General features: G+C 41.8%; 2 protein-coding genes and 1 non-coding gene across 8 annotated transcripts; 2 read left to right on the top strand and 1 right to left on the bottom strand.

The window, feature by feature from the left end:
- Nucleotides 1–5502: 5502 nt before the first annotated feature.
- On the top strand, nt 5503–5575 carry trnat-agu (transfer RNA threonine (anticodon AGU)). The gene has a single exon. It is a non-coding gene; the product is annotated as a tRNA-Thr (tRNA).
- Nucleotides 5576–33187: 27612 nt separating this feature from the next.
- Nucleotides 33188–55870, bottom strand: cep76 (centrosomal protein 76). Its single transcript, XM_061819948.1, has 13 exons — nt 55472–55870; nt 54411–54566; nt 54189–54273; nt 53878–54102; nt 53576–53761; nt 49479–49576; nt 46669–46797; nt 46378–46566; nt 39285–39451; nt 38360–38519; nt 38039–38212; nt 36850–37067; nt 33188–33656 (listed from the first exon to the last, which is right to left on the bottom strand). Exons 1-13 carry the CDS (start codon nt 55532–55534, stop codon nt 33518–33520), a joined length of 1989 nt encoding a protein of 662 aa, XP_061675932.1. The 5' UTR covers nt 55535–55870; the 3' UTR covers nt 33188–33517.
- Nucleotides 55871–55902: 32 nt separating this feature from the next.
- dync2i2 (dynein 2 intermediate chain 2) lies at nt 55903–66662 on the top strand. 6 transcript variants are annotated; one of them, XM_061819950.1, is made up of 11 exons: nt 56801–57118; nt 57185–57252; nt 57705–57965; nt 58047–58156; nt 58281–58462; nt 58533–58642; nt 63124–63291; nt 64699–64716; nt 64816–64931; nt 65012–65169; nt 65951–66662. In XM_061819950.1, the coding sequence occupies exons 1-11, from the start codon at nt 56950–56952 to the stop codon at nt 66187–66189; spliced, it is 1599 nt and encodes a 532-aa protein (XP_061675934.1). In that variant the 5' UTR covers nt 56801–56949; the 3' UTR covers nt 66190–66662. The 6 variants fall into 6 exon arrangements, with proteins under 6 accessions (XP_061675933.1, XP_061675935.1, XP_061675934.1 ...); XM_061819949.1 differs by lacking the exon at nt 56801–57118 and adding an exon at nt 55903–55987 and having other exon boundaries at nt 64699–64931; XM_061819951.1 differs by lacking the exon at nt 56801–57118 and adding an exon at nt 56374–56434 and having other exon boundaries at nt 64699–64931.
- Nucleotides 66663–72089: the final 5427 nt, after the last annotated feature.

The following is a 72089-nucleotide window of genomic DNA, read 5'->3' as shown; positions in this document are numbered from 1 at the left end:
TCCACAGCTGGAAGTGCAAACAGCATGTCCCATCTGGGCACACACTGAAAGAGCGTAAAAGGAAGTGGCTGGTGTCAATCTTTGTGACTATATTGTTACTGCAAACAAAAATACATTCCATGTCCTGCTGTGCATTCGATACAGGGCCTGGCTCATTTTGCAACCCTCCTTTATCATCATTGCACTATTGAAAGACTTTGTTTTCATTTTCTTCTTGCATTCTTTTTTGGGGGTAAAAGAAACCTTGTTTTTTTTATATTACATAAGGATCCACTCCTACAACAGAGAATAGGTTAGATAGCCATAACCCGTGAGAAAATAAAAGATTCCCCCTGCCTCTCCCGTCACACACACAAGATTTCAGCATATCCAAGCACATATATGCAAATAAGGATTGGATTCCATCACAATGGGAATTTATGATCATTGTAATATTTTTTAATTTAGATGAATAGAAAATATTATAAAATATTTTTTAAAAAATGCTAGAGGGGCTTGACTGGGGCTCCACCGATTTCTGACGGGGCTATAGCACCCCCTAGCACCAGCGTAGCGGCCTCCTGAGCACTGCATATGACAATGACAAAGAGAGTGGCACAAAAGCTTGCGATTAACAACACATGTACACCAAACTAATGTTACAAGCAAATACAATAATGCTTTTCTACAACGGTGGCATATTGTTTGACTGCTCTCCCACTGGCCTGGAGATTTGTTGGAGATCTCATGTCGACATTACGTTCCGCTGGTTACTGAGACGTCTCCGTGACGTTTTTTGGAGATTAGCTGGGTTGCCAGGGAGTCGCATGGTGAAGCTCTTTTGGAGACTACATGCTCACTATAGGGAAAAAGCTTAGCGTGTCTTAAAGTCACAAAGCTGGAGCCACTGGTCAACAAAATTTATGTGGACGACTCTATTAACTTGAACCCCTGAAAATATCAGGACATTGGGGCCGATATTTGAGATTTTTCTTTTCCTCTACATGTTCACCATATTAAAAACAAAAAATTAACGTTGCTTAATGTCACAAAACTGTAATGAAGTATGTATGTAAAAGCATGGATTGTCCCAGAGTGTGTGCTCCAGTGGTTGAGCACAAAGCAGGGACGCATATGAAGCTTTGGAGACATGTCAGAGTTTGACAATAGACGAAAAGAAGATGAAGAAGATGCTGGCATTCTGCTGAATTATGAGCTGAACCTACAGTAAACATTAGTTAGTACAAAAATGTTGACAAGGGAGACCAGATATGTTGAGGAAGGGAGGCGATGCTCCGGTCACAATACACAAATCTTTTTGCTTGACGTCAAGGTGCACTGTCTGAAAGTTGTCGTTGATAAATCACACTACATGGAACATATATATTAGCATTGTAGGGCTATCATAGGTCCAAATCATTGGCCGTGGATTATGTCACATTACAAGAGATTTTTTCATTGCTGATAAAATATGTAGGGCCTGATGCAGGGAATCAGCCGCAGTGGATAATCAGGCCAATATCAGGACCAAGAACCTGTAGTCTGTTCTAGGCATTAGACCTGTAAATTATTTACCACAAAGCAGAGTAAAATACTGAGAAGGGATTATGCAGCTGACACTGCTGATGATAAAGACGGTAAAGCTGTGGAATCATTTTGGAATATTTTACTCAATGGTATGTGGTAAATAACTAGAATTTACAGAAACGTCTGACAGTGTGAGGTAATGTAGTGTGTTTCTGACATTAGGTTTCAGAAAACAGTACTCATGTTTTTCATTTTAGAGTAGGACTAGGTAAAGAACAACCTGCGGCCCACGTCTGACATGTTCAAATTATGACCAGGGTTGCAGTCTCCATGAAGTCAGAATAAAATGTAAAATATATTGATGTTTTCATTTTAAAAGTAGTGGTTTTGTTTTAATGTGTCAAGTTTTGATTATTGCAAGAGACTGGACAAGATTTACATTAATGTTTCACTCTTGGTAGTGAATTTTGTTGACACGCCATTTCACAGCGGTACACAGTGTGAAAGAAAGCACGACATAGCATCAAGCAAAATATATAAATAAAAAGATGAATATAGGATAATCTCCTAAGGGAAAACTGTGCCATGGAGTACAAATTACATTAGAGTCTTCCTGCACTTCAAAACCATGATTGAGAATTTGATCTACGGCACTTATCGCATCAGGAAAGTGCATTTTTTGCTGGGCTTCTTCAGCTTCATCATTTGTCGTTGGTTTTGCCTCCCTTTTCTTCTTCTACTCTTCTCTTGTCAGATAGTAGCATTGTGTTTTGCTCTGGCTCGACATAATTTTTAGCTGGTGGCTCATGAGATGCACCTTTGGGCTATTTAAGAAAACTAGTTGATCATTTCTTGATCCAATGCATGTCCATTGTCATTAGAGAAAGCCAAGATTTACCTGGGAAAAGGAAAAACTGAGAATCTAATGGACATGGACAGACAACCTAGCAACCTCATTGTTTGCATTTTGCAAGACTTTATGTGATGAACTAACGCCGATATGTATTCAGTCGAGACACATTATAATCCACTTTGATCAACATGGTATAAGCAATTGAGGATGTAGGCAACAACAAAGAATTGTACATTATCATTTGAATAAATGTACACTTGTTGAATTAACAGGTTTTAACTATCATAAGCAGAGAGAAAATATATTGATGTTGCATCAAGACAGGCACTTGGTCAATCATCTTGAATAGTTTCAATACTAGTTCACTAATGTGAGGGGAGGAATTTCTTGTAGGTACTGTTTGTCAAATAAATAGGAGCATTCATCAAACGAATTCCATAACGGATAGGTCGTGGCCCGGGCAAGGTAGCAAGGCATAGGTAGAAATACAGATAATGTAGGTCAAAGACAAAATAGAGGAGGAAAGCAGCTTAGTCGGCAGAAGAAGAAGAGGCATGTACAGACCCTACAACTGTGTCTAGGGACTTTGAATGTAGGGACTATTACAGGAAAAGCTCAGGAGTTAGTTGGCATGATGATTAGACGAAAGGTTGATATATTGTGCATCCAAGAGAGCAAGTAGAAAGGGAGTAAGGCTAGAAGCTTAGGAGCAGGGTTAATTAAAAAATTATTTTACCATGGAGTAGATGGGAAGAGAAATTGAGTTGGGGTTATTTTAAAGGAAGAGCTGGCTAAGAATGTCTTGAAGGTGAAAAGAGTATCAGAGGCTAAATAAGGCAATTATCTTTAATGTGATTAGCGGCTATGCCCCACAGGTAGGATGTGACCTCAAGCTGAAAGACAAATTCTGGAAGGGACTAGACGAAGTAGTCCTGAGCATCCCAGAGAGAGAGAGAGTTGTGATTTGTGCAGATTTCAATGGACATGTTGGCGAAGGAAACAGGCGCGATGAAGAAGTGATGAGTAAGTACGGCATTCAGCAAAGGAACTTTTAGGGTTAGATGGTGGTGGATTTTGCAAAAAGGATGGAAATGGCTGTAGTGAACACTTATTTCCAGAAGAGGCAGAAACATCTGAAGGAGGTTACCAATTGTAAGGTAGTGGTGGGGATAGTGTAACTCGACAGCATAGGATGGTGGTGTGTAGGATGACTCTGGTAGAGGGAGGGAAGATTAAGAAGACAAAGGTAGAGCAGAGAATCAGGTGATGGAAGTTGAGAAAAGAAGAATGTAGTGTGGCCTTTTGGAAAGAGGTGAGACAGGCTCTAGATGGACAGGAAGAGCTTCAGGAGGACTGGAATATTATTGCCAAGGTACTCAGAGAGGCAGGCAGAAGAGTAATTGGGGTGCCTTCTGGTAGGAAAGGGGAAAAGGAGACTTGGTGGTGGAACCCCAAAATACAGGAAGTAATCCAAGGAAAGAGATTAGCGAAGAAGAACTGGGACATGGAGAGGACTGAGGAGAGGCGAAAGGAGTACATCGAGATGCGACGTAGGGCAAAGGTAGAGGTGGCAAAGGCTAAACAAGAGGCATATGAAGACATGTACACCAGGTTGGATACGAAAGAAGGAGAAAAGGATCTCTACAGGTTACCCAGACAGTGGGATAGAGATGGGAAGGATGTGCATCAAGTGATGATGATTAAGCGATGGAGATATGTTGACTGGTGCCAGTAGTGTGCTAAGAGTCCTTTGAGAAGTAAATGAATGAAGTAAATGGCAGAGAAGGTAGAGTCGAAGAGGCAAGAGTGAAGGACCAGGAAGTGGCAATGATTAGGAAGGGGGAAGTTGGAAGGCGCTGAACAGAATGCAAAATTGAAAGACAAGAGGTATGGAAGCAATTTGGAGAGGTGGCTGTGGAGTTTTTGACCAACTTATTCAATAGAATACTAGCGGGAGAAAAGATGCCAGAAGAATGGAGGAAAGGTGTGCTAGTCCCCATTTTTAAAAACAAAGGCGATGTTCAGAGCTGTGGAAACTATAGAGTAATAAAGATAATGAGCCACACAATGAATTTATGGGAAATAGCAGTGGAGGCTAGACTTGGAACAGAAGTAAGTATCTGCGAGCAACACTATGGTTTCATGCCTAGAAAGATACCACGGATGCATTATTTACTTTGAGGATGCTTGTGGAACCCTCACCCGCAACCCTCGTAAGGATAAGCGGCAAAGAAAATGGATGGATGGAGGGTGTTGAGGATGGAGCTGCCAGGCAAACGAGTGAGAGGAAGACCAAAGAAAAGGTTGATAGATGTTGTGCGGGAGGACATGAGGACAGTGGTTGTTAGAGAGGAAGATGCACGAGATGGGCTTAGATGGGAAAAGATGACACGCTGTGGCAACCCCTAACGGGACAAGCCAAAAGGAAAAGAAGAAGTCAGTCACATAACAAGATTCTCTTTTTCAGTGAACAAAAATAAAATTTTAAGTATATTCCCACTGATTTGGAAATATATGTATTTAAATGAATGTAACTCCCTACAAATTGTACAAAAGGTAGTTTTCCTGCCCATATTATACAAACTAGCAGTTTTATTTGTTCATTTATTTTTATACAATCCCTGAAAAAAGGCCATGGTGATGTGCTTTATTTGTACACTAGAGCAAATGTGGGCACGTGAGAAAATACATAACCACAGAAGTACTTCCAGGACATGCTGTGCTACTCTTTCTATACCACAGTGACATGTTGACATTTGAACATAATGGTGCCTATAATTCATTTCATCTGTTCTCCATTTATGGATCAGCAGTCAGGAGTGACAGCAGTGATAACATAATTCAGACGCAACAACAATGGTTCAACATTCAAAGGGAACATTTTTGTTTTAGTATTTGGAAAGGCGTAAAATGCAAAGGAAAATTACGGTACAATATTCCTCATGGAAATTCAATAGTTTACAATATTTAATTTAACAATCAACGGTCTGTCTCCAAAAGGTATATCTTCCTGTATATCTACAACACAAGTATGCTGGGATACCACAGGTCTTTCCATCAGACCTCCACTTCACCACCACCACCAGACACTCCTATTCCCCTTTACTGTCAGTGATAAATTATTTACACAGTGTATGCATCTAGGCCCCCTAGCTCGGTGGTTAGAGCACTGGTTTAGTAAACCAGGGGTTGTGGGTTCGTATCCCACTGGGGCCTCCACTCCCTGAGAAGGGTTGTGTCAGGAAGGGCATCAAAATTGTGCCAAACATGTATGTGCATTCATCTGAGATGACATGCTGTGGCAACAACAAAAGAAACTTACTTTCTATGCATCTACAAGCTTTCAGCATATTGCAGTTGCTGAGCCACAATGCCCAGTGGCAGAGGAAGGAGTTGTTGAAGCTGTGTGTGTTTTGCGGGGTCGGGGGTTCGGTATTTTGCAAAAGAGCAGGCAAGCGAGGCGAAAATGCAGCTCTCACTAAACGTCACAGCAATTCAAAAGGTCTCCTTTGATATTTTTATTACAAAGTATGAAAATGTCCACCCGACTTCGCTCAGCTTGCTATGTATGCGCACAGTCTTCAGGCTCCCCGTAGCTATCTGTGGTGGCAATTTGATATACTTATAAATGTGAATGTTTTGCAGAATGAGGAGAAATTGGTTATGGAGAGGACAAAGTATTAATACTAGAAAAATTGTGATTTCAGGAAGAAGAAGAAAACAAGTTTTAAAGAGAGTGGAGATAAATATTGGAATGAAAAGAAGGACAAAATCCATTCAAATTGATGAAAAGATGGGGATTAAAAAAAAGGTGGGGAATGAGGAGAAAGTAGCGACTTCATTACAAGAATGCATCCTGGTAAACCAGCAAAATCAGATGGGCTCTGATTGTTTTTTCTAAGATACGCTTATCTCACTGATCTCCAAACAGGGCTGTAATTGGATTCCTATGGGAAGATCAGAAAAAGGCTCAATTAACTTCTGTCCTTTTGTCCTCAAACAACAGGGCCAGCACTACGATGATAACCCCAGACACAAATGGATTACATTTTTGCCATTATTTTTAGGTTAAAAAAAAAGATTGGTCATGCTAATTACCTTACATAGAAACACCTTTTAAGTTTATCTCTGACAAACTCAATAAATGTACCAATACCAAATTTATAAAATCTAGACTCATTGCTTTAACCATTTGGAATTAATGCAAAATATTCAGTTGCTGTAGTAGCACCATGTTTAGATTTGTGGAGTTCTCTGTCTTTTTTTTTTTTTTGAATGTGTGAATCCTGCTGGTGCATGCACAAAGAGCTCACACAGGCACCCTGTATGCTAATTGTTCTTATTCTTTGCGCCACTTTTTTTTCACTTGTCACTTACGGCCATGTTGTACACTTCAATCGCATGATACATGATTCTCTCCCACAAAGTGCTATCATCCTACACAAATGGAATTTAACTCCACAGCTGCATTGTATACCTTACAAATGCTCTGCTACGACTGATCTACATTCTGTTCACAGAATCCTTTTAAGCACCAGGTATCACAGCATGAACATGCTGTATTTGGACCAGGAATGGACCCTACATGATTTTCCATTTAAATAAACTGACATATGACATGTTTTTCTCCCTTGAGCTCGGGACTGTGATTTTTCATTCAAATTAATTTTTAGCACTACTGCCATGTTCTGCCATGGCTGGGCTAGTGAAGGGTGACGAAGGCACGGCAAGGTGTGGAGGACCCAAATGCAGGGTAGCAGGGAGGCAAGGCAGGAGTAGAGGAATCTTAAAAAGCTTTAATTCTAAAAACAACTTTAAGTAACAGCTAAAAATGTGCAAAATAAAGTGTAACTTAAAACTAAACTAGAAACTTGACATTTCACTTTCAAAAAAGGCAATGAGCAACGAAGCAAAGACAATGGACCAAAAAGAACTGAAAGAAAACAGGAAGTAAAATACACAGAGACTAACGAGAGAATAAGAAACACGTGGACAAAACATGAGTGGCTGGAGGGAGCTGATTGGTCAACACAAGGGAGGAGGGCAAACACGAACAGGTGGACACAACTGACAAAATCAGCACACAAGACATGTAACAGAAAAAACAGCATTCATCCATCCCAACCAAAATTGAGAATATGATATGTTCACTCTTTTCTTGCTTGTAGACTATTTTTGACCAATGCATATTGGTTTCCTTTATGTCTTCAGAGCAACTGTTTCATCTAACACCTTAACAGTCATACATGTTTATAAAATAGAATACTGAACTTTTTGTCTTATTTGATAGCAATTTGTTGTGAAAGGTGCAGTTTACATGACTATTTGCATTTTTATTTATGGTTATTTCATATTTGTGAAAGTTTTGCCTCTAACTTTGATACATTTTCTAGAACATTCTCAACAACTGTTCTGCACGGAGCCATAAAGTCTATGTTAGATGTATGTCACTACAAACCCATCTTCTCAAAAGATTATGCATTTTTGTTTATGTTTGTATTATTTTCATTCGTCTCGGAACTCAAGTAGAGAAGAAATGACTTGCTAACCATCAGAGAGCCTTCTCCGGACTTTTGTTTGACAACTCTCGTCAATTCGCAGAATCTTTTCCCGGAGTTACATGTCGGCGTCTTCTACGGAGTATTGCGTCAAAGATAGCGCAGAAGCTTGCCAGATGATTGGCTGCGCATCATCGAAGCCTCACCCAGAAACTTCCGTTCCACCCTCTCCCTTGTCCTTCCGTTCCGCCATTTTCTACGCTGTTGACTGTGTGCGCGATAAAATCACTCATTCACAATGCTGCCAAAGATGTTTGACCTTCTTCCGAAGTGGAAGAGGAAAACCAATGACAATTGCTAAAAGAGTAAAACTACTGGATATGCTGAAAGATGGCAGAAGCCATTATGGCGTGAATGAATCGACGGTGCACTACATCCGTAAAAACCGTATCAATAAATCACCAAGGAAGCAAAGGTCGGTTTGAAAACCTTCAGAAGCATAAGACCTCAGAAGCGTGCCTCACTATGGTGAGGCTTCCTCTGGTGACAACTATTGTTAAAGAAATCATTCATATGGTCTACAGACAGTGTCTTTGTAATTTTAACCAAGAGTTAGTTAGAGCTAGACAGCAACACCTTTCTGAAATCATCAGTGAGAACCTCAACAATACTCGTGCTCTATTTGCTGTGGTTGACAAGCTTAAAATCAGATAGATCCAGAACTCGTAACAGCTGACAAATGCAATGAGTTTGCCTTTTATTTTAGTGAAAAAATACAATCCATCAGGTCAAATGGCACCACAAATCAGCAAAAAGCCCTACATCACAAAGATAAAAGATTCCAAAATGAGAAGAGATTATCTAACCCTAACCTCTTTGCAGAGTATTAAATCTCTTTTCTGATTACAATTTTTCCACTTAAAGAAATAGTTTAACTTTCTTTCATGGGAACACAGATTTTTGTGTCCATGGTTAATGTTAGTGTTGTCTCATCCGTACCTTTTTAAACTGCTTCAGAAGGAAATGATGCTGAAAGTGGAATCCAGTGTAGGTTTTCCACTGCCAGACAATGCAGTGTGTGGCAGATGAATTACGACAGGACAGGCAACTGCCAAGAGACATTGCTTGTTTGAATACCAAATAGCAGGATTTCTCATGACTCTGAAGCAATGACTGTCAAGGGAGGTCTGTGAAATTGTAAAAAATTAAAAATACTGAAGCTAACTGTAAATTAATTCTTCCTTTGAAATTGCATTCAAAACCCCCTGAAAATATGAATCCTTAATTACCAGCGTAACCTTTTTACATGGGAAGTAAGGAAGATGTAAACCACGCTGAGCAAAACAGTTTTCCTGGAACAGTTTGTTTTGAAAATCTCCATCTGTTTTTTTTTTACCATCCTCCGCTTTGGGGCAGAGAAGCAAATAAGTGAAGTGGATGATGTCGCCTGTATGGCTATTTTTTTCTTCTGAAGACTCCTTGATGGGGTTTTTTCTCTGCCCCAAAAAGCTATGTTGAGTTCTTTCATGGTATTGATCTTCTTGAGTTGGACCCTCTCTTATTCTCTCTCACGGTCTCTCGCTCTTTATTCTCTCTGTGTGTCTCACAATCTCAGCCAATTGGACCACAACCATGTTTTTTTTTCATGTGAGTCTCACATCTCTGCTTCTGTTAGCATCACAGTTCACTGGCTGTCGACTTGGATTTTGCACACTTGTCTTCCAGTATGCCTAGCATGTTAATCTTTTGTATCCTTGGAATAATTTGATCAGAACTTGTAAAATCAGTTTCATTGGATGATCTCAACCTAACATAACAGTATTGTAAACTACATATGTGGCTGTGATGCAAATTTCTATGCAGAAATAATTAATCCCAATTCTGCTACTGTTTGTGCACCTCTTACAGTCTCACATCTCTCCTTGCATACCTGCATATGTGTGCGCTGATCTGGTTCACTCTGTGAGTTTCAACACAAAAATGCACTGTGTGAGGGTTAAATTTCCCCTTGGTGGATTCTAATGAGTATAATCGAGAAAAAAATAATTGAAATATATTGTCGAGCACCAAAATACAACTGTAGTCATGAACTGGAATGCCAGCATAAAAGTGTGATCCTCCACTAGGGCTAAACATAGCAGGGATTCTGTGAGGGGCAACGGCAACCATCTCCAGTCAGAGTTTTATTACCAATATATTATACTGTACATTGCGTTTAACAATTGTCTTGCTTTGAGTGGCAACTAGTCCAAGGTTTACCCAGTCAGTGTTTAGTAGTACAGTGTTAACAAAAAGTAATTCAATGTTTTTAAAAAAAAGTTCCTGGCTCATAAAACTTTTACTTAGAATGGATAGTAAGATATATGGTATAACATATCCCCTAAGCAAGAAGAGATGAATGACCAAATGTCATGAAACTATTTCTTGAGTCAAATAATTTTCCATTAATTGGGCTTTGACTCAAACATTTGTATTTAAGAAAAGCCTTGAATGGGCTGAAGAAATTGATGAATGATACATTCTTCTTGAAAAATGTGTAAGAAAGAGTGAAATTTTGTTTCCAAAGGTCAAATGGTCTGTGATGTCTCTCATCCATATCTCATGAGGTTAAGCTTTATGGGATAGTGTGGTTGGTGGGGTGTGGGGGGTGTCTGTCACGCTAGTTTGTAATTATCCCAATGCATAGAAGATATCGGGCAAACTGTGGTATTGCCAGAGAATTATTAATCATTTTTGACTGCATGTGAGCGTTTGAAAATGGGAGCAACTTCATTCCAGTCACTATTTTCCTTATGACTCACCACCATTACAACAGCAGTTACCAAGGTTATTTTGCTGAGTGCCACAATGCACATTTGTTTGTCTGTGGGTATCCAAAGTAGACAGTGCATTTCCAGTGGACTCCCTTTCCTCTTCACGTCTCTCATTTAGCAAATGCTCACAAAGGGTTCTCAGTGTATTTCCCATGTAATCTAACCAGATGCAAACCAACAAGAGACAAGATGGTTCTCCTTAAATACGCTTACACTGTGAAAGAAATTTGAATCTCCAAATGGAACAAATGTGATTTGAAGAACACATAATGCATGAAAATCTAGTATTTACCTTGTAATGTGTTCATATGTCATAGCTATACTAATGACAATCAATATGTGTGAAAGACAAGAAAATGTAATAAAGACCAAGATGGTGCCCATGGTCACCCCTAAAGATGAAATGAGGACCTGAAAATTAAAGTAATATTGTTGCACTTTGACATTCATCTGTTTTCTACCTTGTTACAGTAAATCAATTTTGATATCAGTGTCATTACATAGATCAAAATCAATATTGATTAGTTGTAATATACAAATTCCAATTCAAATGTTTTTTTCTTTTGTAAAATGCAGTTCAGGGTGTCGTCTGCCTTTCGCCCCAAGATAGGTGGGATAGGTTCCAGCACTCCCGTGACCATTGTGAAGATAAGCGGTTTGGAAAATTGATGGCTAAATAAAAACAGAAACCAATGATATGGAGACAATGCAGCCGTATGGTGCCACAAGCCAGTGCAATATGAACGCCAGTCCCAAGCCTGGATGAATGCAGAGGGTTGTGTCAGGAAGGGTATACGGCATAAAACTTTGTCAAACAAAATGTGTGTGTAGGATTAATCTGGTGTTGGAGAGGAAGATAGAGACAAAGTAGAGTAGCGACCAATTGGTGGAAGCTGATAAAGGATAGAGGTGAGACAGGCTCTCGGTGGACAGGTGGAGCTCCTGGAAGACTGGACCACTACAGCCAATTTGATCAGAGAGACAGGCAGGAAAGTACTTGGTGTGTTTTCTGGTAGGAAAGGGGAGAAGGAGACTTGGTGGTAGAACCCAAAAGTACAGGAAGTCATACAAGGAAAGCCAAGAGGAAGTGTGAGACTGAGAGGACAGAGGACAGGTGAAAGGTGAGAACTGTAAAGGAATAAACTGAACTGCGGGAACTATAGAGGAATTAAGTTGATGAGCCACACAATGACATTATGGGAGAGTAGTGGAGGCAAGACTCACAACAGAAGTACTGTAATTTCTCATGTATAATGCGCCCTGAAGTATAATGTGCATGCCCAAAGTTGCCCCCACAAATTTGCTGCTATCCATATGCTCAAAATATTAAAATATTTCTATATTTCTAGATTTGTACTTTTATAGTTTGTACTTGTATTGTTTTCAAAAAATTGTCTGTACAACAATCATTAATAATAATCTTTATCCATGTGCTGACAGAGCAATAATACCGTGAAGAAAATAAGTATTTGAACACCCTGCTATATTCTAAGTTCTCCCACTTAGAAATTATGGAGGGATCTGAAATTTTCATTGTAGGTGCATGTCCACTGTGAGAGAGATAATCTAAATGTCATGCTCCTGGCTTCCTGCCCAGGCTGGGCGTGGCCAGCCAATTAGTCAGAGCACACCTGCACCTTGTTCCAGCTGATGCCTCTCAGTATATATAGGACTTGGGGGACGACTTGTCCTTCGCTAGATCGTCGTCCTTGATGCCTCGTTCCTGCACTCCTGTTTGCCTGACTTCTGCTGTCCGTGTACCGACCCACGACTGTCCACTGACCACACTCGTATGCCTGCCGTACTATTACTTCTGCCTGGTTTGGACTGCCTACCTGAACACTGACCTTGGACTGAATAAAGGTTTCCTCTGCACCGTCTGCGTGTCTCTGGAGTCGTGCATTTGGGTCCGCCCTCGTGCCCCGTTCGTGACACTAAAAAGAAAAGTCCAGAAATCATAATTTATGATTTTGTTATCGATTTCTTTGTGTGATACAGCTGCAAATAAGTATTTGAACACCTGTCTATCAGCTAAAATTTTGACCCTCAAAGACCTGTTAGTCCGGTGAAAAAAGGTCCACTGTTGGCGCAATCATTAGAAAATGGAAGAAGCTAAACATGACGGTCAATCTCAATCGGAGTGGAGCCCCATGCAAGATATCACCTTGTGGGGTCCCAATGACCCTTAGAAAGGTGAGGAATCAGCCCAGGACTACACGACAAGACTTGGTCAATGACCTGAAAAGAGCTGGGACAACAGTTTCCAAGGTGACTGTTTGTAATACACTAAGACGTCATGGTTTAAAATCACGCATGGCACGGAACGTTCCCCTGTTGAAACCAGCACATCTCAAGGCCCATCTTAAGTGTTTCAATGACCTTTTGGATGATACAGAGGAGTGACGGGAGAAAGTTTTGTGGTCGGATGAGACCAAAATGGAACTTTTTGGTCATAATCGCACTAACCGTGTTTGGAGAAAGACGAATGATGAGTTCCACCCAAAGAACACCATCCCTACTGTGAAGTATGGGGGTGGTACCATCATGCTTTGGGGGTGTTTTTCTGCACGTGGGACAGGACGACTGCTCTGTATTAAGGAAAGGATGACTGTGGCCATGTATTGTAAGTTTCTGGGAACAACCTCTTTCCCTCAGTCAGAGCATTGAAGATGGGTCATGGTTGGGTCTTACAATATGACAATGCCCCGACGCATACAGCCAGGAAAACCAAGGAATGGCTCCGTAAGAAGCATATCAAGGTTCTGGTGTGGCCTAGCCATTCTCCAGAACTAAACCCAATAGAAAAACTTTGGAGGGAGCTGAAACTCCGTGTCTGTGACAGCCCAGAAACCTGTCTGAGCCAGAGAAGCTCTGTGTGGAGGAGTGGGCCAAAATTCCTCGTGCAGTGTATGCATACCTGGTGAACAAAGAGAGGAAACGTTTGACCGCTGTAATTGCAAACAAAGGCTACTGTACCAAATATTAACATTGTTTTTCTCAGGTGTTCAAATACTTATTTTCAGCTTCATCACATGAATAAATCGTTTAAAAAAATCATACATTGTGATTTCTGGATATTTCTTTTTAGATTATCTCTCGCGCAGTGGACATGCACCTACGATGCAAATTTCAGACCACTCCATGATCTCTAAGTGGGAGAATTTGCAAAATAGCAGTGTGTTCAAATACTTATTTTCTTCACTGCATCTCAGGACAGGTCACAGGAAACGCTTATCCTTATGCCTGTAATTGTCAGAACATAATCCCTCAACCCTCTAAAATAAATACTCAATGATGGCATAACAATTAATACTGTTGTTAACACGTATTCTTTTTCTTCTTCTTTTTCTTTCAGCTTGTCCATTTTGGGGTCGCCACAGCGTGTCATCTTTTTCCATCCAAGCCTATCTGGTGCATCCTCCTCTCTAACAGCCACTGTCCTCAAGTTCTCCCTTACAACATTCATCATATTTTTCTTTGGTCGTCCTCTCTTTTGCCTGCCAGCTCCATCCTCAGCACCCTTCTGCCAATGTACTCACTCTCTCACCTCTGAACATGTCCAAACCATCGAAGTGTGCTCTCTCTAACCTTGTCCCCATAACATCCAATACTCCATAACATCAATACTGAGGTCACCAAACTGGACCTCTTGTATGCCTTGGCTGCGCCTCTAGATTCTGTCTATAAAAGTTTTTACAAAGTTTGTGACAAAGGGCAGACTTGGCAGGGTCCAACTTTCAGCGGAAACGAGTCCGACTTACTGCCGGTGATGCGGACCAAACTCTGACACCGGTCATACGGGGGCCGAACAGCCCATATCAGGGGGTTTGGTACCCCATATTCCTGAAGCACCCTCACAGGACTCACCAAAGGACACGGTCAAACACCTTCTACAAGTCCACAAAACATATGTAGACTGGTTGGGCGAATGCCAATGCATCCTCGAGGACCCTGCCAAAGGAGGAGAGCTGGTCCACTGATCCACAGCCAGGACGAAAACTACATAGCTTCTCCTGAATCTAAGATTTGACTTCCAACAAACCCTCCTCTCTAGTACCCCTGAATAGACCTTGCCAGGGAGGCTAGGTAGTGTGATCCACCAGTAGTTGGAGCACCCCTCCCTCCACTCCAGTCTGCCAATCCAAAGGCACTCTCCCTGATGTCCATACGATGTTGCAGAGGCGTGTCAACCAGAACAACCCTAGAACATTCATAGCCTCTAGGACCTCTGGTTGAATCTCATCCACCCCTGGGGCCTTGCCACCGAGGAGCTTTTTAACCACCTCAGTGACATCAACCCAGAGATAGGAGAGCCTGCCTCAGAAAACCCAGACTCCGCTTCATCATTGGAAGTCATGTAAGTGGAATTGAGTCAATTCGAAGTATTCTCCTCACCAATTCACAACGTCTTGAGTTGAGGTTAGCAAAGTCCAATCCTCACTATACGTGTGTTGATGGTGCACTACTTCGCCCTCGTGAGACGCCAGACAGTGGACCAGAATATGATCAAAAGCGTCTTGAAGTCATTCTCCATGGCCTCACTGTTTTTGCCTTAGCGACCACCCAAGCTGCATTCCGCCACACCAGCCAATACCCATCAGTGGCCTTGCGAGACTCACAGGCCAAAAAGGCCTGATAGGATTCCTTCTTCGTCTTGACATCTCCCATTGTGGGTCTCCACCAATGTGGTCGAGGATTGCCGCTATGACAGGTAACAACCACATTACGGCCACAGCTCCGGTCTTTCCATCAATTTTATCATTCTGAACACAATGCCTTTCATCAAAGGCTATATGCACTACTACAAATAATCTTCACATTTTAAGTCATTATATGTTATAATGTTGAAAATATAATGTGTTTACAGTCCTCCCATTTAAAAAAAAAATCTGATAAATAAAGGTGTTGCTGTAACTCCGTGGGGGCAAGGTGTTTTTTGGATGCAGACCGCATCAGCTTTTTGCCGTGTTCCTTTCTTCTCTTGCATCCAACAAAAAGATCATTAGACTGCATGCAAAGTGGCATTTCAACCTGACTTCTCCGTCTCGCTCTTGTTTAACATCATTAAGTGGCAGCATCAGGCTCAAAGGTAAGCAGGCTCATTCTTTGAGGGTGATGCTACGCCTGGCAGGAGAGTATTTTGATGAGCTCGTCACTCCCTCACCCCAAACCAGCCTCATTAGCAGTTCATTTCAAACACCCACCTTCACTCCACCTACTTCCCCCAAACCTCCAACGCACACAGACAGGGTCTTTCTCATTCTATTTGTCCCTCCCTCCATTAGCTCATCTCCCTCTCTGCCACCCCCCTTCTGTTTTTCAGCACTAATTAGCTGGCTTCTCCTTCTTCTGTGCTTCCACAATCACATCTCAAAGGGAGATGGATGTGATTTTTCCATAACCCAAAGGCCAACTTAATCAGCTGAATTAATGACTTTATTACTGGTTAGGCTCCAGGCCATGCAAGCCCACTGCTCCTCCCTAAGTCTCTCGCTCACTCCCTCCTTTACCCCCTGCAGGAATTTTTACATTACAAAAATAGAGAAGAGAAAGCAATGCAAAGGCCTGGCGGGTGGCAGAAAGATAGGAAGACATAATAAATGCTCTGATATGGAGTTACAGGTACAGCCAAATTATTACTTCGACAATTAGTTCTAAATGGTAAATGGCTCGTGGGTGTGTTTCTGAAGAATGAGTGAGAACTCATGTAGGTAAAATGTTACTACATCATCATGGCACAACAATACATGACTTCAATGGTCTAAAACAAAATTGATAAAATTGATACACAACTAAAGATACCATATAGGATCAGAAGCTTGATTGGCTGTGAGTTAGATCATCCATTCAAACCTGGTCATCTTGGAAGGGAGATCCCTCAATCTGGGATTCTTTCTCAAGGGTTCTTCCTTTATTTTTCCCTCCTAAATGTAATTTCTCAAGAACGTTGATTTTTGTGAACTGTAAGCCTGTGAATTCATCCATCCTCCATCCATCCATCCGTCCATCCATCCATCCATCCATCCATCCACCATCCATTTTCTTAGCCACTTATCCTCACAAGGGTCACGGGAGTGCTGGAGCCTCGGGTTAGGGTTAGTTAATTAAAAATGCCACTGAAAATTTTATGCTGTAAAATTCACATTGTTATTTCAAAGTGAACATATTTTCAATTGCAGTATTTCAGTTTAACTTTTCAATGGTAACAAATTGGGCATAAAAGAAATTCAGCCTTTAAAATTCAAACGCAATATTTTCAGTCTCCTGAGATTCAACTGGCTACAATTCGCTGTCTGAAATGCACCATCAAAATTCAGTGTTAAGAAGGCAAGGTTACTTCAGGTCAGAACCCAACACCCAGCCAATCCAGTTACGCTTTCTTAGTCACATGACGTCACATAAATCGTGGTGGCACATATTTACTTCCATACTATCAAGCATGTACAGTGCCATGAAAAAGTATTTGCCCCCCTCTTTGATTTCACATTTTCACACACAGGTTACTAATCATTAAAAAAAGAATATCTTTCTGAGAAGAACTCAAGCAAATACACAATGGTGTTTTCAAATGATGATTTAATTAATGCACAAAAAAAATATACAAACTTTTCTGACCCTCACTGAAAAGATAATTGCACCCTGAATGTAGTTACGGGTTGTGTAATAACTAAAATCTATCATTTGCAATAATTGGTGATGAGGTGATGATTTGAAACCAGAAATCAGGAAGGGGGGAAATACTTTTACACGGCATTGTATCATGTAGCAACTGGTTATTTATGCTAATTGTAGTGGTGGTCAACTCATGTGATGTAAAGTACTCATTAGGAGACATAAAAAGATATGGATGGGATTTCAAACAGTGTCCTTGAAATTGGGCCCAAGTTCTATTTTGCTCTGCAAACGCTGTACGGACAAACGTATTGGAAGTGGTATCGCAGCTGTCTTCAATAGATGGGTTTTGCTCCGATTTACATTGACGAGACCTTATAGGTTAACCGTTTGGAATCTCTCAGGTAGGGGTCGGCAAAGTACGGCCCACAGGTCACATCCGGCCGATTGACCACATATACCCAGCCTGTTGACCATTTCAATATGGCTCGCCAAAGATTGGTGCAGAATTCCGCAAATCACAACAAAATCACAACTACATTCATTTGACCTTGTCTGTAATGTTGAATGGTTCCACCAAGTTGTGCTGTAATGCCCACTGGTTCTACCAAGTGGTAGGTCAGGGATACATTGAGTTGACTTTAGAAATTGAATGCTAGGCTGATTCTGCTACTTTAGAAATTCAGGGAAGTGAAGCATTAATTTCCCTGATAGACTAACCAAAATGCAATTTTTAATGGGTTTATAACATTTCTTAGAAAAGAATGATTGTATGCTGATGATTTGAAGGCTCATTGCCTTAACATTGGTAGATATTTAACAATTCACAAAACCTTTACAGTGGAAAGACAGGGATTGGGAGATCATTGTTGAATCTACAATACACAGTGTCCTTAAAAGTCTAAAGAAAAGCACAATTTCACTATCCCCACACTATTTTTATTTTCCTTTTTAAAAAGTGTATTCCATCCATCCATTTTCTTAGCCCCTTATTCTCACAATTACAATACAAGATGTACATTAGAATGTTGTGGTACTTGGCTTGAGAAACTGGACCTTTTTATGTTTTATATTTTTCAGTAAAAGGCCACTGGCATATGGTGTGTATCCATTTTATAGTCGTCACGAATATGCATCAGAATGAAGGGTGGCGCTATCACGAAGATGTCTCACAGGAAAGCAAGTGCTGCATGGCAGCAACGCTGTCGGGCTGCAAGGTGTGAGTGATGGTTATGATACCAACTTGCATTCCCCCCTGCTTCCCGTTTTAGCTGCAATCCCACAGGCCCCATTAGTCAATTACACCTCAGCACTGCTGATTTATATGAGCTGAAAACAAACCTGCACTCCCAGCATCAAACACTTCCGGAGCTATATATTCTTCCTGTGGAGCTTAGGTGTGTTTGTAACTAATTCAGGAGAAGTAAAATTATTCATTAGCTCCCTTCCAGCCTCTGAACTGATCTTTGTGTACAACAACTGTGGGCCAAAGGCAGAATTGCAAATTATAAACTAGAAATTACAAATTAATTGGCCACCCTGGCAATTAGTGTGTATTGAAGTTTGGCCTGGCTTGTCAAGAACTTCCTATGAACATCAACCAGCACAATGCATTTGAAGCATGGAAAAACAATGGAGCAGATGAATAAAATAAAAATAGTTAAAATAAAATCAGGTGAAACGGTGGATCAGCTGTAAAGTGTTGGCCTCACAGTTCTCAGGTCCAGGGTTTGATGCAGGCCCTGCCAGTGAGGAGTTTGCATGTTCTCCCCGTGCCTGCGTGGGTTTTCTCCAGGCACTCCGGTTTCCTCTCACATCTCAATAACATTAATTGGTGTGATTGTGAGTGTGGCTGTTTGTCTCGATGTGCCCTGCGATTGGGTGACAACCAGTTCAGGGTGTACCCTGCCTCCTGCCCGAAGACAGCTGGGATAGACTGCGGCACTCCCGAGATCCTTGTGAGGGTAAGCGGCTAAGAAAATGGATGGATGGATAAAATTAAATCAGTGAGCCAGCTAATGAAGTATTTAATTGAAGATCTACTTCAGTGGCAATAACACAATACTTAACCACAAAATTTTCAATTCTTTTTACGTTTTTTAAATAGTTTATACTCAAGTGAAGACATCAGGTTCATTAAAGATTTAGTAATTGTAGAGTTTAAATCAGACATGTCCAAAGTCCGGCCCCCGGGCCAATTGCGGGCCGTGGACAAATTTTTACCGGCCCGCGGCCTCTATCATGAAATCAATAATATGCGGCCTGCCAGCACTGTTGACCACAGTATAAAATACATGTGTACAAAAAGCTATTTTTCATATTTTTCATTTCACCAGAAGATGGCAGTAGCCCTGTGGCCGCACTCTGGCCGCCGTGACCCTTGACCTTGCGTATTCGTTTCAGCCCAGCCCATTTCTAACATGGCGTCTGTAAACAAAAAAAGGAAAGTAGACCGCGAGGGCCGCCGCTTCCAGGACAAGTGGAAATTTTAGTATTTTTTCACTGAAATACGAAACAACTGTGTCTGCCTAATTTGCCAAGAGACTGTGGCTGTTTTCAAGGAATTCAACATCAAGAGGCACTACCAGACGAAACATGCTAGCTACGACAAGCTAACTGGGAACAAACGCGGTGAAAAAGTGAAGCAACTGGAAGCTCTTTTAACGGCACAGCAAAGAGTCCGTGAGTCAAATGAAAATGCCACAAAGGCAAGCTACGAAGTGGCAACGCTGATTGCCAAGCACTGCAAACCTTTCACTGAGGGTGAATTTATTAAAGACTGTGTAATGAAAATGGTTGAGAAAATTTGTCCCGCGAAGAAGCAAGAGTTTGCCAATATTTGCCTGGCTCATAATACTGTGGTACGGAGAATTGAAGACGTTTCATTAGATATTAAGAGACAGTTAGAGGCAAAAGGAACTGAGTTTGACTTTTTCTCGTTAGCGTGCGATGAAAGCACGGATGCGTCCGACACCGCTCAGTTACTGATCTTTTTAAGAGGAGTGGACAATGACATGAACGTGAGTGAAGAGCTTCTGGACCTCCAGAGTCTGAAGGGCCAAACAAGAGGAACGGATTTATTTGTTTCTGTTTGTTCCACCGTAGATGACATGAAACTACAGTGGAATAAAGTCACCGGGATTATTACGGACGGCGCACCTGCCATGGCTGGCGAGCTGAGTGGTTTATCAAGCCTTGTCTGTAACAAAGTCAGCGAAGAAGGAGGCAGCGCTATTAAACTCCACTGTATTATTCATCAAGAAGTTCTCTGTGCCAAATATATGAAATATGATAATGTTATGAAACCGGTGATAAAGACTATTAATTATATTCGCTCCAAAGCGCTGTGCCACCGCCAGTTTCAACAGTTTCTTCTCGACATCCAGGCTGAATACGGAGATGTTTTGTATCACACCGACGTAAGGTGGCTCAGTCGGGGATCTGCGCTGCAGCGCTTCTTCTCTCTCAGGGAGGAAATTGGACAATTCTTGACTAAAAAGGGACAACCCATGCCACAATTAAATGATCCTGTTTAGCTGGCTGATTTGGGATTTTTAGTTGACATAACGCGACATCTGAATGCGCTGAACACAAGCCTTCAAGGGCAAAATGCAGTGGTAAGCCAACTGTATTCACACATCAAAGCCTTTCGGACCAAGCTGCTACTTTTCCAAAGACACCTGTCACAGGCGCAGCCCAATACCGCACATTTCCCGTCGCTGCAGGAAATTGTGACCAGTTTCCCACAGATCAATATCAGTGCGCAAATGACAAAGTATGCAGCAGACATCTCATCTCTGGTTGAGGAGTTTCAGCAGCGCTTTCGGGACTTTGCAGCTATTGAAAAGGAGATCACGCTTTTTTCCTCTCCTTTCTCCGTGGACCCTGATGACGCTCCAGACCACCTGCAACTGGAGCTCATTGAGCTGCAGTGTGACGCCGAGCATCGCAGTCGGCACCAACAGCTCCCTCTTGTCAACTTCTACCGCCAGCTGGATGAAGGCAGGTTCCAAGCAATTCGGACATTTGCTAAGAAAATGCTGAGCTTGTTTGGCTCCACATACATGTGCGAGAAGACATTCTCCGTTATGAACAGAGCCGCATGAGGACGAGACTGAGTGACTCTCACCTGCGTGACGTCTTGCGCATCAAAACCACTGCTCTTGAGCCAGACATGGACTACATACTGCAGTCAAGATCCCAGTATCACCCTTCACATTAGTGCAGGCAAGACCTTTGTTAAGTCCTCTGAGTTGAATAAATTCTTAAATCTCAGTTAATTAATTTTTTTGTGATGGTCAAAATCACAGTTTGAATATGCAGTGATCATTGTTTTGTTTTCAGCACTTTTCCTACAGTGAGCATATAATAGTGAATAATATATAATGTTTCACATGAACTTAGATATCCTTTATAGTTTTCTTAATTTTTTGTGGTTTGTGATTTCGGTAAAAACCTAAATGTAAAAAAAAATGTAAAAGTAAAAGTATGCCATTTGTAATTAAATTAAAAAAAATCCCAAAAAGTTAATTTGTATTTAATGTTAATGGTTCAAAGAATGTCAGGCTAAATAGTCGGCCCCCACACATTTTCACCTTACCAAATCTGGCCCTCTTTGCAAAAAGTTTGGACACCCCTGGTTTAAATCAATAACTTTACTTTTTTTCTTTGTGTGTACGTGTGTTTTCCCTACCTAAACAGCTATACATTAATATTTGCATATTGGATATGGGTTGATGACTCAAATAATCACTTCATCGAGATAACCATTTTCCAAACCGCTTATCCTCATTCGGGTCTCGGGAGTGCTGGGACCTATCACTGGTAACTGCAGGCAGGAGGTGGGATTCATGTTGAACTGGTTGCTATTAATCACACGGCAGACACTAACACACAACCATTCACACTCACATTCGTACCTGCAGACAGTTGAGAGTCCTCAATTAACCTACCGTGGAAGTTTTGGGGTGTTGGAGGAAATCCCAGCATGAGGAGAGCATACAAACTCCACATAGGCGAGACCAGATTTGAATCCAGGTCCTCAGAACTGAGACGGACGTGCCTTAAATCAGTTCATTCATTAAGTATAACTCAGATCTCATCCAAACATCTATAATATAATAATATATCAATAATTCATGTATGCACTGAAGCAGGAGATGTTCTTCAATTTCCTTATACAAGTTTGTATGATGACAACAAATGGCATTTATTCATTATTATTGACACTTGAATACAATTTCCAAGTACTTTCCAAAATCATGACCATTAAAACAATTTATGGTTAAATGAGGACAACAAATCTTAGTTCATCCAGCTGAAGGTCAGTGGGTTGAGGAGCCAATCCCAGTCCAGAGAGAGGCATTGTGCTCCCTGACAGATGGGCAGATAATTAGACATTTATCTTTGGAATAAAATCTTGGTGTGTCGTGGTCTGCTGATAAAAATGGTCCCTTGGTGAAAGTACAATGAGCACCATTTATACTGTTGCTGAGCTATTATATACAGCATTACCTCTATCCTAATACGCCATCTACTGCAGGAGTCAGGAGTTACAATGGTCAAATATTATCCTTCACTCAGGAGTTACACATTCAGTTATTTAATAATTGGCTTTATGCCAAATTCACAGAGGATTTTGAATTGTGTAGATGTGTTTATGAAAATTGGTGAAAAAAATTACTGCATATGATGTATGTCATTTTTCTTTCAAATGTAATGACTGTTCATCAATCATCTGTCTGCTGTTTACTTTAAAGCAGGGGCCCCCAACCACCGGGCCCCAATCATTTTGTATCCGGCTGCAAAGAAAGAATAATGAACTATTTTTCAAAAATAAATCAATGATTTTTCTTCCAGGGGTCTCATTTTGAAAGACAAACACTTCCATTCTCCCCTAATTTCCACACTTGAGTCTTTGGCGCTCTTTTTTCTTGGATCCATAATACAAGCTGGCCCTCATGAAATGAATCAAAAACAGAGTTCACAGGACAGTTTCTTTTAAAAGGGTAAATGAGACAGCCATGAGACAGCAGACTGGGCGCCGTCAATGTTCCCTTTAAACTGCACGCGTGCCGAATACGCATTGCTGATGTGGTCTCTGCGCACAGACATTCTGCATTGAGCACAAAAAAAAAATAATAATACAACCCAAATATAACATGAAACTACAATATTAAGTTTGTGCCATTTTACAATGTCACTGGGTGTGGCGTGACTGGCTGCATCTGATTCACATACATACTTGGGCAGCCGGTCAACCGACGTTTATAATGACACCGTCCTAAAGTGCTGCCCACCACCGTTTTTGAGTTTGAAAAGCGGTCTGGGCATTGTCGAGCGAAGAGAAGCGAGACACGCTAAGATGTTTACCCTTGTGACAAAAGTAAAAAAGTAAATTGAGAAAAATTTATAAAAGATCTTCCTTCAAAGGTCCACTGACATGAAATGCATGATTTTTAGTATGTTTTTAATTTAAAAAAAAAAAAAGGCAGCTGGAAAAAACCCATCTGTTTTTTTCAACACAAAACACGATTTTGACTACATGGCTTTTTGTAAATCCCGCTATTAAAATCCTGTTGAGGGATTTGTTTGGGAGAAGAAGCAGGAAGTGACTTAACCAGCAGAAGCGCACTCAGGTGGTCTCGTGTCTTTATATTAGTTTTACCTGCTGGAAGGTAGATCTTTGTTCCTTCGTGTTAGCCAAAATGCCGACTCATTGTATTGCTAGATATCGCTAGAACACACAGGAGTATGGATTCACTCTTCACACTTTTCCAAAACACCAAATGCGTTGTGAAAAATGGATTGCACATGTGCAAAGGACGAGAGCTGCGTAGGTTCCAAATCACAGGTAGATGTGTATAGAGCTACTAAAAAACGTCACGTCACTTGATTGTGAGATGTTTTCTTCTTCATAAAGGGCTTCATTGTCTGAAGGGGCATCGGAAAAATCCAAAAATCTCTGTTGTTCCTCTCCCACAGCAGGTGCCACCCCATGTTTTCAATGGCGAATGTCCCAATGTGACATCTGCTGATGACGTTGCAGGGAATATGGCGACCACTTCGATGCCGAGAGACTTCCGCATCTTTACGCATGTATGACATTTATTTTTCGTATAGGAATTTAAGTGAATAATATATGTATTATATGTATTTTTCATTACAATATCTATTTTAGAATGTTTATAGGCATGTCACTTGGGCTTTAATATGGAATGTCCGTCGGAGTATGTGCAATTATAAGAAAAAATGGTCAAACTACACGAGATTTTCTCTTTTTCGAGCGAGAAAGTCTGATCTGTGTCACGACCCATTGGAACGCGAGTGGGACCCAAATGCAGGGCTCGGAAGATGCAAGGTAGTTTGCGGAAAAACGTTTATTATTCCGTGGTCGGGGATCGGGCAGGCAGTCAGGTGCAGCAACGGTAGTTGGGACGTCGGGCAAAGAGAACAGGTGTGCGGGCAGGCAGGAGTCGGTACACAAGAGATCGATCAAGGAAGGCAGAAGTGTCAAGGGAGTCAGGCTTACAGGGTCGGTCGGAAAACAGGCAGAGGTCGATACACACGGGTTGACGATCAGGGATACTCGAGTGCTGGAACGGGACATGAACCTCAACGATCTGGCCCGAACCAGTCGTCATCGGGGTCACATAAATACACAGGATAATCAGCCCGCATGAGATGCAGGTGTGCGTCTCCCAATCAGCCCAACTGCACGGGGACCCGCACAGCCCGGGCTGGAGCGGCAGGATCATGACAGTCTGAAAAAAGTGTGGTGAAGCCAAAGTAGAAAGTTTAAGTTTAAGAAAGAGTTTAAGGAAGGAAACGTGTGGATGAATAATAATAATAATAATAATAATTTTATTCTACGTCATTGGTGTGGATACAATGGAACAGTGATGAAAGTCTTCCGGATTTTCCCAGGATTCCGGATTTTAAAATTTTCATGAAAATTGCTCCGGAAAATTGGGGAAAGATTGCTTTAAATTAATCCGGATATTAGTTGACAACATTGAGCAAACATGCGTTTGAGTTCATTGTTTTGCTTTCACGTGCGTAGCGATGTTGAGGCAGTAACACTAGAAACAGTAACACCCCTCCCCTCCCATTCTCTCAAGATGTGGCTTATTTTGTGTGGTCTGGACATTAATTTACATGTTTATTTCATAAACGTTGTTAACTAAACAAGCCTGCTCCAAAACAACCGGTATTCACCCGGAAACAGGAAATGCAAGTTAACCGTACTGAGCATGTACGGAGCCTGTAAGAAAGCGCATGTTCAGAACTGCTTCACGTAATGCGAGCGCATTTACGTCGAAAGTCATCAACATCATGAGCCATGTCAAAGGAAATTCAGTTGCACCAGGGGTGCTCATTGCGTCGATCGCAAGGTAGTGCCCCCCTCCACAAAAAGACGTTAGACTATCATCCACCTCGTCGCCTGATTCAAGTGTGGCCAATGCCTCGAGCGCATGCACATAAAGGTGCGTTCTAGCAAGCCGGCCTCCTATTTACGGCAGTCTGTGCCCCCCACAACAATACGTCACGATTGCCGACAGGAATGTTTGTTCACAATGTATTTGCCACAAACGGCAATTATGTTGAACTAAACTTTCAGCAGTTTCAAAACATTGCGGGTATAGACCCTCGTCTTTATATATATATATATATATATATATATATATATATTAAAGGCAACTGATTATACAATTAGTATTACTAGATCTATATCTAAGATAGTGAGCGATGTGGTCGAGTGTATTGGTATAATGTGACGTCACAAGTTTGAGACTTAAACGTTAAAAGTAATTACTACAGATCAACTTATTGAACATGATTTGCTCTACGGTGTAGAAATTCTCGGATATATTTTCGTGTGTATTCTATATCTATACTATAATATCAATAATGTGGGGAAAAGGACAATTTTAGATGTGTTTTTACTGAATAGTTCACTTCATTCGTCTTGAGATCTTCTTCTTTTCCTTTCGGCTTGTCCCGTTAGGGGTCGCCACAGCGTGACATCTTTTGCCATCTTAGCCTATCTCCTGCATCTTCCTCTCTAACCCCAACTGCCCTCATGTTTTCCCTCACAACATGCATAAACCTTCTCTTTTGTCTTCCTCTCGCCCTTTTGCCTGCCAGCTCCATCCTCAGCACCCTACCACCAATATACTCACTCTCTCGCCTCTGAACATGTCCAAACCATCGAAGTCTCCTCTCTCGAACCTTGTCAGCAAAACATCCAACTTTGGCTGTCCCTCTAATGAGCTCATTTCTAATCCTATCCAACCTGGTCACTCCGAGCGAGAACCTCAACATCTTCATTTCTGCCACCTCCAGTTCTGCTTCCTGTTGTTTCTTCAGTGCCACCGTCTCTAATCCATACATCATGGCCGGCCTCACCACTGTTTGACAAACTTTGCCCTTCATCCTAGGAGAGACTCTTCTGTCACATAACACACCAGACACCTTTCGCCAGCTGTTCCAACCTGTTTGGACCCATTTCTTCACTTCCTTACCACACTCACCATTGCTCTGGATTGTTGACCCTAAATATTTGAAGTTGTCCACCCGCGCTCTCTCTTCTCCCTGTAGCCTCACTCTTCCCCCTCCACTTTTCTCATTCACGCACATGTATTCTGTTTTACTTCGGCTAATCTTCATTCCTCTCCTTTCCAGTGCATGTCTCCATCTTTCTAATTGTTCCTCTGCATGCTCCCTGCTTTCACTGCTAATCACAATATCATCTGCGAACATCATGGTCCAAGGGGATTCCAGTCTAACCTCATCTGTCAGCCTATCCATTACCACTGCAAACAGGAAGGGGCTCAGAGCTGATCCCTGATGCAGTCCCACCTCCACCTTAAATTCCTCTGTCACACCTAAGGCACACCTCACCTTTGTTCTGCTGCCATCATACATGTCCTGTACTATTTTAACATACTTCTCTGCCACACCAGACTTACGCATGCAGTACCACAGTTCCTCTCTTGGTACTCTGTCATAGGCTTTCTCTAGATCCACAAAGACACAATGTAGCTCCTTCTGACCTTCTCTGTACTTTTCCACTAGCATCCTCAAGGCAAATAATGCAACTGTGGTACTCTTTCTAGGCATGAAACCATACTGTTGCTCGCAGATACTTACTTCTGTCCTGAGTCTCGCCTCCACTACTCTTTCCCATAACTTCATTGTGTGGCTCATCAACTTTATTCCTCTATAGTTCCCACAGCTCTGAACATCCCCTAGTTCTTAAAAATGGGAACTAGAACACTTTTCCTCCATTCTTCAGGCATCTTTTCGCCCGCTAGTAGTCTGTTGAAACTCCACAGTCATCTCTTCCATACCTCTACCAGTATGTCATCAGGACCAACTGCCTTTCCATTTTTAATCCTTTGAAGTGCCTTTCTGACTTCCCCCTTAGAAATCATTGCCACTTCCTGGTCCTTCACACTTGCCTCTTCAACTCTTTCTTCTCTCTCATTTTCTTCATTCATCAACTTCTCAAAGTATTCTTTCCATCTATTTTGCACACTACTGGCACCAGTCAACACATTTCAATCTCTATCCTTAATCACCCTTACCTGCTGCACATCCTTCCCATCTCTATCCCTCTGTCTGGCCAACCTGTAGAAATCCTTTTCTCCTTCTTTCGTGTCCAACCGGGTGTACATGTCTTCATATGCCTCTTGTTTAGCCTTTGCCACCTCTACCTTTGCCCTACGTCGGATCTCGATGTACTCCTTTCGCCTCTCCTCAGTCCTCTCAGTATTCCACTTCTTCTTCGCTAATCTCTTTCCTTGTATGACTCCCTGTATTTTGGGGTTCCACCACCAAGTCTCCTTCTCCCCTTTCCTACCAAAAGACACACCAAGTACTCTCCTGCCTGTTTCTCTGATTACCTTGGCTGTCATTGTCCAGTCTTCCGGGAGCTTCTGCTGTCCATCGAGAGCCTGTCTCACCTCTTTCCGAAGGGCCGCACAACATTCTTCCTTTCTCAGCTTCCACCACATAGTTCTCTGCTCTACCTTTGTGTTCTTAATCTTCCAACCCAACACCAGAGTCATCCTACACACTACCACCCTATGCTGTCGAGCTACACTCTCCTTACCACTACTTTACAGTCAGTCACCTCCTTCAGATTACATCGTCTGCACAAAATATAATCCACCTGCGTGCTTCTACATCCGCTCTTGTAGGTCACTATATGTTCCTCCCTCTTCTGGAAATAAGTGTTCACTACAGCCATCTACATCCTTTTTGCAAAGTCCACCACCGTCTGTCCCTCAAAGTTCCTTTCCTGGATACCGAACTTCCCCATCACTTCTTCATCGCCCCTGTTTCCTTTCCCAATATGTCCATTACAATCTGCACCAATCACAACTCTCTCGCTGTCTGGGATGCTCAGAACTACTTCATCTAGTTCCTTCCAGAATTTCTCTTTCAACTCTAGGTCACATCCTACTTGTGGGGCATAGCCGCTAACCACATTATACATAACACCCTCAATTTCAAATTTTAGTCTCATCGCTTGATCTGATACTCTTTTCACCTCCAAGACATTCTTAGCCAGCGCTTCCTTTAAAATAACCCCTACTCCATTTCTCTTCCCATCTACTCCATGGTAGAATAATTTAAACCCTGCTTCTAAACTTCTAGCCTTACTACCTTTCCACCTGCTCTCTTGGATGCACAGAATATCAACCTTTCTCCTAATCATCATGTCAACCAACTCCTGAGCTTTTCCTGTCATAATCCCAACATTCAAAGGCCCTACACTCAGTTGTAGGCTCTGTGCATTCCTCTTTTTCTTCTGACAAGGGATCCGGTTTCCTCCTCTTCTTTGTCTTCGACCCACAGTAGCTGAATTTCCACAGACGCCCTGCAGGTTAGCAGTGCCGGGGCCGGGCCACGACCGATCCGTTATGGGATTCTTTAGATGAACGCTCATATTTGTTTGGCAGTTTTTACGCCGGATGCCCTTCCTGACGCAACCCTCTGCATTTATCCGGGCTTGGGACCGGCCTACAGATTGCACTGGTTTGTGCCCCCATAGGGCTGCATTATTCATTTGTCTTGAGATAACATGGCATATTTTAAGGATATTTTAATGACAAATGTGATTTTGTGCTATCCAGTGATAGAGGAATGGGGGGCAAAAAAAATCTGGGCTTGGCCCTTGGGGAACGTCTGTCCATTGTTTTGGGGGGTCAGGACTTGGAAATTTTACTTTCATTTTTTTCTCTGGATTTTGTTCACAGATATCACCAGAATGCACCACAGCCATCCATTTTTTTTATGTCCCAGGGGGCATGCCTCAGGACCCCCCTAGTGCTCGGATTTGTATTTTCAGGAATTTTTCACAAAAGTCCTCTTTCATCTCTAATGGAAGCTGGACTACCTCAAGCGTCACATTCATCACAAGTCATATGAAAGCAATTCGAATTGTACAGAGATGTGAGTTGGCAATCGGGATCGGTACTTCATTGGGAGAAACTGACAAAGAGAAAAGGATCGAGCTGACACTGGTAAACAAATCGAACCCAGACCAATTTAAAAAAAAGTCTTATTGACAAAGTTCGGCTTTATAGTGCCTTGTAAAAGTATTCGGCCCCCTCGAACTTTTCAACCTTTCACCACATTTCAGGCTTCAAAACAAAGATGTAAAATTATTTGTTTGTTGTTGTTGTCAAGAATCAACAACAAGTGGGGCACAATCGTGAAGTGGAACGAAATTTATTGGATATTTTAAACTTCAACAAATAAAAACCTGAAAAGTGAGGCGTATAATATTATTTGGCCCCCTTGCATTCATACTTTGTAGCACCACCTTTTGCTGCAATTACAGCTACAAGTTGCTTGGGGTACGTCTCTATCACTTTTGCACATCGAGAGACTGAAATTCATGCCCATTCTTCTTGCAAAACAGCTCGAGCTCAGTGAGGTTGGATGGAGAGCGTTTGTGAACAGCAGTTTTCAGCTCTGACGACAGATTCTCGATTGGATTCAGGTCTGGACTTTGACTTGGCCATTCTAACACCAGGATACGTTTATTTGTGAACCATTCCACAGTAGAGTTGGCTTTATGTTTTGGATCATTGTCGTGTTGGAAGATAAATCTCCATCCCAGTCTCAGGTCTTTTGCAGACTACAACAGGTTTTCTTCCAGAATGGTCCTGTACTTGGCTCCATTCATCTTCCCATCAATTTTAACCATCTTCCCTGTCCCTACTGAAGAAAAGCAGGCCCAAACCATGAGGCTACCACCACCATTTTGACACCACCATTTTGACAGTCGGGATGGTGTGTTCAGGGTGATGAGCTGTGTTGCTTTTACGCCAAATATATCATTTTGCATTGTGGCCAAAAAGTTTGATTTTGGTTTCATCTGATCAGAGCACCTTCTTCCGCGTTTGGTGTGTCTCCCATGTGGCTTGTGGCAAACTTTAAACTTCTTTGTATAAAGAATATACAATATCTATAAAATATCTTTGAGAAATGGCTTTCTTCTTCCCACTCTTCCATAAAGGCCAGATTTGTGCAGTGTACGACTGATTGTTGTCCTATGGATAGACTCTCCCACCTCAGCTGTAGATCGCTACATTTGATCCAGAGTGATCATGGGCCTTTTGGTTGCATCTCTGATCAGTCTTCTCCTTGTTCGAGGTGAACGTTTAGAGGGACTGCCAGGTCTTGGTAGATTTCCAATGGTCTAATACTCCTTGCATTTCAATATGATTGGTTGCACAGTGCTCCTTGAGATGTTTAAAGCTTGGGAATCTTTTTTGTATCCAAATCCGGCTTTAAACTTCTAAACAGTATCTTGGACCTGCCTGGTGTGTTCCTTGGTCTTCATGATGCTCTCTGCACTTTAAATAGAACCCTTAGACTATCACAGAGCAGGTGCATTTATACGGAGACTTGATTACACACAGGTGGATTCTATTTATGATCATCAGCCAACATTGGATCATTCAGAGATCCTCACTGAACTTCTGGAGTGAGTTTGCTGCACTGAAAGTAAAGTGGCCGAATAATATTGCATGCCCCACTTTTCAGTTTATTTGTTAAAAAAAGTATAAAATATACAATAAATTTTGTTCCACTTCACAATTGTGTCCCACTTGTTGATTCTTGACTAAAAATGAAATTTTTATATCTTTATGTTTGAAGCCTGAAATGTGGTTCAAGGTTGAAAAGTTCAAGTGGGCCAAATAATTTCACAAGGCACAGTATATCCATCAACAGGGAATCCATCCCTGCTGTCAATTTAACAAATTCACAATCACATGGCAAAGTAACCTAGTATACCAGAAAGATGACAGAGCAAGAGGTATGCCTTTGAATTTTTTAATTCCATCAGTCAGTGTAACAGATCAATTGATCAATCAATTAGTCGTTAAAGTTCCACCTTGGCACACCTTCATCATGGCTGAAAGCACAGAATACAGTGCACAAAAAGCTAGTTCTTGTATATGAAATACTGGGAGCAAAATAACGTATCATTCAGTTGTCAGGATGCACCGCAAAAGAATATTCTGAAAGCAATAATTCAGTTTTACATCAAGAAAAACAGGCGTTGATATGATTGTGAATTTAAAAAAGAATGAAATGTTAAAGAGGGCTTTCAAATATATAATTTAGAGTTGTCTTTGTTTGGTTAGCAATGTATTTTTTGTGGAGTTAAAAGAACAGACATTTGTTCACATTTTCATTGTATTGTAAGTCTGCAAAAACTTAAATACAATTGTTCTTAATAAAAGTGTTCTGATGGAAATGTAAACAGTGTGGTCTGATTTTTTTTATAAGTCATGCAACTTCAATGGATGGCACTTCTGACGCTGCTCATAGTGGTCAAAGGGACTGCTCAGGGGTTTCATGTTTGCTCAAAAACAGAAAAAAAATTGAGGGAACATTGGTCACAGACTGCCACCAAAAAGAAAGCGGCAATTGAAAGAAAATACAGTACCAAGATTCCTACGTGTGTTATGGATTCATTGCAATAGGTGATTCATCACACCCAGAAATATGTAATGTGGTGACAGCCTTGCTAATAAAGCTATGAAACCATAAAACCACCACAACGTGTAATGGTTATGCATTATGGTGAGTTCAGTATTTCATGCATTAAGCATTTATTTTTAACATGATTGTGTGAATTTATTTTTGGTGTATACTGTACATATGCCACACAATGACAGCAGAGCCGTAAAAAAAAAGAAAAAAAAAAGCATACCCTAAAACGGTCCGTGGTGCAACAAAAAAGGTTGGTAACTACTACTTCAAAGTATAACACTGCAGCAGGTGCATGGATTGTTGCACTGCAGTCTGCTTTTTTTTTTCCTACTCAGTAGAAATTTGCAGCAATTACATCTCAAACTAAGCACTAATATTTCCAGGACTGCCACTTTATGAGTAGAAAGAAATTTCTAAAATATGTTTAAATGTATTTTATGGATAAAGTATTTTTTAATAATATAGGATACGGGAAAGGTGTTTGCCCTCTCCCCCAAATTCTTATATTTTTGCATTGCTTTAAGATGATGAAACAAATGTAAATGGGCAATAGAACCAATGTGAACTTGGAATGGCATTTTTAAATGGGGATTTCATTTAAGGAAAAAAATTGATACATTCAGTTACTTCATTCTGTCTGTAAAAGTAATGGCCCCCTAAACCTAAAAACCGGTTGGGCCATCCTCAGCTGCAACAACTGAAATCAAGCATTTTTTTTGTATAACTGGCAGAGTATTTCAGATCTCTGTGGAGATATTTTGACCCACTCCTCCTTGCAGAAATGTTTTAATTCAACAAAATGAAGTATTTGCAAGCACCTTATTAAGGTGATGCCACTGCATTTCAATCGTATTCGAGTTTACACCCATGTGATCGACATCATCGGACAATAATCAGCATTTTATTCACTGTAATTGTGGTAAGTTATAAAACTGCAAGGGGTTTAAAACAAGTTGATTACATGATATAAATATTTATTTACAACAAAACTATATAAATGGTGAAAATACGCAAGTCTAAGGGACTTTAATACAGACAAAACAGAGATAGCTGGACAAAAACCTGTTTGGGTGATCATAAAAATGTCATTAAACATACCTGTGACTTTCTCAGTCACAATATTGTATATATCCAAACCTTAAGTCTAAATGTGCAATATGCAGTACTGTAAATTGATCAGTTTTGACATCAGAGCAGACATCAACATGAAGATGTCAGAGCACAGAGCGATATTTACAAGCAAACATGAGCCACACGGCACATACATTCTCTGGGTAAATAAAGACTCGAACACGTAGGGCCAGCCTCACATGGTCACCACGACAACTCACAATCTCTTCACAGAATCGGGACCTGCACAACAACACAAGACAAAGGAATTACTTCATAAATTAACATTAACACAATACGTTTAATACATTCGTCACTCACAACAACATACAGTGCTGTGAAAAAGTATTTTCCCCTGTTCTGATTTCAATTTCTTTATTTTGCATATCTATCACACGCAAAGGTTTCAAATCATCAAACCCATTTTAATGTCACTCAGAGACAAACCAAGAAAATACATATAATGCATGCTGAAATGACAATATAATTTATTAATCAAAAGTTTCTGACCGTGTGTGAAAACGTAATTGCCCCCACCCCCAAGTTAAATCACGAAGTTTCTGTGACTAACCACAAATTAGGGAAAGGTGAGTTCAATTTCACAAGCCACACACAAACCTGATTAGCATTATACTTGTTGAATCAAGAAATCACAAAAATAATCTGTCAGAGAATGTGAAGTAGGCTACAAGATTTTAAGACCCCATCCATCCTCCCACGATCCAAAGAAATTCAAGAAGAAATGAGAAAAAAGTGATTGAAATCATTCAGTCTGAAAAACGTTACAAAGCAATTTCCAAGGCCTTGGGCCTCCAGCAAACAACTGTCAGAGCCATTGCCCACAAATGGAGGAACTTGGGAACAGTGACAACTCTCGGGAGTGGACAACCAAGTAAAATTACTCCAAGAGTGTGACGATGACTCATCCAGGAAGTCACAAAAGAACCTTGAACAACATCTAAAGACCTGTAGGCCTTGCTAGCCTCCGTTAACATCAGGGTCATGACCCTATCATAAGAAAGACACTGGCCAAAAATGGCATCCATGGGGGAGTTCCTAGGCGAAAACCCCCGCTGCCAGCAAAGAATAAAAAGGCTCATCTGACATTTACCAAAAACTATCTTGATGATCCTCAAGACTTTTGGAGAAACATTCTGTGGACTGACGAGTGAAAAACTGAACTTTTTGGAAGGTGTGCAACCCGTTACATCTGGTGTAAAAATGACACAGCATTTGATAAGAAATCAAATGAACATTATGTTGTGTGACCTTAACTAGGCAGTTCATGAAAGAAAACCCCAATTTGGCTGCACTGAAAAAATTCTCCAAAGGGTGGCACAACCTGTTATTAGGCTTAAGGGGCAATTACTTATTCACACAGGGTCAGAAAGGTTTGGATGGATTTTTTGTGCTTTGATAAACTGAATTGTCATTTGAAAAGTGCATTTTGTAAAATTGGTATGATGATTTGAAAACTGTGTGTGATAGATATTAAAAAAATAAAAACATCGGGAAAGGGGCCAATCATTTTCACGGCACGTTATAATGTAACAACTGATTATTTATGCTGCTTGTACTTGAGATCAACTCACGTGATGTAAAGTACTCATTAGGAGACAACACAAAAAGCAATGTGTAGCATTTCAAACAACACCCTTGAATTTGGCCACATATTCTATTTTGCTCTGCAAACGCTATATGGAGGAGCGACAAATACGGCACTGTAGGTACACCTGCACATACTATACATGGTCCGCAACAAGGTTTTTTTTTTAGGTAATCCAATTCACACTGTTAATTGTGTTTAAAGCACACAAAAGAGGAGTGGACAATGTGGATGAATACAATGTGTTTTTTTTTTTTTTTTTTTTGGCACGCCGTCATGCGATCAACCAAAACTGCATTAAGCACACCTGGTCTATATGCACTGTATTTTGGAGCCCATAAGATGCACTTAAAAGTCTTCACTTTTCTCCAAAATGGACAGTGCGTCTTGTGTGTGCACAAAGTTCCAAATTCTGTAAATATTTTTGTTGACTACGTCATTAATGTACAGCCAAACTTGATGGTTACATAAGTAGCAGGCATTCAAACTAGCGTTTGTGATAGCATGCATACATGCTACCACAGGGTGAGGCTCACAAGGCAGTGAGGAACAATTGCAGTTTTATATTTGTAAGCAGAAGTTTACATTTACACACACACTGACAGTAGAGCCAAGTCATTAGTCAATAATAAATAATGAAAAATAAATAATGATTTTATTTGTTTTTTTATCCTTTGAGTGCCCCCAGCATGCTTTGTGGAACTACTAAGGATGTAAATAACGTTTAAAGTGCATGTTTTGTGTCAATTTTTTCTTCACTCATGTTTTTTTTTTTTAATTTCTTGATTTATTATTTTAAATCAACAGTGACCGACAGACCTTTTCATACATCGGTTTGTGACCTCACCAATATGTTCTTAGAAGAATGGGCAAAAATTCCCATAAACTCACTCCTAAACCTTGTTGAAACCCTTCCCACAATTGAAGCTGTTTTACTGCAGCTGTCAAGGGTACGCCAACATCATATTTGAGCATATGGATTTAGAATGAGGTATCACTCCATATCATATGTGTGTATGGAGGTGAGCAAATACTTTGGGCAATATAGTGCACATTATTTGTCGTCGGGAAATAGTCATTTTTGGACCAATTAATTGTATAATTCCGCACAACATATCACTCAACAGCACAATAATGTACTGCGGCACACAGGTTGGGAATCATTACGCAAGCATTCAAAAGGTTTCGTCGCATTAATTTGTACTGATACTATAATACGTACAATACAAATAGAGGTTAAAGTGGCCCTAAGGTTACATTTACACTATATTCCTGGTGGTCATGGCAGCCTCATTTGCTCGAAACATAGTGGTTGCCTGGTGCACTACGGTTCAGCCTGCAGGCTACCACAGATGTTACTACATTCCCTCTTGGGCTATCACGGTCTGATGGGTCCCTCACATTTCTCATATTCTGTCAAGCCTTTCTACAAATGAAACATGGAAGCCAGAAGCCATTGGAGAACTTTTGTGGCTAAAACTCCCCTGTCAGACTTGGCTCCTGAGTCCACGTCAAGACTTTGGGAGGAACATACTGTCATTCAATAAATGTTTGATAATTTTTCTGTTAACACCTAATTTACTAATACATCTCAAAAAACGGGAAGCAACTGACCAAATCTTATTTTTCCGTATAACAACATTAATCTTCCTATATGCCCCTGCGAAAATCAGCAATGTAATGTTCGTCATTTCAAAACATCTCAAAATGTAGGTACACCAGCTTCTGAAACTGAGGACCTCTTCTAAATGGGAAGATTATTTCCAAATCAAGTTTGCCTAGCTCCTGTAACATCTGAGTTGGTCATATTGAGCAAAAATCCCATCTTACTTAAGGCATGTGGAAAAAGCTCTACGGGCATTGCGATGCAGGAAATGGATGGGGAAGCCTTTGAAGGTGTGCCCTTCCGGGACAGCCCTCCTTACTGCATCCTGAAATTCCTCATTTCCACATGAGACCCCAGTGCAGCGCTCCATCTCGTATGCTGACAAGGCTGAGGACAGCAGGTAGGACAAGTGATCGTCCCAGACTGTTGTCAGATTTAAAACCTGTAGGAGTAAAATGATACAGAACCACATTGGGCACAACATCAGCTCAACTCAGATTGTTTTATTAAGTGCAATGTGTAAATAACTTAATATAAAGAATAATTTCCAACACAGGCTGTGTGGCTATTTGGGAGATTTAATTTGCATTTTAGTGCAGAAAACAAAACAGTAAAAATGACTTCAAACTCCTGAATATAAAGTCCACTTTACACCGATCTGATCGGCCTTTTAGGTATCGGTCGATATTTTGCATTTTGTGCTGAATCAATCATGGTCATTGATCAGCTCCGCAAAAGACATTTACTCTGCGTCGCCACCGTGAACAGTACATAAACAAGGTCAGTTTCAGTCCTGCCGTGTGTCTTTCAACGTAGTACTATAAATATCAGACAGCCAATGAAGTTATTTAAAAAAATAAATTAATTAAAAAAACATGTCTGAGGTTTGGGAGAGACAACGTAAGGCCTGAATCAGACTACTTCTACAGTTTTGGTGTGCGTTAAGTAATTTAAATACAATTACCAGTAAGTAATTTAATTACATTACGTTAGTACCCATTATATGCTGTAATGTTGGTTGGACCTGATTAGAGTAGTCATCTTTATGGAGCCAAGTAATGTATTTTACACATCGAAAATCTCACGGCACACCAACAAACAAAAGTGTCATAAAAAGTGGCTATATTAATTAGTACAAGTCCTTCATGCCATATAATATAAGACCATTAATTTGTTCTTCTGTCAGTATGCCTCACTGGCATAAATAGATATGTTATTTATTGTAAATACCATATATTTTTGAGCAACTAAAAGTACAAGTACATACAGTAAATGAACAGGTCATTTAAATAGACACACTGCCTCTTCTCGTGATATTGTTTTTTTAAACTCACGCTCAGCCCCCAAAATCCCTAACATGTGAAGCCTAATGTAAAGTAGACTCGATTTGTTTAACACCACATCATGTTGTACCTTCCTATGCTCAGATATCAAGCATCGCATCTCCAACTCAAGCTGATTGCTGACAGCAGCAGCATCGAGAGATGATGAGCTGAGTGGAGGAAGTGGGGGCAAAGACCTGATGGTGCCAGGGTCACACACTGACTTCAGAGCCTCTTCACTCATTGCTTTCCACCGGGATGGATTCTAAAAGCGGGGAAATTGTACATTTCTTCAAAGTAATACTGGAAATAGTAAGCTAAAGCCGAGCTTATTATCTTTTAGGACAACCTGAAAAGTCGTATTTGAAGAACATTTTAAAGCACATTACAGAATAAACACAAACTGCATTACCTGGAGGTCAAAGACACAAAGTTCCACAGCGTCTGAGGGCTGACAGTTAGCCAGGAAGCTCTGATGGTTGAAAACGCAGCCCACAGTGCGGTAGGGGTATGAGGGTTTGGACTGGGGGACCAGAGATGCGGCATCTGGGTCTATGGCTTGATGAAGATATCTGACCAGACATTTGAAGCAATAAGCATCCTCAGGTTGATGACGAAAATACTAACTGATTGATTCGCATGATGGATAACGGTAGATTCTGCCCAACTTAAAAACAACAAAGGAACATTAACAATGCAGAATGACACAAAACTTTGTATGGAGGTACTGGCCATGGTGGGGACCATTACATGTCATCAGTGTGGATCTTGATAAAAGCCCCTTTTATTAATTATAGTTTATGGTTCAGCATGGGGCGGCACGGTGGAGCAGCTGGTAACACATTGGCCTCAGAGGTCTGAGGTCCCGGGTGAGTCCCGCCTGAGTGGAGTTTGCATGTTCTCGCAATGCCTGCATAGGTTTTCTCCGGGCACACTGGTTTACTCCCACATTCCAAAAACATGCAACATTAATTGGACACTCTAAATTGCCCCTAGGTGTGATTGTGAGTGCGGCTGTTTGTCTTTATGTGCCCTGCGATTGGCTGGCAACCAGTTCAGGGTGTAGCCTGCCTCCTGCCCACTGACAGCTGGGATAGGCTCCAGCACTCCCCACAACCCGTGTGAGAATTAGTGGCAAAGAAAATGGATGGATGGGTTGTCTGTAACTAATATTTAAATCACTGCAGTTTGATGATGGGAATCACTTGAAGAAGAACAAATCTGGAAAAGGACAAACACTTTTCAAACAACTGTACTCCACCATTCATGACAGAACTGCAATCAGAAGAAGGACTGGTATGTGAGGAGATTTTGATATTACGTGAATGGAAACAAACCTGTGTGCAGTCAGGCTCTCCCAGAAAGTTATACTTCCATCGGTCCCTTGGGTCAGAACCCAAGTGTGAGGTATCCCCTTAGCTTTGGTGCCCACACACACATATGCATCAAGGCCGAATCCCAGCAGGAGACTGCACAACAGGGTAGAGTGGTCCTCACAATCGCCCTGTGGGTGACACAAATGGAGTTAAAATACATGATTAACATTCTATTGGTAGTCTCTTACCATTTGTCTGGCAGTATTTCATTTCCACTTTAAACTCCCAATTAAGCAACGATTTTAATGTAACATGGTCTGAACATGCCAAATTGACATCTTTATTATTATTCAATAAGATGGCCACAAAGCAATATAGTACTGATGTCTAAATTAATTTCCTCAAACCACCTCAACATAGTACATACATACTGGCACCAACGAAGATGCCACAACATGGCAGCGAAGCGGTACTGTTATTTAAATAAAGCTTCTAAATTTACTTGAACATAGTTTCTTGGCACCAAGACGGCACATAATAGCACCAAATTATTTTATCGTTTATACAATATAGCAGGTGAGTGCAAGATAGGGAAAAAAGTCCAAAGAAAATCCATAATGACAATAATTAACAAATGCACTGTATACATTTGTCATCTGATTTTCACATTTGTAATGTTAAATATTCTCCTGCTGCATTTCAACGTGTTTTGTGACACTGCCAGCAAGCAACTGTCATTATCCTGGAACATGATTTCCAGTACAGCAGTGTGATGAAAGTTGACTGCTGGTGCAGTATGCTGGCTCTAGCTCAGGACAATTTAGAATGATAGATGTACTGCAGTAGTAATAATACGGACCGCACCGTCTGAAAAGGCTGGGGACAGATGAGGCCAAATTAATTTTTCTCTGGAATGAAACTCATAAATCAGAGCTGGCAAGCGCCTCTTTGTGAAAGTTGTGTCTGTTCTCCCAGACACATTACAGTAGAGTATCGGGGAACATTTATCCTGTGGTGCTCTGGGAAATCCACAAGAAAACGAACTCATCCGTTCATCTCTCATTCTGCTTGTCCTCACTTGGATTGGGGTGTGCTGGAGCCTATCCCAGCTATCTTCGGGCAAGAGGCTATCACTCACAGGGCACATATAAACAACCATTCACACTCACATCTACGGGCAATTTAGAGTATTCAATTAACCAACTCTGCATGTTTTTGGAATGTGAGAAGAAACCGGAGTACCCGGAGAAAACACACGCTGGAACTGAGAAAACACGCAAACTCCACACAGGCGAGGTGGAAATTTGAACCCGGGTCCAAAGAACTGTGAGGCAGATGTGCTCACCAATTGTCCATTCTGCCAAGAAAATGCATATTATCGTAAAATCTTCCTTCTCAAATAATTGTTCATGTCCTGTGACAAAGAAACCAAAATGTACAATTTTTAATTATTAGATTATAATTTGGGGTGAAATAAAGCAAAACAAAAAAAATGCCATTTTAGTCTTGGTGCATCAATTAAATTACTTGAGCTACACCAACTGACCTTCAAATTAAATATACGATAGAATATTTGATTTTGAAATAAAAGTGTTTAATATTTTGGAATTATTTATGCTATATGATGGCCAAAATATATATTAAAGAAATATGGCACTGAACAATCAAAAGCCTTAATCCGATAGGTCGTGTCATATGTACTGTACCTTGAAAATTTAAGGTTAATCCGATATCATTTAATGGTGTTTTGATAAGAATTTTATCGGCAATTACGAATTTTCATGGGCGCCGCCATTTTGGCAAGTCACATGATTTAAAAAAACAGGAAGTGACGTATCCTGTGCGTAAACAAAGGAATACACAATCATCGACAGCGCTGATTTCTCGGATTTATCCTTATCTGATGAAGAAATAGCAGTATCGGTTGAATGGGAAGACGGAGGAATACGTCCATACAGATTTGAACGCGCGGCTGTAAATAATGGTGAATATTTGGACGGATCTTCAGACAGAATGACGTGGAGTCTGACTAGCAAACTAACCACAGGCGCAGAACGGTCAAACGCCGATTGTGTCGGAACAATAATTATGGAAACTTTTGACAAAGGTCGCTCAAAGAGAAAAACAAGAGGGGTACTGAAATTTTCAACAAGAATGGACAGTCTTTGTGGAGAGGGAGGGTTCTGCTGTGTGTTTAAATTCACAGGTGGGAAGTATACCAAAGCATTTGTACTCGACGTTGCCAATCAGCATTTTGCCAACTTCGGATAAAGACAAGATGATTAAATGAATAAAAGACATGCCTTTGCCGGCAAGAACTGTTCACCATCGTACCATCATGATAGCAAATTAAATTGAATTATGTTCACGATTAACGGATGGATGTCTCAACGCCTGCATGACGTATGAAGCACAAGAAGACACATTAATGGAAGAAGCACTTTTGTGATCATTGGTGAGCAACATCATAACAATATTATTTAAAAGATTTCCGAGACTTATTGTACTGTATTGGTCTTAAATAAATGCACAAATACACCTGTACTTATGTCGTACGGGTCAAGTTGACCACACTTCGCAAGCCACTGGTTCCTTAAAGTGGGACTGTCATCCCTACAAACATTCTAAAATGGATATTGTAATGAAAAATACATAACAGCATTCACTTCAATGTCTAAACAAAAAAATAAATGTGAGCGGATCGTGCGTCATCCATGCGCAAAGTTGCACAATTTAGTGTCCCTCGACATCCAAGTGGTCGGTCGCCATATTCTGTCGGGTCCTCTGTCCTTGACGTCATCGTCATTTCCGCCGTTGAAAACGCGCAGTGCCTGCTACTATGGAAGCCGAACAACAGAGATATTCAGATTTTTCAGACGCTCCTTCTGACACCGAAGCTCTTTTCGAAAAGGACAACACCACACAATTGAGTGAAGTTACCGGGGCAATATTACACTATTTTTTCGAGCCCTCAGGGCAATATTATACTATTGTCTCGAGACATATTCAGAAGAAATGCGATTATGGCCAAACCGCATCCCAGTTCAATCCACTTCCGCGGCGGCGATGAGCCGTCGCGGCTCATCGCAGGCGGTGTGGCTTATGACAGAGCCGAACGGTGCTGGTTTAGGGGGGTGCTCACAGACGACGCAGTACAGAGCAACACAGTCAAGCTGGGGCGCTTTGTGCGCGCACGCGACTGAGTAACGCACTCTTGGATGGGTTCTTCAGAGCCGCCCCCGTCGCAAAGCCCGACACGCAGCCTTCGCAGAAGCTGTGACCACCGACACGCGGCACCTCAGCCGGTGTGGCAGATTTTTGGCGCCGCAGTGGCAAAAAGGAGGTGGAGCCGAGCCATGCTGCTTTTAGGTGTATATTCAAAGCCGCCGCAGTACGCGATGAACACTATCGAGACGAGGCTGAATGAGACATTGTTGGCTGTTCCCTGAGAGGATTTTCATGGCGGGAGTTACAAAAAGCTGTATACGTCAAAATCATGTTTTGTGGTGAAAAAACACATGGGACCATATTGGCTGTGGGTTTTACATTAATAATATACCAAAAATCATCTATTTCATGACAGGCCCACTTTAAATCTTTCTTTTTCTTACTGGGCAGGATATGCCACCGAGCCTTCCTCGGAGTATTTCTATTCGAATTATGACAAAATTTCGAAATACAGTAGGGCATTTTTACGTGGTCGATGGTGGTGGTACTGCATGTGGTACACTAAAGAATTATCCTTGATTTCTTTGTTCACGCAAAAAATACATATATATATATATATATATATATATATATATATATATTACAACCTCCATGTGAGTACGTAGTGGAGTTTTACACTGCATCAATTGGGCCTACAAGAGAATTGATGGCACCTAGGGGGTGAACCTGGGACAATGAGATACACAGCTGAACCTATCAGCGAAACAATTGATGATGGAAGGAAGCCCACTTGATAACCTGTAGGGTGCCATCACTTATTTAAACATCCCACAGAGCCTCATTGGAGCAGAAATATGCATGAATAGATGGATATTAACATCTAGTCCTACATAACACATCTGATAATCTAGGGAACCAGTGACTGCTGTGAAAAGGCTGCTGGCAACAAGGGAAAGACCTTGTGACAGCCTGAAAAGACAGCTGGCAGGAGGGAAAAGACCCTAATGGGGCCGCCTCGGCCTAGCTACCAGTGGCTGCGGGGCCCAGGACAACTGCTCTATGGGTACCAACCAACATTGTTACAGAAAACTCTAAGAAGAAAAAAACCCCTGAGGCTGCAGGGGCGGAAGATGGCTCATCGGCAGACAACATGGTAATGAACACAGGAACGGAAAAGACTACGAGAAAGTTAATCTGCATAAATGAAGCTCCGACAGTCAAAGCAGGACTTAAGATCCAAATCTGTGTTTGTGGTTGGGCAAAGGTTACCTCCTCTCAGGGCCTGAAGATTCACCAGGGCAGGAAACAGTGCCTAAAGAAGGGACAGCGGGTAAATCGCATTGACAGCTACTTTTTCAGAAGCAGGTTGAGTCCGTCGGCAGAAGTTCAGCAGCAGGACACACACCACAGTCTGCAGGACATCAACACCCCTGTCCCAGTGGAGGAGGAGGAGGAACAAGGCACAGGAGAGCAACCTGGACCCAAGCCACCTCTCCAACCAACTGCAGAGAGGAAGATCCAGGGGTGTAGACAAGGCTTTGTGGAAGAAGGTCAACATGGATCACTGCAGCATTTTGGAAGGGATCAGAGGCACCAAAGAAGCTGGAAAGGATGGGTGACCTTATTTATACGTATAGGGCGGAACAATTTGGAGTCGTCGAAGGCAAACAGGCTGCCCCAGCTGCTCCTCAAAAGTCCAGAAGGCAGAAAGAGATAGAGCACTTGATCAAGGAGAGGAGGCAGCTGAAGAAATTGTGGAGGAAGGCCACAGAGGAGGAGAGGGAGGGCATAAACCTGTGGCAGGAAGAAATCCAGGATAGGCTGGCAGCACTGAGGAGAGCTGAAAACGTTCGGAAAAAACGTAGAAAGAAAGAGCAAGCAAGATCACGCTTCTATAAAGATCCCTTGAGATTTGTGAAGAGTCTCTTTGCAAAGGATAAAAGCGGACATCAGTCCAACCAGGTGGGGTCAAATTACCCATATTCTGCATAGAGCAAGGGCTGCATCAGATCCTAGTCCCAATGGAGTTCCATACAGGCTCTACAAAAACACACCAGATGTCCTACGATTCCTCTGGAAGCTGATGAGGGTCATGTGGCAGAAGAGGGAGATACTAACTGCCTGGCGTAGAGCTGGAGGAATTCTTATCCCAAAGGAGGACTCATCAGAGTCAGTTCAGCCTCCAAAATGTCGAAGGAAACATTTTCTTCAGCGTGCTTGCTCATAGGGTAGCAGAATGCTTGCAAGGTAACAACCTGATTTGACACATCAATCCAGAAAGCAGGAATACCTTGCTTCTCCAGATGCATAGAACACACTAGCGTCATCTGGCATCAGATCCAAGTCGCCAAAAAAGAGGGAAGAGATCTTCATGTGGTGTTCGGTGGACGTAGCAAACGCCTTTGGCTCAGTCCCTCATAATCTTCTGTGGACACCGCTTGACTATTTCAAGATCCCAGCAGCGCCAAGAGGCTTGGTTAGGGCCTACTCCAAGGATATCCAGCTCTGTGTTACAACAGCATGGTACACCACTGCATGGCAGCACCTGAAGTGGGAATCATGGCTGGGTGTACCATCTCCCCGCTCCTATTCACCCTGGCCATGGAGGTCATCCTCCGAGCCTCTCGCTGGATGGTTGGAAGGCAGCGAATAAGACCTGGGGTGAGGCTGCCTCCAGTCAGCGCCTACATGGATGACCCCGCCACACTTACCACAACCAAGGCCTGTACTGCAAGATTGCTAAAAAAAGCTCCAGGAAAACATCGAGCTGACTCGCATGAAGATCAAGCTGAGTAAATCTAGAATCATCTCCATCGTCAAGAGAAAACTGTCAAACCACCGCTTTCACATCGGTAAGGAACTAATTGCAATTGTCTCCAAGAAGCCTGTGAAGAGTTTGGGCCAGTGGTACAGTGCCTCTCTTAAGGACAAAGAGCAAGTAGAGCAGCTCAGAAAGGAGTTGGCCAGTGGCCTGGAAAGAATCGACAGAACCCTGCTTCCTGGTAAGTTCAAGCTCTGGTGCTTGCTGTATGGGTTACTTCCTCGACTCCTTTGGCCACTAACCCTCCATGATATCCCACTCTCAAAGGTAGAAAAGCTGGACAGACTGATCAGCTCATTTGTGAGGAAGTTGCTTGGCCTTCCCAGGTGCCTTAGCAGCATTGGGCTCTACGGTAAAGGGATGTTATACATGCGCATTTACAGCCTGGCAGAGGAGTACAAGTGCGCCAAAGTAAGACTGGAAATGAAGGTACCAGATTCCAGTGATCCGCTGGTAGCCCAGACTGCCCCCATTCTCGCCACTTGGAGGAAGTGGACACCGCTGGCCGCAACAGAACAGGCAAAGGCAGCACTCAGACACAAGCAAATTGTTGGCCTTCAGGAGAATTGCTGGCACCCAGGGGGTGGACCTGGGACACTGGGATTCACTGCTGAACCCTCTCGAGTGTGTCGAAGGCCTATCACCGAAACACTTGATGATGGAAGGAAGCCCACTTGATAACCCGTAGGGTGCCATCACTTATTTGAACATCCCACAGAGCTTCATCGGAGCTGAAATATGCATGAATAGAGGGATATTAACATTTAGTCCTACACAATACATCTTACATCATGAGTCAATCACTTTAAACCATTCTTAATTAATTCCTCATTGTCACTGTCCCTCAATTATTCATATTCCCTTGCAAATATGTATCTTTGTGAGGCAAAAGCCCCCCCCCAAAAATATATATATTTTGTGTTCAAGATCACCATATTGTGCAAATAAAATGCATGTTACAGTTAGTGTGTGGGTGTGTGTGTGTGTGTGTGTGTGTGTGGTGTGTGTGTGTGTTGTGTGTGTGTGTGTGGTGTGTGTGTGTGTTGTGTGTGTGTAAAATTAGCTGTGTATGATGTCACTGATAACTACAATTAATTTTTACTAAAGTAATAACATCAACATTACCTTTCCTCTACACAGGAAAGCCAATAATGTGCACCACTGCTCATGCCTCTCTCCTCCTCCCACCAGTGGGACCTTCTCATGTGCCAGGAGGCTAACAAAGCGGGCCGCCCGCCGAGGACTCTCAAGCAGCCGGCCGGCCCGCAGGATATGCACATATGAACACACTGGTCTGTTGATTCCATTTTCATCCTGCAGATTAGACAGAAACCTAGCAAAGTTGTGACATGTAATCACACAGCAAATGTTACTTGAATAAAATTAAAACATTTGAAAGGGTAAACATGAGCAAACCTGTGCAAAGATTTTGACCATTTTGGACTGGTTTGATGACCGGATTTCAAGAAACTCCCTCCACCACTGTTTGGCATAAACCAGGAATATCCTCTCCCTCTCTGCTGTCCTCTGCCTTTCTAGAGCTTGCTGAATAACAAATAGAAGGTGTCATGAATATGCTTAAGAAGGCTCACACCGCCGCTATCTGCATTAAACAGATGAACACCTGGATTGGAAAAATACTGTATTTTAATCATTGTTTACCCCTAGAAGGCCAACTTGCACTGGCTCCCAGTCTACATGGTATGGAATTTTAATGTCCTGGTACTCACTCATAAAATATAACATGGGTTAGCATCCTCTTATCTAAGGGGAGAGATATGTCTTCAAATTTTATACGACATATATTAGAGGTCCTAAAACTTGTTTTTCAAACAACCAAATATTGTATCTCTGATTCACACAGCCGTTTTTCAATTCATGATTAACCTGTGGTTTTCAAATCCCCAAATAATTTGCACTCCAGTGGCTCCAGCACACTCGCAACCCTTGTGAGGATAAGTGGCTCTGAGGATGGATGGATGGATGGATGGATGGATGGATGGAAAAAAAGAGAATAACAGATATATTTGTGCAGTGTTTTTCAAACTGGGGGCAGCAGGGCTATGACTTGGGGGAACCTCGGCTAACATGAACAATTTTCATTAAGTTACATCCAGCAGATGGAGCTAATTTTGTGTGTGTGTGCATGTGTGTGTCCGTGACAGGGGGGAAGGAAGCACTGTGTTTGTGGAATATAAAAACGTGAGAATCACAGACGTATTTATTGGAGTTCAAAAACATGTAAATAACGGAAATACTTGTGGGTCTGGAAAACACGTACCAATAATTTTGAGACATATTTTGCCCCATACTTACAGTGAAGAAAATAAGTATTTGACCACCCCGATACATTGCAAGTTCTCCCACTTAGAAATCATGGAGAGCTCTGAAATTTTCATCATAGGTGCATGTCCACTATGACAGAAATAATCTAACAAGAAAAATCCAGAAACAATAATGTATATTTTTTTAATGATTTATTGGTGTGATACAGCTGCAAATAAGTATTTGAACACCTGAGAAAACCAATGTTAATATTTGGTACAGGAAACGGTGGTCCTAGCACTTTTAAGATCATTGACCAAGTCCTGTCGTGTAGTCCTGGGCTGATTCCATCATGTTTAGCTTCTTCCATTTTTTAATGATTGCTCCGACAGTGGACCTTTTTTCACCAAGCTGCTTGGCAATTTCTCTGTTCCCCTTTCTAACCGTGTGGAGTTGTACAATTTTGTCTCTGGTGTCTTTGGACAGTTTTTTGGTCTTGGCCATGTTACAAGTTTGAGTCTTACTGATTGTATGGAGGGACAGGTGTGTTTGTGCAGCTAACGACCTTACACAGGTCTGATTCAGGATAATACATGGAGTGGAGGTGGACTTTTAAAGGCGGACTAACGGGTCTTTGAGGGTCAGAATTCTAGCTGATAGACAGGTGTTCAAAAACTTATTTGCAGCTGTATCACACAAATCGTTAAAAAAAAAATCATAACATTGTGATTTTTGGATTTGTCTTTTTAGATTATCTCTCTCACAGTGGACATGCACCTACGATTAAAATTTCAGACCCCTCCATGATTTCTAAGTGGGAGAACTTATAATATAGCAGGGTGTTCAAATACTTACATATTTTCTTCACTGTATCTCGCTAAGTTAGTTGTACCATATGTGTTGTTCTGAAACCTACACTTGCGAAACACAGGTCTTTTGTTGACTACGAGACCCAGAAAGACATTTGCAGGCTCTCATGATTTTTCTCTTCATTTTCTAATTCTATTCAGCCTCCAGTGGCTGAAAGTTCACTTGAAATTTATTCCTACTTTTCTACTTACATTTAGTTACAATACATGTCGGCCTGTTTTACTGCCACTTGTCCTGTCTCTTCCCCTCTTGTCTCCACATCAGAGAGAGGTTTAAGTGACGTTGACCGAATTTGAGGCTGCTGTTGTTTGGCACTGGCCAACTGAGACAAAATCTTAGATGGACCACTTCCACTGAGTCGTTGCCATGGAGGATTGTGCTTTGACCGACTGGGCCACATCCTGAGTCAGAAACACTGCAGCGTCTTGAGCTATGTTGATGAACAGTGTACAGCAGCTTGCCCTTATAACGAGGATCACATGGATCATGCGGGTAGATTGATTGACATTCGGTTTGACCAATCCTGGCCTCTTCTGACATATCACTGTGCATGTTCACCTAAAGGTGTGCATGTGCACAGTGAGATGTCCTCAAGCAAGACGGTATCCTATTTGCTGTCTTCCTCTTGCTTTCTCTACTGCAGTTGCTGTGATCAGCCCTCCCCCCCCAGCATATTACAGCGACGATACACACAGCAGCCCCCCCACCCTGTTTGGGCACCCCTGGACTGCTGCTTGGGGCAGCAGAAGCACCCAAGCAGCAGTTCGGGTTATGAGTGTCTTGCTCAAGGATACCGTAGCCGTGATTCCTTGGGATGGTACAGTCGGGTTATAGAACCTAGGTCGCCCACATGGCAGACGATAATCTGGGGGACAAGATGACCAACCGACCATCTTCCGTCCCTTGTCAGTATTTGTTTTCCCTCTGAATGGGTTTTGAATCTTTCCTTCCTGATTGGGGGTGGGGGGTGGGGGGTATTAGATTAGGGAATGTTCAATCATTGCCATCTTTTGGGCCTTTGAAGAATTTTGAGACTCTTTTGTAACTAAGAGCTATACAAAAAAAAGATTGGACTTGTTGGACTAATTTACCTGTGTGCTGATGATATCAGTGCTCAGTGTCTCTGCGAGAGAAGGATAGAATTCGAGACGGACTGTCAAAACTCCAGCCGGTAACTTGCATTCACTTCCTGGTGAGAAAATGGTCACTTCAGTTGAGTTGATATAATGCAAAAAAATATACTGGAAAAAAAATATACTGGATGTTTGTACTTTATGTTTATTACTGTGGTTGTAGTTTGACTTTGTTTGATTGCTTCTTCTATTTGTGCTACCTGTTGGTCGGTGGCAAGCCCAGATAAATGCAGATGGTTGCGTCGGAAGGGCATCCAGCGTAAAACTGTGCCAAACATATGTGACCGTTCATCATTCGACTTTTACAACAGTTAGGTCGTGGCCCGGGCTTCCTACACCTGCACCCTGAAATGTTAATCTATTAGGCGTAGGTAGAAATTCAGATAATGTAGGTCGAAGACAAAAAAGAGGAGGAAAGTGGCTTAGTCGGAAGAAAAAGAGGAATGGCACAAACCCTACAGCTATGTGTAGGGACTTTGAATGTTGGGACGATGACAGGAAAAGCTCAGGAGTTAGTTGACATGATGATTACAAGAAAGGTTGATATATTGTGCATACAGGAGAGCAAGTGGAAAGGGAGTAAGGCTAGAAGTTTAGGTGCAGGATTTAAATTATTTTACCATGGAGTAGATGGGAAGAGAAATGGAGTAGGTGTTATTGTAAAAGAAGAGCTGGCTAAGAATGTCTTGGAGGTCACATTCAGTGATGAGCCTGAAATTTGAAATTGAGGGTATTGTGTATTGTATAGGATGTGACCTTGAGTTGAAAGAGAAATTTTGGAAGGAACTAGACGAAGTAGTCCTGAGCATGCCAGAGAGAAAGAGAGTTGTGATTGGTGCAGATTTCAATGCACATGTTGGCGAAGGAAACAGGGGCGATGAAGAAGTGATGGGTAAGTATGACATTCAGCAAAGGAACTTTGAGGGGGAGACGGTGGTGGAGTTCGCAAAATGGTTGGAATTGGCAGTGGTGAACATTTGTTTCAAGAAGAGACAGGAACATAGAGTGAGGTAGAACCACGCAGGTGGATTATATTTTGTGCAGACGGTGTAATCTGAAGGAGGTTACCGACTGTAAGGTTGTGGTGGGGGAGAGTGTAGCTCGACAGCATAGGATGGCGGTTTGTAGGATGACTCTGGTAGTGGGTAGCAGGACTAAGAAGACAAAGGTAGAGCAGAGGGTGTGGAAGAATGTTGTGTGGCCTTCCGGAAAGGAAGAGCTCCCAGAATACTGGAATACTACTGCCAAGGTATTCAGAGGCAGGCAGGAAAGTACTTGGTGTGTCTTCTGGTAGGAAAGGGGAGAAAGACACTTGGTGGTAGAAGCCCAAAATACAGTAAGTCAACCAAGGGAAGACCTTAGCGAAGAAGAACTGGGACATGGAGAGTACTGAGGAGAGGCGGAAGGAATACATTGAGATGCGTCATAGGGTAAATGTAGAGATGGCAAAGCCTAAACAAGAGGCATATGACAACATGTACTCCAGGTTGGATACGAAAGAAGGAGAAAAGGAGTTCTACAGGATGGCCAGACAGAGGGATAGAGATGGGAAGGATGCGCAGCAAGTATAGGTGATTAAGGATAGTGATTGAAATATGTTGACTGGTGCCAGTATTGTGTAAGTAGATGGAGAGGAATGAAGATTAGCCTAAGTAAACCAGAATATATGTGCGTGAATGAGAGGGGTGGAGGAGGAAAAGTGACGCTCCAGGGAGAAGAGATAGCGAGGGTGGACGACTTCAAATACTTGGGGTCAACAATACAGAGCAACAGAGTGTGTGGTAAGGAAGGGAAGAAATGGGTCCAAGCGGGGTGGAACAGTTGGCAGAAGGTGTCTGGTGTTCTATGTGACGGAAGAGTCTCTGCTAGGATGAAGGGCAAAGTTTACAAAACAGTGGTGAGGCCGGCCATGATGTACGGATTAGAGACGGTGGCACTGAAGAAACAACAGGAAGCAGAACTGGAGGTGGCAGAAATAAAGATGCTGAGATTCTCGCTAGGTGTGAACTGGTTGGATAGGATTAGAAATGAGCTCATTAGAGGGACAGCCAAAGTTGGATGTTTAGGAGACAAGGTTAGAGAGCAGACCTAGATGGCATGTTCAGAGACGAGAGAGTGAGTATATTGGTAGAAGGGTGCTGAGGATGAAGCTGCCAGGCAAAAGAGTGAGAGGAAGACCAAAGAAAAGGTTTTTGAATGTTGTGAGGGAGGACATGAAGACAGTGGGTGTTCGAGAGGAGGATGCCCAATAGAAGAAGACAGAAAAAGATGACACGCTGTGGCGACCCCTAACGGGACAAGCTGAAACAAAAAGAAGACTGTGGTTGTAGTTTGCAGTGGCAAAGATGTACATGACTACTACTATCGAATTGAGGGTTGTCTCGAATACAAACCCCAATTCCAATGAAGTTGGGCCATAGAATTGAACATACAATTGAAGGCAGAAGTTTACATAGACTGTAAAAACAAATTTCATATTTTTTGTCTGTCAAATCTGACTAAACCGCTCCTGTTTCAGGTCAGTCAGGATCATCAAAATTCTTTGAATTTGTTACATGCTACAATAATGAGAGACCAAATTTCTTGGGGAATTTTCTTTTGGGTCAAAAGTCTAGATACATTACCTTAGTACACTGCCTTGTGAAAGTATTCGGACACCTTGAATTTTTAAACCTTTCGCCAAATTTTTGTCAGAAAACATAAAGATATACAAAAAAATGTTTGTCAAGAATCAACAGCAAGTGGGACACAATCGTGAAGTGGAATGAAATTTTTTAGAAATTTTATACTTGTTTTTTCACGAAATAAAAACCTGAAAAGTAAGGCGTCCAATATTATTCGGCCACTTTACTTTCAGTGCAGCAAACTCACTCCAGAAGTTCAGTGAGGATCTCTGAATGATCCAATGTTGGCTGATGATCATAAATAGAATCCACCTGTGTGTAATCAAGTCTCTGTATAAATGCACCTGCTCTGTGATAGTCTAAGGGTTCTGTTTAAAGTGCAGAGAGCATCATGAAGACCAAGGAACACACCAGGCAGGTCCACGATACTGTTGTTTAGAAGTTTAAAGCCAGATTTGGATACAAAAAAAGATTCCCAAGCTTTAAACATCTCAAGGAGCACTGTGCATGCAATCGTACTGAAATGCAAGGAGTATTAGACCATTGCAAATCTACCAATGCCCGGCCGTCCCTCTAAATTTTACACTCGAACAAGGAGAAGACTGATCAGGGATGCACCCAAGAGGCCCATGATCTCACTGGATGGACTGCAGAGATCTACAGCTGAGGTGGAAGAGTCTGTCTATAGGATAACAATCAGTCGTACACTCCACAAATCTGGCCTTTATGGAAGTGCCAAGAAGAAAGCCATTTCTCAAAGATATTCATAAAAAGTAAAGTTTGCCACAAGCCACCTGGGAGTCACACCGAACATGTGGAAGAAGGTGCGGTGATCAGATGAAACCAAAATCGAACTTTTTGGCCACAATGCAAAACGATATGTTTGGCATAAAAGCAACATAGCTCATCACCCTGAAAACACCATCCCCATTGTCAAACATGGTGATGGAAGCCTCATGGTTTGGTCCTGCTTTTCTTCAGCAGGGACAGGGAAGAAGGTTAAAATTCATGGGAAGATGAATGGAGACAAATACAGGACCATTCTGGAGGAAAACCTGTTGGAGTCTGCAAAAGACCTGAGACTGGGACGGAGAGTTATCTTCCAACAGGACAATGATCCAAAACATAAAGCCAAATCTACAATGGAATGGTTCACAAATAAACATATCCGTGTATTAGAATGGCCAAGTCAAAGTCCAGACCTGAATCCAATCAAGAATCTGTGGGCCAAGCTGAAGACTGCTGTTCACAAATGCTCTCCATCCAACCTCACCGATTTCTTACTATTCACTGTGATGTCATTTTTCCATATAACAAAAACCTGGCATTTGAACAGAGGTGTTTAGACGCTTTATACCCATTATACAATAACTCTTGACTTTATGCTTTAAAACACCCTTAAAAGAAAATAAAAAGATTTTTTTCTCTTACCCACACCCATCAGTTCCACAGCCAAACATGTCTTCCCACTGGGTGAACTAAGGGCTGTCCTCCAGTCCAGGAAGTAGGATGATACCAGCGTCGTCTCACTGGAGTTGTCAGTCTTGATCAGCACCAAATGAACTGGATCGCAAATGGATAGCATAGTAGTTGCATCTGCCATCTTACTTCCCTCTCCTACAAAATCAAAAGAAACTGTTACAGCATTTATATTTGAATTTAAAGTCATTTTTAGAACACAGCAAACCGCTACATGTAACAATGGCACAATTCCAGTTGTCATTTCCATGTACCTGTGCCATCTATGTGGATCTGGAACAGGAAGCTCTCCTGCAAGTCAGGGTCACAGGCGCAGGGCACTGGCTTGGAGTGGAACCTCTGATTTCGGAAGTGCAGGAATAACTTGAATGTGGAGCAGACCTGACCAGGTAAAGGCTCAGGCTCCTGGAGGTGTTCCAAGAAGGCCCTACCCCCTAGTACTTGCAAATACAGGTACCGTTTGGATGGATCTAAATTGGCTGCAACATCAAAAAACAGTTTTAGTATTGCATAGGTTTTCAGCCATTTAGATTATTTTTACTTATTTTCTCATAATATTTTGTACTTTTTGTCAGCCGAATGTTTTGTTCATCAATCAACTGCGGGTTGGATTTGGGAGGCGATCGTGTTTCCATATGTTTAGATGCTACCTAGCACAGTAAAATGTGGGGGGGGGGGACATTTTATTTGAACAAATTGATCCATACACAGCAGATTAACAGAATAAAAAGATTTGCTTTGTTGCAAAAAAAAAAAAAAAAAAATCACAGTAAGAATGGGGAACAACCTCCGAAAAGCGTAGATCCTTCATCACTTCATCTATGATGCCCCTGCGCTGCAGTGCATGGAGGAAGTCGGCCTCAGATAATGTTTGATGTGCAGTACTTTTATCATTCCTCAAAGTCTCAGACAGCGCCTCTCGGATCTTCCCATGAATATCCATCTAATGCAGAGACAATAGAATAGGGAAAAAGATCACATTGCATATTCGCTTTAATTTACAAATCGACAAAAAAAGATCAAATTTACTGCAACCACTAAATATGGACTTCTGTAAACAACGTCCATTTGCTTTGGACAGTCAAACCAAACTGATTAGGCAATTAAAAACAAACAAACAAAAAAATCACATGATCAATCATATCAAATTGAATGAAAAGTCAGCTCAGAATTGCAGGAGGTTAGCAACTTCAACTGACTGGTATTAACTTAAAAAAAGGAGTTTGGCCCTATTACATCTCATTTGCCTTCAATCTACTATATATGAGAAAGTGATGCTGGATATCCTCATTGGGGTCGTGGGTAACTCAATTGACTGAGTCAGAGCCAGGGCACACCCTGGACTGGTCACCAAGTCAAATTCTCTCCAGGATCTTGAGTTTCGTTTATGTTCCATTTGTTTAGTCAATAGATGAGGTAGGGATGTGTGGATCGATACTGAAATACCAATATTTTAAGTATCAGATTTTCCTGCTTTTAAATTACTTCTCAGATCAAAAGACTGATACTTTTGAACCTTCAGTCATGCAAGTGACGCTTTTCAAAGAGGGTCGCCACAAGCTCATGGGACAAGTAAAAAAATCGCAAGAAAGGTGTTAAGTCTATAATTTAATTCTGATTTGCATGTAACACGTGTTTCGCAATCACTGGAAATAGTTTCTCACATGGCTGAGGTATAACAACACTCTATACTGAAGCTACCCTATTGAAATATTCAATAGAAGACTCATAACTACGCTCTTGAAGAAGCGGTTGTAAAAGTGCTACAGTTTGTGTCCGTGCAAAAGATCATGCATGTGACAGGAGACCGACGTACACAACTTGTCATTTCAGTTACGGGATCTTCACCTTGATCAGATGGCTGTGAATGATTTGTTTCAGCTCGGAGACCTTCTCTGGACGTAGAGCCATCACAGCAACTTGACTGAGAAGAGTTTCAAAAACGCTAGCGGGAGTCCAATTTTGGGTAAATTTAATGACTACAATGTCAGCTTGATCTCAGTCAGGATCAACGTAAACACACACCGAAATGCTCTGTCTGCAGCTGGAAGCGAGCGGGAATGTGTCTTTGCATATGCCTGACGACGCGTAGTCATACAATTTTAATAATACATAGATCACATGTTAACTTGAAAAGAAACAAAATAAAAACGTTTATATACTTCTGGTGAGAAAATATTTTGTGTAATTTCTTTGGAAAGAACTAGTTCTCTGGGGCGTTACGTCATTCTCTGCGACTTGTGTTTAAAAAAGACCTTTCAGGCGCGAGTCAAAAATCATAGACCGATAACTAAATGATCTCTCGGCATGGAGTTGTACGTCGAAGTGGTCACCATTTTGGATGTGGAAAAGCGGAGGGAGCAGGTCAATATGCTCTCAGTTGATGCTTGGAGAAGTTTTGCACTCCTGTTTTTTTCTCCTCTCTGAATCTCCTAAAAGGAACTTCAGCTCAGTAAACTATTGAGTAGGATTTAATTTGTTTAAATATTACATATGCTGGCAACCAGTTTAGCAGGAGAGAGAGGGGAAGGATGTGCAGCAGGTTTGGGTGATTAATGATAGAGATGGAAATGTGTTGACTGGTGCCAGTAGTGTGCAAAATAAATGGAAGCAATACTTTGAGAAGTTAATGAATGAAGAAAATAAGAGTGAACGAAGAGTAGAAGAGACAATAATTACTAAGGGGGGAGTTAGAAATGCACTAGAGTATGAAAAATGGAAAGGCAGTTGACATTCCTACGGAGGTATGGAAGTAATTTGGAGAGATGGCAGTGGAATTGTTGACTAAGTTGTTCAACAGAATTCTAGCAGGTGAGAAATGGCCTGCGGAATGGATGAAAAGTGTGGTAGTCCCCATTTTAAAGATCAAAGGTGTTGTACTGTGGGAACTATAGAGGAACAAAATTGAGATTAGATATGATGCCACTGAAGAGACAACATGACGTAGAGCTGGAGGTGGCAGAAATTACGATGTTGAGGTTCTCTCTAGCAGTGAGCATGTTTGAGAGAGCAAACTTCAATGGTTTAGATATTGGTAGACAATGCTTAGGCTGAGAGAGAGAAAGAGACTGTTGATGCACGTTGTGAGGGAAGACATGATGGCAGTTGGTGTTAGAGAGGAAGATGCAGGAGATAGGTGCACATGGAAAAAGATGATGTGCTGTGGCAATCCCTAACAGGACAAGGCGAAATGAAACGAAGAAGACTTTGACATCAGTTAAACATCTAGAGTGTGTTCTTGTTCCGGCAACAGCAGAAGGGACCTGATCCACATTTCATGTTCACACCTGTTTTTGGCAACTTCGGATCTTCAAAGCCACGAAAATATGCATCTTTTGGGCATGTGGAAAGAGGAAAAACCTAAACCTCAGTCTTGGGCGGCCAAGAACCGTGTGAGGGCGATTGTAATATACCACAAGGTGGCGGTAACATCCCCATGTGGACGTAGAAGAGTCATTCACAGGAGACGAAGAAGAAAAGGCGTTTTGTTAGCTGGTATTGAGTCTTCTGTTTGTAGTCAAGGCTAGTAATTCATAATCATAGTTATTGATATGTTTACAGACGAAGCCCTAGTGTCAGTGAGTATGCAGTCTTCCTGGAGAAAATCTCAGCAGACGGCGCGTGAGTCGGTACGTTTGAGTGATGACGTTGGATTTGAATGCAGAATGTAGTCATTATTTTGATGAACAGTACCGTAACGGTAGACTCTATTAAGGATAGTTAGACATTTGTTCGCTTGCAAAGTGGATGGACGAAATAAAAAAAATAAATAACATGTGACACTAACAGATGCCATTAACCTGTAATTTTTAAAAGAAAGCTCCCTTCTATTACTTTTCCTTGTGTCTTAATCGTCTTCATGGATCCCCTTGGCGAATTATCCTCTTGCAGAGAGGGAATTGGGTACAAAAACCTGCCTGGGACAAAGTCATCAGATGTCACTGCAGGCTAACACATATTATTTCATATCAAAGTATAAACAAGAGGAAATCAGTTGAATGTCTTTGAAAACGCATTTCCTTCTTTCTCTCCTTGTTTTGGTGTGTGTGGATGTGTGCGCGTATATATTTACATATCTCAGAGAGGTTGTCAAACCACAGCCATTCACAGTGCTGAAGCAGGAGTACAAACTCGTTCCAGTGTTTTCAGCAGTACTCAGACCGAGCTCCAGGATCATGTAACCGCACAATTTCTCCAGGACCCCCAAAATACGCTGCATTTGTCCAGCTTGAAGGACTTCCTACATCATGTTGAAGTCCCCATCATCCGAGAGCTGGTCAGAAATTCCAAGAGTCATGCTTTTGATGGCTTTCAGGTGAACTGGGAAGAACACAATCAGATGGTAGGCAGACACCATTGATTAATTGTAAAATATTGGACACAATATTATACTTAGTTTTTATTGCCAGTGCCATTTTTATAGGTTTTGTGCCTTCACCAACTTCAACATCCGAGGGCACTTGAGCGAGATCTTCATGTAACAAGTCTGTCCTGGAGTTGTACTGGTGCAGTAATAGTCTGTGCTTATGGCAGGTATGTTTCTTCCTCTGATATTTTTGGAAATCTTTAAAAAGCAGAACTTCTTCCTTTCTGAAAGCACAAACCTGTTCCTGCTGTGAGCCTCTCCCAAGCATGTGTAATTCATTTGGTGAGGAAGGCAATATGTCTGTGTGACTGGAAGGATGGCAGAAGGTGATTGGAGTAATGACAAGTCATATGTTTGCACATGGAACCTAGACCATGGAGGTCTCAACACCAACCAAGCTGATCTGGTCATTGATGTTCCGACTGCAGTGACATCTCTGTCTTGTCACCCCAAGCACCCCGCTCTCATTGCAGGTAGAGAACTTGTGATAGTGAGTTGAGTGACATGTGTGAACAGGGTGTGTCTGTGGTGCTGTGCCTGCAGGTAGTTTGCACAGTGGGGAAGTGGTGATCTGGGACACCAGTCAGTCTACAGATCCAATACTGGCACAAACTGGCATGTCTGCAGATAGCCACAGAGAGCCTGTTTGTCAGGTGAGTGAGTCAGTCCACAGGAGATGGGACTTCGGTATCAGTAATGTTACCTTTTCCCCCTTTTGTAGAGATTCATTTGAAAGAAACCTTCCAATAATTTCTGCACATTTCTATTTATACAGGTTTATTCATTTACAAACTATATATACACTGAAGCCCAAAGTGACATGTTCCAGACCACCAACCATAGATGACAAGCTGTGATATAGAAAGACTTTATAAAAACTTTTATTCGTGTGAACCCTCTCCACCCTAGTTATTAAGACACACTTTTGAAAGAATTCCTTTGCACCTGTGCTCCCTCTTACGCTGAAATGTTCTCTCTAATGCGTTCATGTTCTATATTTAGTATTCAAGCATTTTAGCTAACGGAAGTCCACAAGGTTAATGCTAACTAGAGGTGGGTAGAGTGGCCTAATATTGCACTCAAGTAAGAGTAGTGTTGCTTTTGAATAATATCCTTCAATTTTTTTGGATGGCTTATCCTCAGTAGGCTCGTGGGGGTGTTGGAGCCTATCCCAGCTATCTTCGGGCCCCAATTGCCCCGTAACCTTTTCCAGCTTTGTTGAGGTCTACAATTTTGTCTGTGGTGTCTTTGGACAGCTCTTTGGTCTTAAGCATTTTAGTAGTTGGAATCCTACTGATTATGTGGGGTGCACAGTTGACTTTTTGCTGCTCACGGTCTCAAACAGGTGTTTGTAGTTTAGAATAATAAATGGAGTCTGGTTTAACTTTTTAGAGGCAGACTAATAGGTTTTTGAGGACCATAATTTTTGCTGATTGGCAGGTATTCTAATACTTACTTGGAGCAGTAATGTACAAATAATTTTTAAAATCCATACATTGTAATTTCCAGAATTTTTCTAGAATGTCTCTTACGTTGGACATCCACCTGAAATGAAAATCTCAAGCCTCTCCATTATTTCAAAGTGAGAGAACTTGAAAAATCGCAAGGTCTTCAAATACTTATTTTCCTCACTGTATGAGTGTATAACACTAGCTCAAAAATATTGGTATTCCTGAGGTATTCGGGGAGTGCTCAATACACATAATGAAAATCTAATTTTTAGCTAACTTGTTGGAAACAATATGCATGTATTGTATTAGATAGAAACAGCCATCCATTTTCTTAGCCGCTTATCCTCACAAGGGTCGCAGGGAGTGCTAGAGCCTATCCCAGCTGTCAGGAGGCTGGGTACACCCTGAACTGGTTGCCAGCCAATCACATGGCACAATTTAGAGTGTCCAATTAATGTTGCATGTTTTTGGGATGTGGGAGGAGACCGGAGTGCCCAGATAAAACCCACGCAGGCATGGGGAGAACATGATTGAACCCGGGTCCTCAGAACTGTGAGGCAAGCGCTTTCCAGCTAATCCATCGTGCTGCCTGTGATAGAAACAATGCAAATATAAATTTTAACTGGCCCTATAACATCTCTGTCCTCTAACCTTTAAGTGATTTTTTTTTTTTTTTTTTGGATTGAACACATCTGGAGGTAATAAGGGTAGGCCAAAAGTTGTAATTTGTCACAATACATTTATATTTTAATAAAGAGAGGAAATACTTTTGAACCCAGGGCCAGGTAACTTTTTTTCTCCTAAATTAATTAAATTACCATTTAAAAAGAGTATTTTAAATTCATTTGGGTTCTATTTGTGTACTTACATTTGTTTGATGACCTTAAAGTGGGGAAATTATGTGAAAGTAAGAATTCAAGAAAGGGTGCCAATACTTTGTCAGCAGTGTATCCATTATAAATGCATGAAACTACAGTAGCTCTGTTGCAAAGTGAAATGTATTCTATTCGCTTTGGGTTCATGAGAGTGAGTTTATTTACTTTACGGACATTGAGTGGTTAACTAATGAGTGGCTGTCATTAAAGTGGGAGTAAAACTTCACAAATCGCAAAAGAGAAGATCTAGTCTGACTCCAGTACTCCATTACAGAACAATTGTTGTTTGTGACTCTCTGGCTGACTTGAAAGAAACTCTAAGGCAATTGGGACTCTCTCTCCTGTAAAGTACAATTTTTTTTTTTTATAATTATTCTTTTAGACTCCATACTTCACTTACATTGTTGTTGATGGTAATCACATTATTTTTCTATGATTTCTTTCTTCTTCTTTTCGTTTCGGCTTGTCCCGTGAGGGGTCGCCACAGCATGTCATCTTTTTCCATCTAAGCCTATCTCGTGCATCTTCCTCTCAAACACCCACTGTCCTCATGTCTTCCTTCAGAACATCCATCAACCTTTTCTTTGGTCTCCCTCTCGCTCTTTTGCCTGGCAGCTCCATCCTCAGCACCCTGACACCAATATACTCTCTCTCACGCCTCTGGACATGCTAAACCATCAAAGTCTGGTCTCTCGAACTTTGTCTTCAAAATATTCAACCTTGGCTGTCCCTCTAATGAGCTAATTTTTAATCTTATCCAACCTGCTCACTCCAAGCAAGAACCTCAACATCTTCATTTCTGCCACCTCCAGTTCTGCTTCCTGTTGTCTTGTCAGTGCCACCATCTCTAATCTGTACATCGTGGCTGGCCTCACCAATGGTTTATAAACTTTTCTCTTCATCCTAGCAGACACTTCTGTCACATAACACACCAGATCCCTTCCGCCAACTGTTCCAACCTGCTTGGACTCGTTTCTTCACATCCTTACCACACTCACCATTGCTCTGGATTGTTGACCCCAAGTAGACCCTGACTATCTCTTCTTCCTGTAGCCTCACTCTACGCCCTTCACCCCTCTCTTTCACGCACTTATATTCTGTTTTACTTTGGCTAATTTTCATTCCTCTCCTTTCCAGCGCATTTCTCCATCTTTCTAATTGTTCCTCCACCTGCTCCCTGCTTTCACTGCAGAGCAGAATATTTGAACATAACACACCAGACACCTTCCGCCAACTGTTCCAACCTGTGCTCTGGATTGTTGACGCCAAGTATTTGAAGTTACCCACCCTCACTATCTCTTCTCCCTGTAGCCTCACTCTACGCCCTCCACCCTCTCTTTCACGCACGTATATTCTGTTTTACTTTGGCTAATCTTCATTCCTCTCCTTTCCAGCGCATGCCTCCATCTTTCTAGTTGTTCCTCCACCTGCTCCTTGCTTTCACTGCATATCATAATATTTGCGAACATCATGGTCCAAGGGGATTCCAGTCTCACTCATCTGTCAGCCTGTCCATTACCAGAGTGAACAGGAAGGGGCTCAGAGCTGATCCCTGATGCAATCCTATGATGCAGTCTCACCAACTTTGTAAATTCTTCTGTTACGCCAACGGCAAACCTCACCACTGTTCTGCTGCCCTCATACATGTTTTGTACTAATCTAACATATTTCTCCGTCACACCAGACTTCCGCATGCAGTACCACACTTCCTCTCTTGATACTCTGTAAGAGGCTTTTTCTCGATCCACAAAGACACAATGTAGCATCTTCTCATGTCCTCTGTACTTTTCCACGAGTATCCTCAAAGCAAATAATGCACCTGTGGTACTCTCTCTAGGCATGAAACCATACTGTTGCTCACAGATACTGACTTCTAACCTGAGTCTACCTTCCACTACTCTTTCCCATAACTTCATTGTGTGGCTCAACAACTTTATTCCTCTATAGTTGCCGCAGCTCTGCAAGTCCCCTTTATTCTTAAAAATGGGAACCAGCACACCTTTCCTCCATTCTTCAGGCACCTTCTCACCCGCTAGTATTCTGTTGAGTAAGTTGGTCAAAAACTCCACAGCCACCTCTCCAAATTGCTTGCATAACTCCACCGGTATCTCATCAGGACCAACTGCCTTTCCATTTTTCATCCTTTTGTAGTACCTTTCGAACTTCCCTCTTTATAATCATTGCCACTTTCTGGTCCTTCACACTTGCCTCTTCTACTCTTCCTTCTCTCTCATTTTCTTCATTCATCAACTTCTCAAAGTATTCTTTTCATCTATTCAGCGCACGACTGATACCAGTCAACACATTTCCATCTCTATCTTTAATCACCCTTACATGCTGCACATCCTTCCCATCTCAATCCCTCTGTCTGGCCAACCCATAGAGATCCTTTTCTCCTTCTTTTGTGTCCAAGCTGGGGTACATGTTGTCATATGCCTCTTGTTTCGCCTTCGCCACCTCTACCTTTGCCCTACGTTGCATCTCAATGTATTCTTTTCACCCCTCCTCACTCCTCTCAGTGTCCCACTTCTTCGCTAATCCTTTTCCTTGTATGACTTTTTCTGTGATTTCTTTGATGGTTGTAAATAAATCCTTTCTTGTAAAGCTCTTGTCCTTACTCGGCTTGGGGTTGAGGTTAAGTCTATCCCAGTTGACTCCATTGTGGTGGTCAAGGGGAAGTCAGATGTGAGATTTCGTCTGGACCTACAAAAAGCATCTCACTTTTTCTGCTTGTGAATATTATTGCTGGATAAAAGGATGATAAGACCATCACCACCATTTTTGTCATGTCATGTCTACATACCTTAGGTTACTTGGGTACCCCTGCAGAATAAAGGAGAGTTTGGTGTTCTGAGTGCATGCTCGGGAGGAAGGATTCTGCTGTGGACAGTGAACTCAGACCAAGGAAAATTTGTCCTGAAAGCAGCCTTTGCACTCGTGCAACAACAGGTTCTTTCGAGCAGCGCCAGCTTCAAGGTAAGGCCCGGACACAGGAATATTTTGGAATGTAATCTTCTACCTCCATGTTGCGCAAATCTTCTTCATCTGTAAAATGTCAGAATTGGAGATTTATGGTTTTGTTAATCCACTAGCAGTGTTTTTTCTGGGATTCTGTACCGCGATTGTTATATCGCTCTAACTATATAGACAAAAGTAGAGAGACTAGAAATAAATGTTTGAAGTGTCCTTGGTAGAACATTAGATTATAAATTAATTGTAACATTAATTTGGGGGAAGACTGCTCATTTTTTAAAGCTCCACTTCTCCATACGAAATAGTATACTGTAGTTTTTTTCTGGAATAAACCAGCCTCCTCATGTGTGTATCAAAAATTAATTTGGACTTTATTACTGCTCTCTTTATCTCTGTCCTAAGAGAAGTAAAAATGTTACATGTCACATCTGTGGCTCCATACAGATCTAACGTCTCTCATTTCATTGTATGACCACTTGAATTCTTTCCTAGCTAGATAAACGAGGTAACGCCTACCTAACAACATAAATAGTGACCTGTGATTAAATATAGCAAAAACAAGAACAGTTCATGATTCTATAGTAGTGTGTTGGTATTGAGTGGTTTCATTTAAGAAATGTGCTACACAAGGGTCGAAATTAACTTTTTGACTCATCGGCCATGTTGGCCAGATGACGAAAAAAAATCTACAGGCCAAGCATATTTTGATAATTGTAACAAAGTTTTGTATTGTTTTTTGACTTTTAAAATAACCATTGCTATGTACACTGTTAACACTAGTTTTGCCATTTTACAAATAATAAAATGACACAAATAATACTACACAACATAATAATGATGACACATGATTGTTGTTGCTGATGGCTTCGCTCTTTGAAGTGGCTAACTGCTAATGGTACATGTGCAAGCAGCAGAGTGACAGACTGTACTGAGGTCAATCACATTTTTTTCTGCTTTCCACATAATCACTTGGTTGCTGCTACTTCAAATAAATAAACACAGTGTTGTTTAGTTTTGAGGGTACCGGCATACCTTGCTCCACTGTTGCTTTGGAGATTCCGCCACACAACCGATATTGTGTACTTGCAATTTCTGTTGCCAGGGCGAGGATGGTGTGTCGCCAACTCACCAGGGTTTGAGGACGGCTGAGTTTGGTTCTCGTTATTTACATTATATTGTTGAAAAGCAGATGTCTCTGTCCAGATACTGCACAGAGGAAAAAATGCTCTGAGCCCAGTCTGGGAAAAGTGAGAGGTGTTCTGTAACAACCAACAAAAATGTTCACATCCTGACAAGATGACATACTGACATCATTTTATCACCTTTTTTTTTTTAATCTTTTTTTTGTCTTTATAGATCAGTTAATAAACATAATGAAAATGAACTTGTTTTGCTATATTTTGTTTTTAGGGCCAAGGCACCAGCACTGTGGGTGTCACCTCCTTGGATCTGTCTCCATGGGACCCAGACACATTCTTAGTAGGCTCCGAGGGTGGCCTTCTGCTAAGATGTTCCCTCTCCTCACAGACCCCAGCTGCAGTCTCATCTGAAAATCAGAGTGTGCCACTAAAAGCTCCAGCTGTCTTCTCCTTTAGGCCAGGTAGTGGCCCTGTCAACTCCATACACTGCTCACCTTTTCATCGGTATGGATTTAAGGCCTTATTAGTGAATAAATCAATGTCAGAATATAACTGGTGACTCATAAATGACGTGTTTTATTTAGGAACCTGTTTTTGAGTGCGGGAACTGATGGCCTCGCTCACCTACATTCCCTGCTACAGACCAACCCATTGCGCTCATTTCGAGTGTCAGACACTTGTGTTTTTAAGGTGCAATGGTCTCCAACCAGACTGCTGCTTTTTGCCGCAGCCACGGAACAAGGTAATATCAAAGGGTAGGAAATCTGACTCAGTCGGGAAAAATGTGTGACGGTAGTATTAGGGAGAAAGTAGATTTAAAAAAGAAAACATGCAATGACATTCTCTAAGTTCCATCTACAGCTAATTTTGAGATCCATTAGTCTGTTTTGGCAAAATCTTTTTCTGACATCCTAAGTAAGGAAGCTATCATGTCTTAGTGGATTTTATTACAAAAAGAAAGTCTTTGCAAAGAGAGAAAAAGTCACAAGTCTTATGAAGTTGTCACCCCTTAGTTCAGACCAAGTTCTTTCGTTGTATTAAAGTGAGAGAGACAAAACTATCTATGTCCAGCTGCACCAAGATTTACACACATGGAAGCCAGTAGAACAGCATAACGATAAACCATCTTGGAACTGGGAGAGCTACAAGCCACAACAGAACAAAACCTGTGAAAGTTGAAGGTAGAACTAATATTTGATACATATGAAAGACATGAAATTTCCAATCCAGGTCTCTGGTTAAAGAGTTGAGATGTACTTCAATGAGTTCAATTTCACAAGCCACACCCAAACCTGATTAACCACCATACTTCCGTAATCAAGAAATCACAAAGGTTAAAAAGTTTTGGAAAAAATTATAAACAAAGAATGAGGATAAATTTTAAGTTTAAAATTCACACGAGTTTAAACACAGGTAAGCCTAATTATCGGCAACTTTCTGAAATGTGTTTTCTGAGAAATGGATGAAAAGCTCACTTTGGAAACGATGTACTTGTTTATGTTGAGCACTCTTTCTTCCACCAGGTGAGGTGCAAATATTCGATCTGAGTCGCAGGTCCCTGAGACCAGCAGCCACCATTGACCCAGGAGGCGTTGGCCACGCTGCAACCTGTTTGGCCTTCAACTGCCAAAACCATCAACTCCTGGCAGTGGGTAAAACAGATGGGACTGTTGATATTTGGAAGCTCAGCAGCGATTTGACAGAGCAGATCCCCACAGAGGGCCAGCTTCTGGAGCAGATAGCCAATCAAGTAGCAGATTGACAGGATGGGCTGGATGGAGACTACGGCAAGGGAATATTTCAGTCACTGTGATTTGACGGGCGCGATCGCATCGCACTCTCAAAACTCCACAGTTGAGCACGAAAAATCATGCATGTAAAATTTGTTCCAAGTAGAAATACAAAGACATTTTCAGCGCACATGAAAACAATAGATACTTTTGACTGACGTCATGCCGACCACGGGTTTGTTTGTTTTGGACGGCAAGATCGTAAATATCATGGGTAGGAAGCGATAAATATTTACTGTAATGTTTTGGCTACAGTTATCATTTGATCTTTTATCTTAAAAGTCCTTTGACAAACTAACACTGTAACCAGAAGTGCTGTGCTGGTGTGAGGAATAAAGAAAGAAGAAAGAAGCCACATGTGAAACTAAGCTTTGTGTCGACGAGACAGGACAATTAGGAAGTGAGCTCGGCGGGGCGAAATAAACATCACGCACATTAAAAAGTACAGTTGGACTCACGTCTACGTTATTCAATAACACAACACCAATATCATAACATGGTGTCAGAGTGACGGAAGCATAACTACGGACTCATAGGAAAGAAAAAGACAAACTCACGGGGAAAGAAAAAAAACGGAACGAAGACAACAAGGAGGGGTTCGGTGTTCCAACTCACCCAAATTACCAGATGCGTGGCGGAGATTCAAGCAACATGCCGAACTCATGTTCACAGGACTGCTTAAGAACATAGCTGAAGAGGAAAAGTGCAGTTTCCTTCTGCTGTGGATCGGCGAAAAAGGACGGGATGTCAGCAATACGGGGACACTGACCGGAGACGAAGATAAGTTGTGTTGGAGGAGGTTTTTTTCTCCGTGCGTTCATTTAATTTCGGGTAGTGAGAATGTTGGTTATCCAAATAAAGGCTGGAGATGAACAGTCTCTTCTACGTTTTTTCTTAACAGAATATTCCGGGCACTTATGAGTTACAGACAATGGCTGTAGAGAGCAGATCACAACTGCGAAGATACAGAGAAAGCACACATCCTTTATCTTGTCAGAAGGGCGGACCAGGGTTGGTATCAAACCTGTAGCATGACTTCGGGGCTTTCCACTTAGACAAAGGGTTTTTGTCTCAACCGGTTCTAGCTGGTAATGGATTATTACAAATTGTCCAGTATGCAGTTCATCAAGGTTAGCCTACATGCAGAGAGGCGCTCAAGGACACATCTGGCTACAGAGCAGAGCCCCACTGAGGACATAAGGAAATCATGACGAAATATGGGCATAAGATATACTTCAATCCCCCTTTCAGACTTTTTCAAGTCCGACACCTGAAATGAACAAAATGAAAGAAAGGTGCCAGCGTCGTCATCATCCGGGGTGGGTGATGCATCCGGCATGGTGCCTTTTCCTCTGGGATGGGTCGAGCTGGGGTGCAGTCAGCTTCCTTATCGAATGATGTCATCAACGGGTGCCAGCCGGCACTGGAGAAGATGTGGTTTTCCGGTTGTTGTCAGGTGGAGGGATCGCTGAGCCTGAGGCGGATCTGGCGGGTCGTGTAAACGAGATGTAGAATCACGTGGCCCCTTTTCATGCGCCCTGACCTGAAAGGGACCTGTACACCTAGGTTCAGACCGTTAGGTTTAATTACTTTTAATCATACAGATTCACAAGTATTCATTTTGAGGGGAGTGTCTGGTTGTGAATGTAGTAATTAATCAAATGTTTTAACACGATGCTTGCTGTTTCAGATTTGCAGGGTTATGGCTCTGGCCATTCCAAAAAGGAAACTACTATGACGGGCAAATACCGGTAACCTGACACTGTTTTAATCATGTCAGTGAAATCCTATTGTAATCACCTGACCACGGACGTCCACATCCGGATCGTGGACTCCCTGTGGCGGTTTCAATGCAGGTATACTGTTATACCTATTGCAAATGCTGCAGTCCTGCAGTTCACCTTTTAACGATTTGTCTCATGAAAAGATGCCACCAGGCGTGGAGTCTCCTCAGTGTTTCATCCACACCTACATGGCATGCTACATGGGCTTCAGAAATTAGATTTTTCAATTGTGTCTGAGATGGAATGCACTTACCCTCTTTTCTCCATGTGCCATCCTCATCTATGACACCCCCTTTCGACTTCCACACACTCTTTTCTTCTGGACTCGCTTTTTCCTGCTACAACTTAACTGTTTCTCCTGTCACCTCCTGTTGATTGTCACATTCAGACTCACTTACAGTGAGTTGGAGTGTTGGTCGGTTCCCCGCAATCTTTTTTGCTGCTTGATGCTGATTAGTTTCTTGGGGATACAAAATCATTAGTTCGAGAGTGACCTTTGCATTTAAGTACAGCCACCGCTGTTGGGAGAATTAAAGCATCTCGCAATTCCAGAATGTCATTCTGATGTTTAAAGGGTGTACCAGTTGCAGTTTGGAAATCGTTTCGTTGCCATTGTTTTAATGCAACATGAACTGTCATCTCTGTGCATATGCCGAATCTGTGTAAACATTAACTGACTGATTTTTTTGCCAACTTGAGAGCTAATGTTAATGCCAAAATCTCTGCTATTTGTGCTGACTGGGAGCCTGGAATTCTTTCTGCTTGCACTTCTTCAAAACCTGTTTCTGTGGGTGTGTTACTGCAAATCCAGATTGTAGGCCATCGTTGTCTTTGAAGCAACATCTGTCTGTGAAAAGAATCAAGTCCGGGTTGTCAAGAGGTTTCTCGTAGAGTCCAATGCAGAGTGAGTTTTCTTCCGTAGGTTTTTGTACAGAACAAATTGGTTCTCCTCCGAGCAGACCTACAGCTGTGTTTACCCCTTTAATGATTAAAGAAAATATGTGGTTGTGTTAAAATTGCTTCAATTTTCCTCTGTCTTCCTCTGGTCATGGTGAAAGCTTGACTCGTGACGTAGAGGACTGTACTGTGTGATGTTTGCACAGTCAGCGGGTGATGAAGAACAATGTGAGATATCTTCTGAATCACTCTGGCTAGAGCAGATGCGAAAGAAGCGTAAATTGAGTGTCTTTGCTCGTATTTTTCCAATGGAGTTGATGCATACAGACAAAGTTGTCGACTTCCTCCATCTCCTTTCTAATAAAGAGCAGCAGAAACACTGCTGATCTTTTCAGATACGTCAAGATAGAACATGCGACTGTAATCAGGTATTGCAAGAGCTTCAGCAATGGAAAGATGTTCTTTCAAGGAGATGAAGGAAGTGTCTTCTTCCGTGGTCCAACAAAGAGTGTTAGAAAGATTGCGCATACCTTGTTCATAGACCATCCTTCGGAGTGGGTGAGTGAGTTCAGCAAAGTTTAAAACATGATGCCTGGAGTAGTTGCAAAGACCGAGAAAGGCCAGCATGGTTTTGACATTTGTGGGCTTTGGGTGATGGAGGGTATTGTCTTTGTGAGAGGGAGACATTCCTGTGCCATGGCGTGAGATCAGTCATCCGAGAAAGGAAACCTGTGGTCGGGCAATTTGGCATTTGGACTTGGAACACTTCAGTCCAATAGAGGTCAAATTAGAAAGCAAAGACCTAGTGGCTTCGAGACAAGTTTTAGATGGAGCCGCCAGCAAGAGATCATCCACATACTGCACCAGAAGAACCCCATCAGGCAATTCAAGCTGAGACAGCAACTGACCAAGACAGTCATTGAAGATTCCAGGTGAAAGGGGAAAGCTTTGAGGCAGGCGATTGTAGGAATACCAAACACCATTTCAATTGAAAGCAAAAGATTGCTTCATGGAAGGATGAAGCGAAATTCAAAAGAAAGTATTAGCCAAGTCAATGCAAGTGAAATGAGTGTGGGCCAATGTAATTTGGGACAATGCCGCGTGCAGGTTCGTGACGGGCAAAGTGAGGGTTAACGCGGCTACATTAATTGCTCACAGGTCATGGACCATGCGAAACTTTCCAGTGTTTTTCTTTTCGACAGGCAAGATGGGGGTGTTGAAATCACAGCCAGGAACTTCACACAACACTCCTGCTTTGAGCAATCCGTCAAATGTTTCCGAAATGCCAATCATCCTAGCTTCTTTTACAGAGTATTGGGGAACATAGGCCAACATCAATGGAATCCATGGACCACAGCGATGTGGGAAGGGAATCAAGAAGTTGACCAGCAAAATCGCTGTCGGTTGTTTCACGTCCATGGTACCTATCTAGAAGCTGGTGCTCCAAAACAGAAGTTGGCAAAAATGTGTTGGACTGAATCCAATAAACATCAAGTGATGGAGAATAGAGCAATAGAGAATGAAATGAAATTTGCCAATCAGTGGGCTGTGTGCATGCCAGGATAAATGGACCGAGATCCTTCACTGTGTGCTGAGGCGAGACCATCAAGGAGACATGTGGTTGACAAGGAGGCATAGAAGGATCCGGGGCATCTGCCATCATGTCCCATTTGAGTTGTTCAAGAGTCAGGAACATCGAAAAGGCGACACCTGGTTTGCCTGCAAACAAATCACCCATGTTCAATTTCCATATGTTGTTTTCAATTTCCTGAAAGGCCTCACTATACATCTCATCCCCTGATCTGTCGTATTACAGAGTAGAATGCATAGAATCAGTGACCACATCATAAGAACTGAGGTTGCGAACCCAAGGTGACCAGACAGTCCAACAGTGTTGAGCTTCGAGCCAACCACTGGAGTCAATATCCACTCTTGCCCAGTAGATGTCAAGCGGGAACTGGTAAGTGGCACTGGAGGCAGAGGCACAGTAAGTGTTACCATCTGGAAATTCCAGGATCCATCAGCTGCATTTGATGAGAGGGGATGTGGCGATGAAGAGATCTCTGCCCAAACGATTGACTGGACAGTTAGGTGCAAACACAAAAGAATGCAAAAAAGTCTGTGACTGTTGGTTGGACTCTCTTGGGGTTGGTTGTAACCTCCTCGATTGTAGCCACGTGCTCCATCCAGACTCTTGAGGTCGCTGTCTGCACTCGTGGGCCCAATGACTAGGCTGTCCACAATTGAAGCACACGTTATGGCCTCCAGGGGGCGCACTTTGACTCATGAATGAACCTGCTTGATACATCTCAGCAAGAGCAGCTTTTTCTTGCTTTTTCAGACTTTGGAACTGCAACATGGCAAGTTGTGTTTCTGTAATTTTGTGTTTGTCAACCTTAGATTCTTTTTTTTTAGCATGTCTCCTCAAATGAGGTCAACCTTAGCACCAGGAAGGTCCAGATTGGCCTCCTTGGCCTGCGTCACAGACTTGGGAACGCCCTTCAAAATGGCTGCTCGGAACACTTAGCATTCTCTCCCACACGTCTATCTTTTGGAGGCAACTTGTTAGTTTTTTCCACTTCCAATTTTAGAGCTACCACTTTTTTAACACGAGCTTTTTCCGTTTCTTTCATTAATGTCACCAAACACGCCGTCAAAGAAATTGGATGGAACCATCCATTCTCACGACACTTCCTCATCCATTGTTTCAACTGTTCTTTCTCACTATCTTGTTTTTTTTTTCAGGCAACCCTTCAACACACAGATCACACGCATTTTTCGTTTATTCACTTAGCAACAATTGTTCAGAAAGGTTTGGTATTTGCTGCAAATCGAACCATTCACTTTCTCTATTAAACTGTCCATCCATTTTGTTTTAAATTGAATTCCACCTCTCTCTTTTTTTTCCATTTTTTTGTAGTCAACAGGTCTTTCTGTTTGGAACAGAGAGGCAGATAAGTGACAAAGCAACAATAACGCGGAGGGTGGGCCTCGTTGCAAACTCACGCAGCCAACAACTCAAAAGAACTCAGCCTTAAAAATTCAAATATATAAAAAACAGGAATGAGAACAGCAAACGTACAAGTGTTGCCTCCGTTGATCTCTCACTCACACACACAGACACACGCACGCTTGCTTCACAATGCTACAATCGTGTGTGTGCGTGTGCGCGAGACACTCACCCAGGAGCC

Source organism: Syngnathoides biaculeatus, chromosome 5 (genome assembly GCF_019802595.1).
Source record: "Syngnathoides biaculeatus isolate LvHL_M chromosome 5, ASM1980259v1, whole genome shotgun sequence".
Taxonomy (NCBI): Eukaryota; Metazoa; Chordata; class Actinopteri; order Syngnathiformes; family Syngnathidae; genus Syngnathoides; species Syngnathoides biaculeatus.
Note: the sequence above shows the minus strand (reverse complement) of the source record. Positions and strands in the feature narration are given on the sequence as shown.

Bases quoted from the DNA above. Each gene is read 5' to 3' on its own strand.
- dync2i2 (XM_061819949.1), top strand. From the start codon at position 55,918: ATGATCTCTCGGCATGGAGTTGTACGTCGAAGTGGTCACCATTTTGGA. The intron at 57,966-58,046 runs GTAGGCAGACAC...CCATTTTTATAG, and splicing joins GGGAAGAACACAATCAGATG to GTTTTGTGCCTTCACCAACT. The intron at 58,643-63,123 runs GTGAGTGAGTCA...TACATACCTTAG, and splicing joins ACAGAGAGCCTGTTTGTCAG to GTTACTTGGGTACCCCTGCA.
- cep76 (XM_061819948.1), bottom strand. From the start codon at position 55,534: ATGGCTCTACGTCCAGAGAAGGTCTCCGAGCTGAAACAAATCATTCAC. The intron at 49,577-53,575 runs GTAAGAGAAAAA...TTTTCTCACCAG, and splicing joins TGTGGAACTGATGGGTGTGG to GAAGTGAATGCAAGTTACCG. The intron at 46,567-46,668 runs GTTTGCTCATGT...TCTAATCTGCAG, and splicing joins TGGTCAAAATCTTTGCACAG to GATGAAAATGGAATCAACAG.